We start from the raw sequence: 72,089 nt of genomic DNA on the forward strand, positions 1-72,089 counted from the left end.
CCAGGAAGACTTTACCCTGTCATCAGCTGTTCTAATCACCTGGTCAAATCTGTCCAATCACACTGCAACACACCCTCATTGTTAGCCCCTCTCTCCTTCAGGCATTCATTCATTCATTTAATGCAGCTACATCCGGTCTTAAAACATGAGGCCCAGTGTTTAAAAACTGCAGTTCATCGAGCGTCCACTAGAGGCTGGCTGCAGAAAAATCGGAAACCACATACACACCAATTCAAAGAAGACGATCTTTACAGCAGAAATATACATGTTTACAGCCTGGTTCAAAAAACAGTTTAAGTCTGAATAGCTTATTTCTCTATGTAGGAGGTGAACTTTTTTTATAACATATCATTTTTTTAAGATAATAGACGTATGAGTGTTGCCCAAATAAGGGCATAGCTGACTTCACTCATGGGCGAGTACCCTGTAGCTGTTAGCGAAGGCTAAAGAGTCTTGACTCCACGTCTTTGCCAGATCAGCATTGCCTTACGCCTTAATATAATCCAAACAGATTAGTTCTAAAAACATTGAACCTCCATAAAGTTTTCACAAATAAAGAGATCAGGTACAGAGACCACATGTGGAGTTTTGTACCAGGCTGTAAACATGTTACATTTTGCAGTTTCCTCGACCTTGACTTAAGAGTCAGCCTCAAGTGGACACATGAGGAACTGCAGTTTTTGCGCATCAGCGTCGGCAGAAATAAACATTTTTACAGCCTGGTTCAAAAAAAGGTTTAGGTCGCTAATTTCTCTAACGATACACACTTCATGGAGGGTGATTTTTTTTGTAACTTGTGATTCTTGAACATATGAAACTTAGAAGTTTTGCCCAAATAAGGGCGTGGCTGACTTGATTGACAGGCGGGAACACTGTAGCTGTTAGCAAAGAGGCTAAAGGCCCGCCTTTTTACCTCACACTAGCTCAGACGCACTTAGGTTGAGTTCAGCATTTCCAATATGGCACCCGCCGACAATCGGCTTCAAAACAGCGCTTCAGAAACAGATGGGTGACGTCACGGATACTGCGTCCATTTATCGTACAGTCTATGGGCAATCTCGCCATCACTGCCCAGTCTTTGCAGTCCTTTAGCATCATCATCCCTAGACGACTTCATTAACCATCTCATCACCTCCACCAAGTCTTCAGATCAGCTCCTTCATGTCATCAACCTCAGACATCTTCATCATCTCCACCACCAGAGTCTGAGCTCCACGAGGGGGATAGGTTTGGCTGCTGACACCCTTCAATCACCCTCTCTCCCTGCAGAGCTCAAGCGCCAAAGAAACTCAGACTTTCTGGCATCTTATGCAACCTCATAAATTCAACATCACCAAACTTTGTAAAATAAACATCATCTTTACTTCTCTGACTCGTCTCTCCTGATTGAAATATTACAGCAGCCAACTCTCGTGTATCGGTGCCGCCAAATCCCCAAAATAGATGATGCGTATAAAAAGGTTTAGAGCAAATGAATGAGGCTCCTGGAAAGTCTTTTCTTGTGTCAGGGAGATCATCCTGTGTTACACTCATTCATTACAAGGTAGAGGCTTAAAGGAGAGACAGAGAGACAGACAGACAGACAGGCAGAGAGACATGACTGACTGGAACATCAGACTGCTGCATCCTACATGAAGTTATGAATGGAGAGTATTACATATTTAGATTAACTCTTCAACTGTTTAGGCATGATGCATGTTTCTATTTATAACCATGAGACTTTAAAGTTTGTCACATTGATAAAAATGTGCGTGCTCTGTGTTCTGCAGCTTTAAATTCCCCTTTCTTTTACTCCTGACTGAACTCTGATGATGCATTGTACTATAAATTGCAACATGTGTGTGTGTGTGACAAAAGAGCTTTGAATTTTTAATATTGAAATAGACATGCTGAACATTACACACACACACACACACACACACACACACACACACACACACACACACACACACACACACACAATCAGAGAGACAAAAGGGAACAGTGGAGCCCTTTTGGGGATTACACCTTCATCCTCGATTATAAAACTGGTCAAATCCCTCTTAGAGTCACAAGTCCTTTCTTTATGCTTCCTGACACACACACACACACACACACACACACACACACACACACACTCACACACACACACTGACACAAACACACACGGCTCTGTTCCTGTCATGTCAGGGCACAAAGACAACAAAGCAGAGGATCGAACACATTTCAGTGACTGCATGTTTGATCGATACTGATTTTGATTTCCAGCAGCAGTCGAGTGAGCTCGCCTGTCAGAGCGTCGGTTGCATTGTTTTCTCCTAAACTCAATTTAATTACAGTTTTGAGATGCATCATACAGTATTATGCAATTGCAGCACACAGACACACACGCAAACACACACACACATCATGCCGGTAGGTTAAGCTGATGACAGCAGGAGAGAGACGGAGAGAGTAGTGTTTCTATAAATGTTTTCAGGAGGAAAAAAAAAGAAAGCTGGAACACAAATGTTTCCTAACAAATAGTATCATCAGTGTGTGTGTGTGTGTGTGTGTGTGTGTGTGTGTGTGTGTGTGTGTGTGTGTGTGTGTGTGTGTGTGTGCGTGCATGCATGCTTTTAGAGCAAGAGAGAGAGAGAGAGAGTGTGTGTGTGTGTGAACCACAGAAGCTGGCATTGGTTCTATAGCCAGATGGCAGCATGAGGACTGAAACCACAGACATAGAAAGATCTGAGCCACCTGTGTGTTTGTGCATGTGTGTGTGTGTGTGTGTGTGTGTGTGTGTGTGTGAGTGTGTGTGTGAGAGACCCAACGACTACATGTGTTATTTTAGTGTGCATTAGTTATTTTTAGTAGGTTTTCATACTGAATGCTCTGTTTCATGACTTGATAAAGGTGAAGACGTGCAGCTTGTGTTTCTGTTTTTGTATTACATATTTATTTTCTGACATAACTGACCAGCTGTCAGAGGTCTACAACAGCGGCTTCCTACTTTTCTAACTTCTGACCCTTCAAAATAAAACTATGCCATCCTGCAACTCCTCATCGGTCTCAGCAGATGTGTGTCTAACATGAGTCTGGTCCTGCTGGAGGTTTCTGCCTGTTAAAGGAAGTTTGTCCTTGCCACTGTAACTTGCTAAATGCTGCAGAGTGCTCTGCTCATGGTGGATTAAGATGAGATCAGACTGAGTCCTGTCTGTAAGATGGGACTGGATCTGATCCTGTCTTGATGTTGGGTCTTTGTTAATAATAGAACATAGAGTACAGTCTAGACCTGCTCTGTTTGGAAAGAGTCTTCAGATAACGTATGTTGTGATTTGGCGCTTTATAAATAAAGATTGATTGATTGATCATTACATGACCCAAATTTCCCTCATGCCTCTCTCTGAATGTATTAATCCATGAACCTTGAAGTTAAGTGAGGATACAAGAGGAGCCCTGACCATCAGGTTTTGGGAACCAGGTCCAGATCAGTCAAGTGGTCATTTTTCTCTGATCCAATTTTAGTTTTAACTTTCACTCAGAAAAAAAATCCAGAAACCGACATGACAAGAGAAAATCATCTAAACCACTTCACCTGTTCATTGTCAAGCTACCTGTGAGCCTTTCAAGGGTCCTTACCTGAGGTAAGCTGCTTTATTATTTAAGTTGACATTAGATAATCTGGACAGACATTGAGGCGATGCAACAGACTCTGAGAGAAGCCAAACCTCATCTCTACTTTCTTAAGATTCTCCCTAAAGAGGCTTTGACAGCACACATTAACTCTGACCTTTGACCTTAGGGATAAATAGTAAGACCAAAACCATAACTACTATCCGTCTCATCACTATCATCTCTTTCTCTTTCCAACCCAGACTCAATCTCAGCAGATGTGTGTCTAACATGAGTCTGGTCCTGCTGGAGGTTTCTGCCTGTTAAAGGAAGTTTGTCCTTGCCACTGTAACTTGCTAAATGCTGCAAAGTGCTCTGCTCATGGTGGATTAAGATGAGATCAGACTGAGTCCTGTCTGTAAGATGGGACTGGATCAGTCAGGGTCCTAGAGGCAGACACCCTCTATACTTTTAAGAGTAGGCTTCAAACTTTCCTATTTGATAAAGCTTACAGTTAGGGCTGGCTTAGACTTGGACCAGCTCTTAGTTATGCTGCTATAGGCTTAAACTGCCAGGGGAACTAACACACTGGGATCCTGTCAATCACTTACTTTAACTCTCCCTGTCCCATTAAAGTTACTAACCATAGACCTTTCTGGAGTCCCCGAGCTCCCTTGTCTCGTAGATTCCTCTGGATCTCTGCTGCATCTACTCTATCCCTCTCTCCAACACGTTCTCAGCAGATGTGTGTCTAACAGGAGTCTGGTCCTGCTGGAGGTTTCTGCCTGTTAAAGGAAGTTTGTCCTTGCCACTGTAACTTGCTAAATGCTGCAAAGTGCTCTGCTCATGGTGGATTAAGATGAGATCAGACTGAGTCCTGTCTGTAAGATGGGACTGGATCAGTCAGGGTCCTAGAGGCAGACACCCTCTATACTTTTAAGAGTAGGCTTCAAACTTTCCTATTTGATAAAGCTTACAGTTAGGGCTGGCTTAGACTTGGACCAGCTCTTAGTTATGCTGCTATAGGCTTAAACTGCCAGGGGAACTAACACACTGGGATCCTGTCAATCACTTACTTTAACTCTCCCTGTCCCATTAAAGTTACTAACCATAGACCTTTCTGGAGTCCCCGAGCTCCCTTGTCTCGTAGATTCCTCTGGATCTCTGCTGCATCTACTCTATCCCTCTCTCCAACACGTTCTCAGCAGATGTGTGTCTGACAGGAGTCTGGTCCTGCTGGAGGTTTCTGCCTGTTAAAGGAAGTTTGTCCTTGCCACTGTAACTTGCTAAATGCTGCAAAGTGCTCTGCTCATGGTGGATTAAGATGAGATCAGACTGAGTCCTGTCTGTAAGATGGGACTGGATCAGTCAGGGTCCGAGAGGCAGACACCCTCTCTACTTTCAAGAGTAGGCTTCAAACTTTCCTTTTTTGTAAAGCTTATATTTAGAGCTGGCTCAGGCTTGGACCAGCTGGTGAAATGCTACTATATGCTTAGACTGAAACACTGGGATCCTGTCTCTCTCCTCTCTCTGCCTGTCTCTTACTTTAATTCTCCCTGTTCCATTAAAGTTACTAACCATAGACCTTTCTGGGGTCCCTGAGCTCCCTTGTCTCGTAGGTTCCTCTGATACTCTGCCATAGACGGCCTGCTGCTACAACTACTACTATCCGTCTCACCACTATCATCTCTCTCTCTCTCTCTTCATCTCCCTCTATCTCTCTCTCCAACACGGTCTCAGCAGATGTGTGTCTAACATGAGTCTGGTCCTGCTGGAGGTTTCTGCCTGTTAAAGGAAGTTTGTCCTTGCCGCTGTTACTTGCTAAATGCTGCAAAGTGCTCTGCTCATGGTGGATTAAGATCAGACTGAGTCCTGTCTGTAAGATGGGACTGGATCTGATCCTGAGAACGTTTGTTGTGATTTGGCGCTCCTCTTGTCTGTGAAGTATATATGGGGTTACAGTCGCTCCTTATAGGCCCCTCTGCTGTGCTGATATGGTTATAATATATCACAGCACCGCCCCACTGGAGCCCTTATATAAGGTTAAATACCCCCTGAAGTGTGAGCTGTAACACCGGGGCTCCTGGGAGGTGCAGGCAGCTGCTTGGTGTCTGTGTCATTTCTGCAGTTCCATTTTGTTTTGGATTTTGGGATTTAGTGGTTTCATTTTATTAAAAAGCTGCTGCTGCATGTGGGTCTATGTTTAGACGTAGGCAGATATTAATATGTGGATGGCACAACAAAGACCACAGATGTGCTCTCCTGTTCTCTGCTTCCTGACTTCTCTAGGAAATATGTTGCAGGAGGTTCTGATTTTCATATTTCACTTAATTTATTGCAACAAGTAGACATTTGTGCACACATCTCCTGCAACACAAAGTCAATTTCACATTTGATTAATATTGATAATGATGAGAGCTATTACATATCAATACACAATATGAGCCTGGTTTTATCCTCCACTGACAGACAGATAATGAGAGGATGAAATGTAGTGTCAATAAGCAGCTCAGTGATCAATAACCTCAGTGAAGGGCTGTTTATGCTTCTCTAAGTTAAACCCTCTCAGGACTCTGAGGTATTGATCAGGCAGGAGCACATTCACAAAATGAACACCCACACGTGTGCACACATACACACTCATGCAGGCTACACACACACAGATACACACACATATTTCTTACCATTTGTAGGTCCACTCATGATCAGAGCTTCATGCAGCAGAGCAATGCTTCAGATGAGACCAACAGTTCCTCTCTGATCCAGACTCTCCCCCCCTCTCTCTGTGCCGGTCTATAAAGGGCTTTCCCTGCTCCTCCCGGGAAGCGGATTATACAGCCAGCCGGCAGACTACTGTACCCCTCCACCCAGAGTCCAGACAGGAGGATTTAAATCGGAACTGACTGGTACCATCCTTCTCCTGCCTGTCCCTCCTCACGCCTTCAGATCCGACCTGGTTCTCCCAGTCTCCCGGTCCTCTGGTTCTGGGTCCATCCCTCCCTGGTCTGCTCCAGCATGTGTGTGCGCTCCGGACTGAAGGAGTGAGGACTGAGACTCTGCCCGGTGAGTTTGGGAGGTTTACACACTCGGATCTGTCAGCGTCTCTCACCGGCCAGGACGAGACACAAATGCGGAGGAACAGCGCCACACAGTGGACGACTTTGGTACTGCACCGATAATCATCATCACCAGACCGGTAGCAGGAATGATTGAAGACTTTAACTCAGTATTTATTACCAGATATCAAAGTCTGAATATAAACTCATGGAGGGCCCTGACTAATGTAACCATAGACTGTATGAATGTAACAGACCAAACAGTCTCGAGGAGGAAAACTAGAAACTAAAAAAACTAAAATGTGAAACAAAGTAACAAGTTACAACTTCTTCTTCTTCGTGGGTTTTTATTGGAGGTTAGCAAACAACGTCTAGGTGCAATTACTGCCACCGACTGGTATGGAGGGTGGATTGGGAACTAAATAATAATTATGAATAAATAAAATCCAAAATAAAATGAAAATGTGTGTATGTATATATATAATAAAATAAATAAAATAAAATAAAATAAAATAAAATAAAAATAATGCGTGTGTCCATCCATCCATCCATTTTTTTCCGCTTATCCGGGGTCGGGTCGCGGGGGTAGCAGTCCAAGCAAATTGACCCAGACATCCCTCTCCCCGGCGACACTTTCCAGCTCCTCCTGGGGAATCCCGAGGCGTTCCCAGACCAGGCGGGAGATATAATCCCTCCACCGCGTTCTGGGTCTACCCCGGGGCCTTCTCCCAGTTGGACGTGCCCGGAACACCTCTAAAGGGAGGCGTCCGGGAGGCATCCTTATCAGATGCCCGAACCACCTCAGCTGACTCCTTTCGACGCGGAAGAGCAGCGGCTCTACTCCGAGCTCCCTCCGGATGTCCGAGCTCCTGACCCTCTCTCTAAGGCCGAGCCCAGACACCCTTCGCAGGAAACTCATTTCAGCCGCTTGTATCCGCGATCTTATCCTTTCGGTCATGACCCACAGCTCATGACCATAGGTGAGGGTTGGAACGTAGACCGACTGGTAAATCGAAAGCTTTACCTTCCGGCTCAGCTCCCTCTTCACCACAATGGTCCGATACAACGTCCGCATCACTGCTGACGCCGCACCAATCCGCCTGTGGATCTCACGCTCCATTTTACCCTCACTCGCGAACAAGACCCCGAGATACTTAAACTCCCCCACTTGGAGCAAAGTCTCACTCCCCACCGAGAGAGAGCAATCCACCGTTTTCCGGCAGAGAACCATGGCCCCAGACTTGGAGGTGCTAACTCTCATCCCGGCCGCTTCGCATTCAGCTGCAAACCGCCCCAATGCCCGCTGGAGGTCCCCTCTCGAGGAAGCCAACAGAACCACATCGTCTGCAAAAAGCAGAGATGAGATTCCAAGCTCCCCGAACTGGAGACCCTCCTCCCCCCGGCTGCGCCTTGAGATCCTGTCCATAAAGATTACAAACAGGACCGGTGACAAAGGGCAACCCTGGCGGAGTCCAACACGCACCGAGAACGCGTCCGACTTTGTGCCAAGTATGCGGACACAACTCTCGCTTTGGTCGTACAGGGATCGGATAGCTCGCAGTAGCGGCCCCCGAACCCCATACTCCCGCAGTACCCCCCACAAGAGCCCCCGTGGTACACGATCGTAGGCTTTCTCCATGTCCACAAAACACATGTGCGTGTGTAATAATATCAAAACCAAATTCTCCTAATCAAATGTGTTCTATTCAAAAACCTGAGTTCCAACTTATCAACATAGAAGTTTAAAATTTAAGGGGGGAAAAAAAGTGGGTTGGGACCTCCTGGGGGGTCACGGGACACAAATGGGGGAGGTCGTGAGATGTCTTCCAAAATGTTTTGTTTTTAATTAATAAAAAATTGCATATTTTACTCATTAATATAAAAATACCTTGCAAATAAAAAAACATTTCATTAGTTTTCTGCCTTTCTTTGTTACCGGATGACTCCTAAGGTTAGGGGTAACAGTTAATTAACAAAATCATCAGTAGGCTGAGACATTTGTAGAAGTATTAATATCAGTGAATCAGTCACATGGGTATTTGATGTTCACACACTTAATGCATATTTTTATGTATTATTTCTTAGGTACACAGCTCACTGAGCATCATGAACAGTAGTTGGGTTTTTTTATTTTACTTGTGCTTTCTATTCACACTTATTTTATTCATTTTACTTTATTAATTTTATTTTATTTTTACTTAATTGAATTTGAACCCTTGAATGCATTATTATAATCATTTTTTTAAACAACATTTATTTGTCTTTATTTAGGTATCTATTCTTTTCTTGTATTTATCTGATCATTCTAACTTTAACTGATTTTTTATTTGGCTTTCTCCCCTTCCTTATTTTTTTAATTTACTGGATTGATTTTATTTTAATTTTAAACCTGGACTGCATTATTATAACAATTATTTTGACAACATTTATTTATCTTGTTTATTTAGTTATCTATTTATTTCCGGTATTTATCTGATCTTTTTAACTTTTTAACTGATTTAACATTTTTCTTTCTACTCTACCCAACTTATCAATAAAGAAGTTTAAAATTTAAGGGGAAGGAAAAAAGATGGCGGCCCAACAGGGTTCATCAGTTACAATTTGCAGACCAGGAAATCATGAATACACCAAAGAAACCTTTAACTTTTCTGAAATCAGTCTTGAAACAAGATGGTGAAAACAACACACGATTGTATCATCTATTAGGGACTATTAAACCCATTAAAACACAAAGCTATGGTATAGACCAGGGGTCCCCAAACTTTTCAGCAATGTTGCTACTGATGATTTTGTTAATTAACTGTTAACCCTAACATTTAACATTTAACCCTAACCCTAACATTTTATTTACAGTCTATGACCCTAACCTTAGGAGTCATCTGGTAACAAAGAAAGGCAGAAAACTAATGAAAAAAAATGTATTTGCAAAGTATTTTTACAATAATGAGTCAAACAAAACATTTTTGGAAGACATCTCACGACCGCCCCATTCATGTCCCGTGACCCCCTAGGAGGTCCCGACCCACACTTTCAGATCCCCTGGTATAGTCTACTGAAGCTGTCTGCGCTTTATTATGTAGTTCCCTATGTAAATGTAAATACCAAAACTAAATACAGATCCATCTCTGTTATGTTATTATTCAATCAAGGCCGTATGATAAAACTTAAGGTCACTAAGTGCTCTGTTGCCCTAACTCTGACTGCTTGAGTTCAGTCCTGAGACCTTTAAGGGACACGATTCTAATAAATAAATGTTTTCAAAGCAGCAAAAATACAGATAGAAGATGTTTCCTTACATTGTTATTCCAACAACAGAATAAAATATTAATATTTGAAACAATAAGTGCAAATCACAGCACCACTTTCTATTTAAATTGGATGTGTAAGGTTTTTTTTGGTTGTGGTTTTAAACAGGATCAAGATGTTCCAAGATCTTTTCATTAGTTTTATCCTGGACTGACTGACAATTAAAAAAAAATGGACAAATACATAACTCAAAATTTAAAATAAGCAGTTTAAAGCAGCAGTGACTACCAATATATGTAGTTCCAAAACTCACCACAAGGTGGCAGCACAAGAGCAGAGAGTACTGTTTGTAGAGCAGAGACTCTGGAGGGGAATTTATTGTCCCATTGAGTTGATCAAATGTTAACTTGATAGAGAAGCCCTGTTACTAGTCTGGACTTTATAGTGTCATTATAAGCATGGAAAATGAATAATTTGTATATTTAATTACATTTGAATTAAATTGTTTGTGAGGACATACTGATAGGAAGTATTAGATTACTGTTTGAAAATAAAAACTGATCAGAAGGATTCATTCATCAAAAGTCTTGTTTATTTTTTTTGTTTTGTTTTGAACACACAACCATATGAGCTAATTTCCCTTACGTATCCAGCACCTCTCCAACACAAACACATGTTTGTGACGTTACCCTCAGTCAAACTTCCATGGGACTGAAAACAATGTGCAGGATACTTCCTGCAGACACCGATGCTTCCTCACACCCCTGCTGAGCTTTCGGCACGAGGTGAAAGGTTGGCATCACAAATTAAATATTCTGAATAAAAATATGAATGGTTTATAAAGTAGTGGAACATGTCTGTGCAGAATTTGACAAAGTATTAAAGCTCCTTATTGTCAACTTTTGAACATAGACTAAGTTGACAAAAGGCCAGGTTAATGTGTGTGTGAGCTCAAAAGAACACAGTCCTTCAGCTGCAGTGTGAGCCTGAGAATAATCATCAGCAGGTTGTTTTATATCACAACATAAACTATTGGACTCAGGACACTCCCCTAAATTACAGCAGTCTTTTCTAAGCTTTAATAAGAACGGTCAATAAGGTGAAGTTCTTACTAAAGACTTATCGTGCTCTAAAAGAGGAAACACAGAGGATGTCTGCTGTCTGTGAGAGACCAAACAACAGGGATGAAGGTTTAACAGAAGCAGCAGATGGGGAAGTGAAATTGGTAGACAGCTCTTCAGGCTGTGTTTGGGTGGAGACATTTGTAGAAGTATTAATATCAGTGAATCAGTCACACGGGTATTACAGTTTCACACACGTACATTTTTATTTATCATTTCTTAGTTACACAGCTCTCTGAATATCATGAACTGAAGATGATTTGCTTTGGATTTTTTCATTTTAATTCTGCTTTCTGTTCTTACTTATTTTATGAGTTTTACTTTATTGATTTTATTTTATTTTAATTTAATCAAATTTTAGCCATGAGCTGCATTATTATCATTATAATGCAATAATTATTTTACCAACATTATTTTTAGTATTATTATTATTCTATTTATCTGATCTTTTTAACTTGAACACATTTTAATTTTGCTTTCCACCCTTACTTATTTTATTTCTATTTAATTTATTTTCATCTCTGGCCTGGATTATTATAATCAATGTATTAAAGGTGACATATCACACTTTTTTCATCAACATATATTGGTCTAAGAGGTCCCCAAAACATGTCTTTAAAGTTTATGCTCAAAAAAACACTGAAATCAGATTTTGGTCTGCCTGAAAAACCCTCTTCTTCAGTCCTCCTCAGAACACTCTGTTTTCCCTCTGACCACGCCCCCTCAGGAAGTGGATGTGGCCTCGGCTCTCCAGCACGTTGATCTAATGTTTACATGTTGGCTGAATATACGCGGCTGCTCACAGATAGCGTTACTTCAACCCTCTGAATCTGATCCAGAATCTGATCCTGATGGAGAGGCGCCTGCAGCAGGACCTTTCTGAAGGATTGGTCACAGATTTAGTGTTTCTTGTTGTTTTATTTATCAGTATGTCGACGTGTGTCTTGGTACACAGCTACGAACATGTAGCTATGTGGCTATGCTAACTAGCACTAGCACTTATCGATGTTAAATAAAAATCATCCACTAGATCTTCAAATCTGCAGACGTGGGGAGTAAAACCGACCTTTGTGTTTATTAAGACAGCCTACAACTAGCATGCCTCCCTCCTAAGCTCCTTGTTAGCACACACGTGTGCAGGTAATGAAAAACAGAGGAGGGATTGAGTTGTATTTTATTCAGTCTATGGGCTGAACAAGCTCCGAGCTGTGACTCCATGACAGACTGGATATTGTTGTTACGTAACAAAAACACTGAAAACTGAAACGGCTCGTTTCACACACATTTACAGAAAGGTGTAGAAATCAGAACAGAGGCAGAATGGATTTTTTTCATTCTCGGGGGGTTTGTAGACAGGGACACATATTTCAGGTTGAGAACCATTAAAAAGTCAATTTTGCATGATATGTCACCTTTAACATTTATTTAGCTATGTAGTTAGTTATTTATCTATTTATTTATTTATTGTATTTTTCTGATCCTTTTAACTTAAACTGATTTTTAATTTTGCTTTCTACCCTTAATTACTTTATTAGTTTCAGTTGTTTTCTGTCTCTGTTCTTTTGTAAAGCACTTTCAGCTGCATGCTTGGATCTATGAAAGGTGTTATATAAATAAAGCTGAGTTGAGTTGTTGCACCATCATGAAGAACCAAGCTTTATTTCCGGTGTACTAATAAGATAAATAATAATAATCTTATTTATGGAGCACTTTTAAAAAGCAAGGTTACAAAGTGCTTTACATGGGCGGCACAATAAAACAAACATATTTATTTATATATTTAACAGACAAAGATGTTTTTTTCTCACTTGTCTTTGTTTATTTACACGTGTTATTTTAAACTGCTGTGCTCTCAGGGGCGCTGCATTATGGCACTAAACTATGAAACAGATTAAACAAACACACATCATGGGGTTGCTTTAGAGGTGGAAAAGGAGCCACATCCTCTTAGAAAGGAAGTAACAGTCTTAATAGGAAATATTACATAACACCAGCCTATTATTACACCCCTGCTGTGGGTCCACCAGTCACCTTCAGAGTGGGTTCACTTATCTGGGTTTAAAGATGTAAACTTCATAAACAACAACAAAACACCATCAGTGGAAGTGTTGGAGTGTGGTAGCTATAGGCCAGCTCACTTTAAGGATACAGAGTTAACCGCTGTTATAGACACAGATCTAACTATTGAAAGAAGAGGTGATGGTGGACCAGAGTGGAGTGAAATATAACATGAGATCAAGCAGTTCATTGTTACAGTGACTTTTCTGTTAGAGCAGCTTATAGCTCCTGTGAGGAGTGATTGAAATTGACACTGACACCTCTTTACTGCCTTCAAATGCAAACAAGACCATCAATAAAAGGCCTGAAATCGCTGAGTGGGTGGATGTCAGACCAGATGACTGACAGCATGCTAAAGGAAAAGCCTTCTGCATATTCTGTAGATCCATATGACTGTTCAAATGTGCATGTTCAGGACCAGAGGAAGAAAGCTTTAAGAGGAACGTCTTTGACCACAGGGGGCGCCAAATCGACATAAATTGAAAGTTCCTCTCAGTAGCTTTAAATGTTGATCACACTCTGTGATATAGCATCTTGGTGATTTCTCTGACAGTCATCTTTTTAAGGTCTATCATATGGAAACATATGGATTAAAGTTTCCACAGGGTCAATGAGCGATCACAAATAATCCCAGTTGTGTTTTTTGTGGTTTGTTGACATTTGTATCAGACATCTGTGGTTTGTTTAAAGCTTAACAGTCAGTGCTGCATCTCTGGTATTTCAAATTTTGGATGATCACCTTAAGTTGACTCGAATCTGCCAGTCCAACTAAATTGTGCTAAGAAATCTTTTGAGTGGTGTTGATTTAAATGTTAAATCCATGAGCAGTGGTGTACTCAGGAGGGGTGCAGGGAGGCGATTATCCTCCCTGGTGTCCCTATGTTCGAAAGAAACCATGCTGAAGTGCCCTCTTGGATTCCTCTGTAGTAGATAAAACAACACAAGTTGCCTTCTCTGGTGCCCTTTCAGTGGAACACGCATAAAAAAGTGACCTCTTGGGGCACCATTGGCCTAGCGGTCTAAGTGCACACCCCATATACAGAGGCTATAACCGTCGTTGTAGAGGTTGCAGAGGGTTGCAGAGGTTGCAGAGGGTTGCAGAGGTTGCAGAGGTTGCAGAGGGTTGCAGAGGTTGCAGAGGGTTGCAGAGGTTGCAGAGGTTGCAGAGGTTGCAGAGGGTTGCAGAGGTTGCAGAGGGTTGCAGAGGGTTGCAGAGGTTGCAGAGGGTTGCAGAGGTTGCAGAGGTTGCAGGTTTTTTCAGCCTCGACCATTTCCTGCATGTCCTCCCCAACCCTCTACTCCCTACCTTTCCTGTCTCTCTGCAGCTATCCTATCAAATACATGCAAAAATGTAGCTTCAAAAAATAAAAAAAGTGACCGATGGAACACCTCATATGTATAAAATGTATGAAAGTGACCTCTGCATGAACTTCTATTGAATGTGCCTTTGTGTTCCTCTTCATTGGATTGAATGCACAAAAGTGCCCTTTGGACGCCCCTCCTGTGAATTCAATGTAAAAAAAAAAAAAACGTGCCCTCTGCATGACTGTTACAGTGAATAACGTGAAAATGTGCCCTTTGGATGAACTTAATCATGTAATATGATCACTTATAGAGAAATCAATCAATAGTTTTGTGTTTTCCTTTTTCATAATTCAATTTCCACCTCAATTGGTCACAAAACTGTTCACCTCGATGTAGGAATGAAGTGTCAGATGCTCAAAAGTTTTCTGGGGAGGACCTGCAGACCCTCTTGACTCTTAAAATCTGCCTCTGTACCAGATCTTTGAAAGGAGGTGCCCTTTTTGGGGTTTCCGCCCCTGCCCCTCAAACATCCTGAGTACATGACAGTTCGAGAGATTTGGAGGACGTTTGTTGATAAAAGCCTGAAAACAGAAAGGCTAAAGAGCACGTCTTCTTTGATTACACAGACATTTTACATGCTCTGACTCCTGTCTTCAACATTAAAAGTTTCATCACAATACGGCGCGTCGGCGTCTGTGAGTACGTGTGTGTAGATTTATCACACAGTGGAGACACAAGTCTGAGCGTACATTCACAAAGAGGAGACTCCCCTCTTGTTCTGTCCGGTATCAAAGATCAGGTCCTGCTTTAAATTGAGTTTCATTGTTTATAAAACAAAATCTAGAGGTCAGAGGTCACCGTGCACGCCCCGAATCTTCAGATTTATAGCTCTCAGATAGTAAATGAAACATATTTATGTTGTGTCTTTAAATAAAAGAAGGACACACCTCATGTCCTCAGACCTTTGGAGACGGCTTCCCTCTAACATGACCTGGAATAAATCATGAGGATCTTGTTCGGGGTGTTTTCAGTTTTGTCTCTCTCGTCTGCAGTCATGGTAAAATCCCCTCACCTCTCTGAGTGTGTGTTTTTCATCTTATCAGATGGTTATAATCAGAACTATTGTTGTCGTAGTGTTTTATTCCACTTTGGACCCATGGTGTCGTGTTTCAAACAGAAAACATCAAACCACCTCAGTCAGCCCTTCTTAAAGCTCCAAACACCACGCTACACCACGTTAGAGCTGTCGTAGTAGATAACACATGTACGCCCTCGACATCTCTCGTGCCTGCTGCAGCTCCTCTTCCTCACATCCTCTATACATGGGTGTAGAGCCAGATTTTCACAGCTTTGGTTGTAATCCAAAGGGGAGCAGGCAGCTGTGTTTGGACAGACAGCAGCTCTCTGAGCCTTCAGGATGCGATAAAACACAGAGCAGAGCTGCACATGACGTCTGTCTGATCCTTTTCCATTTCAGAGTAACCTTGCTTCGGTGCTTCAAATGTGTTTGTTCTGTTTTATGTTTCTTGTAACTATTACCGGTGTGTGACGATGGTGTAATAAAATGTTGGATTGTTTCATCTTCTGTGTTAAACCACACCGTGACATGAAAGGTTCATTTCTGCTTCCTTTACGTGTGAATTAGATCAAAGTGTCACTACTCTCACACTCCCACACAACACTGAGTCAGAAGTTACTGACAACAAACATGGTAACAGTGGAGGAGCTGTAGTTACCTGTCCCTGTGCTCAGGTGAGGTAACAACACATATATGTTCATGCTTTTGAACCATAGACTTTATCATAAATGGACGTAGTATTCGTGACATCACCTGTGGCGGCTGGTGGAGTTTTCTCCAGGGGGGGCTACAACTCAAAAAAAGACATATACCAAAAAGCATTAGTTTTAGATGCTAAACCAGGTCCTGGAAAAAGACCAGCAGCCTGTTGCACCAGCTGTGCGTAAGTTCAAACGTAGCCTAGTTTGAGCGTAACTTCTCATTTAGGATGGAGTTTACACTCTACTAATGTTTTGTGCGTTGCACCAGCTGAGATAGTTCCAATGTGAGCCTAAGTTGCAACTTAATTCTTACACTTAGCTCCTAGTAGGTGTAAAGTCCTCCGTAGAGTATATCGGCTGTCATGGTGCGTCGTTTTGAAAAGTGGGATGATGAGGAGATACAGAGGGTCCTCCCAGCTATATGACGTCTGCAACGTGACCAAGATTTGCCCTCCTGTGATTAACATATGTTGTAGTTGATAATTGTACCACTCGATGTCACTGTTATTATACACACTGCAGATTAAGGATTTAGACCAGGGGTGTCAAATGTGTGGCCCCTGGGCCAAAACCGGCCCGCCAGAGGTTCCAATCTGGCCCGCTGAACGACTTTGCAAAGTGAAAAAATTACAGAGAAGACAATAACTGCAATTTTTCAATAAAAGCAACAACTATTTCAGATTGGTCCTCTGGGGGTCACATAAAATCAATAGTGCTGATGGAGCGCACCTGAACGGCACTTTTTTTTCAGGACTTTTTTTCTCAAAGTGAGAAAATAGATGACTTGCTGTTTGCATAATCCAGTTGAGATTCATAAATACTGTTAAAAGCACTATAAGATTAACCACTAACTACTAACACTAGCACTATACCTCTGTATACAACACTGTCCAGCAAGCAAACTGTTCTTGCTAGAGCTGAGGGGTCCAAAATAGTCGACTTTATTATTATAATCTCTCTGTTCTTTTGCAGTAAACATTACACTCTGTGTCAGGTGAATGGATAGCCTGTGTGTTTGGTGTGTTCGCAGCAGGTTTCAGGGCCTAAAGAGTAAAATATTTGGCCAACTATGAGACTCATCATGGCAAAAAATACAACAGCTGTTAGTGTTTTTGTAGAAAAGTAGTTAATTAAATGTGAACATTTTCAGAATGTGCTTGGGAAACATTTAAAGTTGTTGTAATTTATAGGTTATTATGTTGTGATTTTACAGGTCCGACCCACTTCAGATCAACTTGGGCTGCATGTGGCCCCTGAAGTGACATGAGTTTGACGCCCCTGATTTAGACTGTAGTTATCATTACTTTAGTTTGATTCAGCCGTTGGTCAGTTCTGAGACGATTATAGGCACGAAAGATAACAATGCATCAAAATTGGTGCTTTCCTCTGATTGGCTGCTGGAAGTGTAAACGTCATATCTGCGACAATGTTTTGGTCAGTTTGGACGTTACTGTCTACTAGTTAAGATGAACCTTACGTCTCCGTGGTGCAATCAAATAACGACACAACTTAAGTTACAAACTAACTAGTTTCAACGTTTGGTTTAGTGAGGACTTTACACCCTAACTTAGGACACAACTTATGCACAGCTGGTGCAACAGGCTGCAGGTGTATTGTCTCCCTCTGTCTTTGGACTGCTGATTAATTGTGATGTTCGGCTGATCAGGTCCGCGCTCTTTCATGTCAAGCTTCTCCTGGTACGTTCTCCTCTCAAAAGGTGATGTCTTAAGTGATTTCACTGAATTATTTTATTTCTCTTTCTCCATTCTACATCTCTGTCCGATCGTCTCCAACTCCTGCGGCCCCATGGCGGGAAGGTGGTGGTATTTAAATGCAGCTGCATTCAGCTCTGGGTGCAGGGAAGGTGCACCCGTGGTCCTATCTCTTGTATTGAAGAGGAGCTACTGCACATGTACAACTTTGAATGAGAGTCTATGGCTGTTTCCGAAACGGCCTGCTACATACTACTTACTAATGTAGTAGGCAGTAGGTATTGCCTACTACATACTGCGTTTGAATTTAGTATGTAGTGTGACTGTTCTGTCCGATCTGTCATGCAGCATGCTGAGCCAGACTTCGCTGGATTTCCAGTTTCGGAAAGCGGAAGTAAACAACGGCGAAGCCGATAAATAAAATGCTTATTTAGCATCCATTTATGATTTAAAAAGTTAGGAAGTGGTTTATATGTAATTTGATAACTTTCACAGCACCCAAAAACGGATTTCCTCCCGTCAAAAAATGAGGAAAAAGAAAAAGCAGAACGAGCGCTGTGCATTATGGGAAACAGTACGCGAGGCAGACTGGTCCGATGCATACTGAGATATTTTCCCGAATCAGTAGACATCCGGGGAGTTTTGGCTTACTGCAGATTTTGCTTTTGTTCACATACTACTTACTACATACTGAATTTTGGACATATCAGTACGTACTGCTAGTATAGTAGGCGATTTCGGAAACAGCCTATGGCTCAAGATTTTTGCGCCCAGGGCGAAAACACGTCACCGATCATACAACACAGATGAACGAAACAACTTTTCTCATCATTAGCTATATAATATTTATCTTGCTCATCTAAAAATATATATACATATAGTTCAGATTGTTATTTTATTATTTCATTTTAGTTAAAAAAAAATGTTATGTCTTATTGAAGGTAATGTGGTGGGTGGGGGAGCGGCACCCTAGCGCCCTATATTGGCCAGCCGCCACTAGACGTCACCCATCTGTTTCTTAAGCACTGTTATGAAGCTTACAGTCGGTGGTTGCCATATTGGAAATGCTGAACTAAACCTAACTTCTGTTGAGCTAGTGTGACGTAAAGAGGCGGGCTTTGAGCCTCCTCGCCAACAGCTATCAGGGTGTCCGCCTGTCAATCAAGCCAGCCATGTCCATATCTGTGCTGATAAGAAATGAGCTATTCTGACCTAAGCTTTTTTTTGAACCAGGCTGGAAATATGTTTGATTCTGCTGTAAAGATGTTTTTTTAAATGGGTGTGTATGTGGTTTACTGTACTTCTGAAGCCAGCCTCAAGTGGACACTCGAGGAACTGCAGTTTTTTTAACACCTCTGGATTGGTTGCAATTCTCACGGTCGAAGGTTGCCGCTCGTCCCCGGCTATGGTTCTCTTTTCAGTGAAAGAACTCTTTTAACTTTTAACCATGACCATCAATGAACTAAGTGCACCAAGAAAAACTCTACTTACAGTGCAAACGTCTGTACACGCCACACCACTGATATTACAGAGGGTCATCAGATGTTTCAGGTGACCCAACCAGCTGAGCAGACTCCAGCCTGTGCCCTGACAGCAACCCTCAGATCTGCCTCCATTGAGCGTCTTTCTCCACCATGCCAGATCTGGAAACACTTTTCCTCCATCTCTCCTGTGATACAAATTGCCGTATCAGCTCCACAAAGCGACCGGCCTGCAAAGCCCTGACAGCCAGCCAACACTTCTTTGGCAGGCGTCTCTCAGCTCCTGGTATTTAGCTCTTCTGCGCTTCCTCCATCTATTCTCCCCGTGGCACAGTGGGCTCAAGCATGAGTACACGCTTTGATGTCAAGCTGCAGCTCGGTCTCAGAGATGAGAGGAGGAAACTGCAGTTGCTTACCAAGGTCTGCTCTCGGCTTTCAGTCCTTGGCAGTGAAGGGCAGCCCGGTCGCCTTGTGATGTTCTTTAGCAGGTTTTTCTTCCTCTGTGACGGAGCGGATGGAGCTCCTGATCGGCCCTGTCTTTCGGCTGATGTTGAGGGTACTCATCAGCCTTTTAATAAGTTACATTTCAGTCTGTTCAAGGGGAGAATTGTTGAATCCAATGAAAAATCTCATTGTGTTTAATGGAACAAAACCTTGGAGGGTGTGGATTTAGATTAACTCTACTGATGGATGCAGTTAATTTTTATTACAAGTGAATTTTGGACGACAAAAAATCAGGAAATCTCATTTCCGCTATAACAGCTCTATCATAATCGGTCTCTCGTGACTTTATGGAACTGCTGTGATCATCACTTTGAAATTACTGTTAGACATTAGGCTGTTTTGATGGAAGACTTTCCACAGGAAACCAACAAAGTGAGAGAGGAAAAAGAGTTTATGATGCACAGCCAAAGAGAGGCAGTGGATTCAGTCACTTGAAATCCTCCTAGATCGAAACACTTGTTCTTAAATCTGTTCAACACCTGATTCTGATGAAGAATGAATAAATCTGGAGGTATAACTCTGACTGCTAGGTTGCTGAAATGCTTAATGGAGTGATTCATGAACACTTGATGCATCCTCTGCTCCTGAAGATGAAATAACTGCAGAGGATTGTCTGGAAATTAAACTTCAGCCGGATGACAAACGACACAAGTTTGGTAAAAGAGGCACCGGTTACAGCCCGCGGGTGAGGAAGACAAATCAGGAGAGATGAAATAAAAGCAGCAGAGTAAAAGATTTACCCCAGGGAGGAGAGAAGGAGAGAGAATAAACAGAGGGAGGGATGATGAACGAGGCAGAGGAGGAGTTGATGGAGGGAGGAAGATGAGATAAAACCTGGAGAGAGTGATGAGGGAGAGCAGGGAGAGGGCTACGGGGGAGAAACAGTGAGAGGGAGGATGATGGGAGGAATAAAAAGTTGAGAGAGGGGAGGAGAGGAAAGGTGTGGACTGACAGAATGAGTGACTGATGTAGAAGTCCATAATTCTTTCCTCCGTACCCGTCCACACACAGAAACACACCTGAGATCTTAAACTACAGTAACAAGGTGAAGGTACGCTCAGATCCTGTTAGGTGAGTCAAAAATAAAAGTATCAGGTAACACTTTATATTAACTACACACTGTAATTTGTAATTTGATATAGTAAACATACTGTGTGAACATGGGCAGAGTCATCATGAAATTAAAACAACAATGACAGCTGGGGCGTCAGTGACCTATAGCGACCTATAGAGGTTATAGTCCTCTTCATTCATTTGGTGCATGTCTTCCCCCGCTCTCTACTCCCCACGTTTCCTGTCTCTCTTCAACTGTCTTATCAATAAAGTAAAAAATGCTCCCCCCCCAAAAAAATAACGCCAAAACATAATTTGAAGACGCACTTTCATTGGACGCTTCTGATTTTCTGATTTACCTTCTAAAAATTGAAGAAAGTTGGTAGCAGGGAGTTCAGTGTAGCAGGGAGGTGAGCGATGCAGGCTGCAGCTGTATGTGAGCACCTCTGATTCAGAAAGGTCCTTGAATACTGTTGTTACCAAGTCCTACTCCTAACAGCAGGAGCTCTCTCACACGTACCTGCACCTCCAGGTAACTTGGGATCTCTTGGAAACTCCAGCTCATAAATTAGTCGTCTTGTGTGCACAGTAAACTGGATGTCATCATCGCCGCTGCAAGAAAACACTTTGCATTTCATCATTGTGTTACATGATTCCTGAAATAAAGTTAGTAACTACAGCTGCCATATCAATAAAGTACACTAAAAATCTAAATATCTACACCCATGAAGGATGAAAGAGCATGAGATAAATGAGTGGCCCGATATGGTCTAGTGATAAGATGCTCTGAGTTATATTCCTCTCTAATCTGAGGAAACTTTATATGAATGCTTGTGTATATTTCTGGTGTAAAAGTGACAGAAAAATTATCCAAGTGAGGTTAAATTTCCTTATTAAATCCATGACACTGAATATCTCTCTCCACCTTGTTTGACCCTTTTCATCACCACATCTGTCTCAGAGGGGCAGAGGTGAAGCAGAGGCTGTAAAAGTATATAAACAAAGTGTAGGAGGAGAGAGGGAGAGTGAAAGAGAGGGAACACTGCGACCGAGATGGAGATAGAGAAAAAAATGATGAGGGTTAAGACAATATTTGGATGGATTAGTTTTCAAGCCTATTGCTCTTAGAGTATATTCCCTGTAATGTGCCCCATGTACACCATGACACGACATCGCTGCCTTTTTCAAGACAGTCTAGCTGAAGACCTCCACAGTCTGGCCCCCTACCTCTGCAGACCTCCCCTGTGAAGCCCCTCCACAGCCAAGACCGGAAACACACACAAAGGTTTCAAAATAAACTCCAATTTAATTTTTTACTCTAATCCGTAAAAAGTGTGGAAGATACTTGAAAATTAAACCGGGTGTTCACTTCCAGTTTAAGGTTTTAATCATTTATTTTAATATCTCATCATTTCTAATTTACACTTGCTGCTGATTTATAAAGTAACACAGGACTTCCACCAGAACCACAGGACAGCTGGAGTCATGTGACCGAGGTTTTCCAGCAGTAATCACTGAATCAAGGATCCTCCTCCTCCTCCTCTCCTCATCCATGTTGTCTTTCTGGTCCTCTGAAAACCTCTGACCTGTTGACTCCAGGCCTGGCTCCGCTCATCATGACGGTTTGTTGTTGTAGTTAAGTGAAATACGATCTGGTGATAACACAGAGTGTTTTATTCTGAAAATTAACCGGATGTTTTCATTTTGTTTTGGTGCCTGACTTCCTGTCCCGCTCCATCTGCTCTGTTGAGATTGATGCGTCGTGCTCCAGCATCCGGCAAAAATAGAAGTCTTGTGTATCCTGTCCCAGGGGAGAGGATCCAGTGGAAGTTAACACATTGACTAGAATACAAACCTATCAGACTAGCTCTGTGATGGATCAGAGACTTTTTGTCCTGCTGCGGCCACCTACCGTTGTCTCCAGGCGTAATCACAACAACACATTATATCACTTCTGGACCTGACTGCGAAGGTGCTTCATTGTGGAGGTCTGCAGAGGTAGGGGCCTGGCTGTGGAGGTCTGCAGAGGTAGGGGCCTGGCTGTGGAGGTCTGCAGAGGTAGGGGCCTGGCTGTGGAGGTCTGCAGAGGTAGGGGCCTTGCTGTTTAGGTCTGCAGAGGTAGGGGCCTGGCTGTGGAGGTCTGCAGAGGTAGGGGCCTGGCTGTGGAGGTCTGCAGAGGTAGGGGCCTTGCTGTTTAGGTCTGCAGAGGTAGGGGCCTGGCTGTGGAGGTCTGCAGAGGTAGGGGCCTGGCTGTGGAGGTCTGTAGAGGTAGGGGGCTTGCTGTGGAGGTCTGCAGAGGTAGGGGCCTGGCTGTGGAGGTCTGCAGAGGTAGGGGCCTTGCTGTTTAGGTCTGCAGAGGTAGGGGCCTGGTTTTGGAGGTCTGCAGATGTAGGGGCCTGGTTGTGGAGGTCTGCAGAGGTAGGGGCCTGGTTTTGAAGGTCTGCAGAGGTAGGGGCCTGGCTGTGGAGGTCTGCAGAGTAGGGGCCTGGCTGTGGAGGTCTGCAGAGGTAGGGGCCTGGCTGTGGAGGTCTGCAGAGGTAGGGGCCTGGCTGGCTGTGGAGGTCTGCAGAGGTAGCGGCCTGGCTGTGGAGGTCTGCAGAGGTAGGAGCCTGGCTGTGGAGGTCTGCAGAGGTAGGGGCCTGGCTGTGGAGGTCTGCAGAGGTAGCGGCCTGGCTGTGGAGGTCTGCAGAGGTAGGGGCCTGGCTGTGGAGGTCTGCAGCTGTACCCCTCTCGCCCTTTTGGCTCTGTTTAGCAATTCTAGGGAAAAAAAACAACACAATGCTACATGTACTTTTTTACAACTTCCTTTGAATGCGGTTGGAGAAGCAAAAAGTTAATTTAAAAAACTCAGGTATTAGTCAATATTAAATATTCGTGATATCTTACTCTATCTGGGTCAAGGTAGTTACAAAATTCTCTTCTGCAGCAAAGTCTTATCCAGATTAGTCTCTTAATCCTGCTCATATCAGACCTCCCCAGTCCATGTAGCCTGGCTGTGGAGGTCTGCAGAGGTAGGGGCCTTGCTGTTTAGGTCTGCAGAGGTAGGGGCCTGGCTGTGGAGGTCTGCAGAGGTAGGGGCCTGGCTGTGGAGGTCTGTAGAGGTAGGGGGCTTGCTGTGGAGGTCTGCAGAGGTAGGGGCCTGGCTGTGGAGGTCTGCAGAGGTAGGGGCCTTGCTGTTTAGGTCTGCAGAGGTAGGGGCCTGGTTTTGGAGGTCTGCAGATGTAGGGGCCTGGTTGTGGAGGTCTGCAGAGGTAGGGGCCTGGTTTTGAAGGTCTGCAGAGGTAGGGGCCTGGCTGTGGAGGTCTGCAGAGTAGGGGCCTGGCTGTGGAGGTCTGCAGAGGTAGGGGCCTGGCTGTGGAGGTCTGCAGAGGTAGGGGCCTGGCTGGCTGTGGAGGTCTGCAGAGGTAGCGGCCTGGCTGTGGAGGTCTGCAGAGGTAGGAGCCTGGCTGTGGAGGTCTGCAGAGGTAGGGGCCTGGCTGTGGAGGTCTGCAGAGGTAGCGGCCTGGCTGTGGAGGTCTGCAGAGGTAGGGGCCTGGCTGTGGAGGTCTGCAGCTGTACCCCTCTCGCCCTTTTGGCTCTGTTTAGCAATTCTAGGGAAAAAAAAACAACACAATGCTACATGTACTATTTTACAACTTCCTTTGAATGCGGTTGGAGAAGCAAAAAGTTAATTTAAAAAACTCAGGTATTAGTCAATATTAAATATTCGTGATATCTTACTCTATCTGGGTCAAGGTAGTTACAAAATTCTCTTCTGCAGCAAAGTCTTATCCAGATTAGTCTCTTAATCCTGCTCATATCAGACCTCCCCAGTCCATGTAGCCTATATCAGAGCCTGGATCAGGAAATATAAGGCCTCAAAATCCAGACTAGTTAGGCTATAGCAGCAGGAAGCTGCTCAGTCCAGATGTACATTATGTACAGGATATTGTACAGAGCAGGCGTCTCATAGGAAAGCAAATAAACTGCACCGAAAACCCACCGAGGCTGCTGGGATTGTGTTTGAAACTTATGGATGTCCACTGAATGCAAACATGAAAATTAATTACTCTAGCTTTATCCTGCTACAGACAAATTCTTTAGCAGAGTATGCTTGGAAGCTTTTGTACAAACACGACGACAGATTGTGCAAGTTGTGTAAAAAAAAGCAGCTATCCAGGAACTTGGTAAGATGAGATCTACTCTGCATGAAACATCTGAAAACTTCATCAAATCATAACACTTATCAACCTCATGATGTCTCAACACATTCTGCAGAAGCATCCTCCTTGTTATAGATTACTGCACTTGAGGAATCAGCTCACAGCAGAAACAGGCGGTCTGTTATTTCTTAAGTGATTCTAAATCTTTCTGTTGCTCTGCTGGAAATTGGATTCAGCTGAAAGTAACGAGGGATAAAAAGAGAACAAGACAGGTTCAAACCAGCGAGCTTAGAGTATGTGTCAGGGAATTTATTTTACCGTACCACCTCAACATATTTTCTCCTCCAACACTTCACTGGAAAACATTCTGCAGCTTCAAATGAGGCCTTCAAGTTGAACTCATGAGGTCGTATTTTTAAGTACTTGGAGTTATGTTTTTTCAAATGATGTGTTTTTTTATGTTTCATAGTCATTTTTAGCAACATGAAATGTACCTCAAGAACTTAAATTACTATTCTGATGATGTGTTTGGCAGAAATGCTTGACAGGAACAAAACTAGAGCCAGGTTTATGTTGAGTTTTACACAAACATTCAGATAAGTCCTCTTACTTTGGGCAGAATATATTGCTTGCAGGTGACTGTGAGAACTATGTACCTGGTTTATGTTGTGAAGCTGTCATTGTTTGGGTTAGGGTTAGGCACAAAGCTCACGAGAGATCAGAGTTCATATAAAGTTTAACCCACAGACTGTATAATAAATAGACGTAGTATCCGTGACGTCACCCATCTGTTCCTGAAGCTCTGTTTTGAAGCCGATTGTCAGCAGATGCCATATTGGAAATGCTGAACTCAACCTAACATCTGTGAAACTAGTGTGAGGTAAAGAGGCGGGCGTTTCGCCTCTTTGCTAACAGCTACATGGTGCCCGCCTGTCAATCAAGTCAGCAATGCCCTTATATGGGCAAAACTCATAAGGTTAATATCTTCAAAAATCCCAAGCTATAAAAAAAATTCACCCTCCTGCAGTGTGTGCTGATTGAGAAATGAGCTACTCAGACTTAAACCGTTTTTTGAACCAGTCTGTAAACATGTTTATTCCTGCTGCAAAGATCGCCTCCTTTGAATGGGTGTGTATGTGCTTTCTGGTGTTTCTGCAGCCAGCCTCAAGTGGACGCTTGATGAACTGCATTTTTAGCACTTCTGCATGGGCTTCTTATTTTAAGTGGCCGTCCTTTGGGCAACATCTGCTGCATATAAAAATGACACTTCTACTTGACACAACCTCCTACAGAGTTCCTCAGTTTTTACTTCCTGGTTCACACTGCAGACCTGAGCAGTTTGTTCATGAGCTGCAGATAAAGACATCAAAAGACAACAAACATTGTGGTTGCAGGCTTGGTCTAATGGGTAGCCCTCAAAGACCTAGACAGCGGCGGCGGCTACTTGTTCTTAAATGTTTGATAACTGAACCGCTAATCCTATCAACAAGCTTTAAAAACTCAGTTACAGTGGACATTCTCAGCTTTCCAGTGATACCACATTTGTCTCATTCAGCATATTCAAAACAAAGATAGTCTAGGTCTTTAAGGGTTGACCCAAGTTTGATTCCAGCCTGCAGCCCCTTTCCACACATGGCATTCCCCTGTGCCCTCTCCCAGTTTCCTGCTCTATGCACTGTCCTGTCCTCTCCAAATGAAGATGTAAAAGCCCCAAAATATGACTTAAAGAAAAAAAGACATCAGACATTGCTCATATGTTTTCAGTGGGACTCATTCTCACTGTTGATTTTGAAACACCAGATCTCCACATGACAGCCCCTTTCACATCGCCTCTTCAGGAAAGGACTGTTATATGTCACCAGCTCTAAAAGTTTTGGCTTCACTCGGGGGTAGCTGTTGTTCTGTCTGAGTGTTTGTTTACATATTGGCGTCATGCTGATGTAAACTCTCACACAGGAGCACTGATATAACAGTGCTGTGGGGTTCAGCTCAGAGGTTGTGACAGCAGAGCTTTGTTCCAGAGCTGCAGCAGAATCTCAATGATGCTGCAGCAGCATGTTGACATTACCTCAGCCGTCACCGGGCTATGACACATTCTTTGTTAACTGACTTCCTCCTTTACCCACAGCCTATTTGTTATGACCACAAATACTCCTTGATGCAATGTAGATATAGGTCGTGATGCGTTTCTTGTGCAGAGAACATATGACCTATATCTCTGTGAGGACACAATCTTTCCGGTGGTTTGAAGTTACAAGTAACACAAACTGCATAGCGAGATTTTCACTGCGATATAAGTTGATGGAAGTTTTATAAGGTGCAGGAGGAAGAGGAGGATGTGGAGAGAGAGAGAGAGAGGAAGGGATAGGACAAGGACAGGAAGAGGTGTGGACAGGAATGTGTAAGGTTGAGACAGACAGGAGGATATTGCTATGTTGAATGCACAGATCTTTCTTCTCTATGTTTTTGTGGGAGCAGTTGAATATCTGACCGACATGCTGCCACTGTTTTTTGGGTTTGTTTCTTTCTGCACATCTTCTGCAGCAGTGGTTTCCTCTGCAAAGTGACAAGCCCTGAATATGTCCTTCCTCAGCAGCTTACTCATGCACGACAAGACAGACTGTTCTCACCACAGTGACCTCAGATCATCAGGGTGCTGAGAAGGTGATTGACTCAGGCTGTGATGATAAAATGTGGTGTTCAAACGGTTCCTCGGAGCTTTATCTCTAATCAGTCTCTTTGGCTGCACTGATGGAGCTCTGGGCTTTTTCCCCAAACTAGGACTGAAAATCAGTCAAGATGATAAGAGGAGCTGAGTTAGAGACAGAAACTGAAGGAGGCAACAGAAACAATGCAAAGACATCAGTGTGGTTAAAGTGTTTCCAGAAATATAGAATGTGACAACAACAAAAATCTAAATGTGCCTCTTTAAAAATAAACTGTTGAGTCAGTCGGTAACAAATGACAAAGTTGAAATGGTGAAAATAAAAGGTTTAATATTATTAATACTGAAAGGCAGCATGAGTTGGTACTTTGCTGTTTAGATGCTGCTACTGAACACTTTTGGTATTCCGTTCTTGTGGTGCTTGAGTTGAACCACATGTGGTGCCTGTGTGACGAGAATGTCATCGGCATAAAAAGAGAACACTCTGTACAGTTCACGGCTTAACCCAAAGAAACTGGCACATTCTGTGGGTTTATAGGGACATTTAGACCCAGTTCACACGTCTGTACAGAACTAGAGTTTTAGGTCACTGGAAATACCGGTTTTAAAAAAAACCTTCCGAGGTGGAACTTTTTGAGAACTCTGTATTGTTGTTTTAGTTTGGACAACAAAAACAAACATTTTGAGAAACGTTGGCTTACTTGGCACCAGGACCACACCTAAACCACATCCTCAATCACTTGACAAGCCTACTTCAACTTAGCCAGCCTACGCTAACCGTTTGTCTGTGATTCTTCAACCAACCCTTCCTCATCTTTCTCTATTCCACTTAACCTTTTTCCTTATCTCCTTCTACTCAACTTGTGCTCGCTTCCTCTATGACTTTGTCTACTTCCAGGTACAGCCTGGGTCAAGATCAGCTTGGCAGGATAACGCTGGGACGGAACCCCCATCCTGAGTCTTCTTCTGCTGGGCCACAGGACGCATAGATAACTCAATATCCTGAGTCAATCACGCTTGGATTACTGTAACTCTTTGTTTGTTGGTCTTGAACAGTCAGCATTGCGGCGTCTGCAAGTCGTCCAAAATGCAGCCGCCCGCCTGCTGACTGGAAAGAAACGGCGGGATCACATCAGTCCTGTCCTTGAGTCTTTGCGCTGGTTGCCTGTTAACTTTAGGATCCAGTTCAAGGTGTCATTAATTGTCTTTAAGTGTTTAAATGGTCTGGCACCATCTTATTTATTAGACCTTGTACAGCCTCACAGTATTTGCAGACCACTTAGGTCGTCAAACCAGCTGCTCCTGGCAGTACCTCGGTCCAGACTCTCTACTCGTGGGGACAGAGCCTTCTCAGTGGCGGCCCCAAAGCTGTGGAACAGCCTACCTTTCCAGGTTAGAGCTGCACAGTCTGTTGAGCACTTTAAAACACTCCTAAAAACCTATCTTTTCTCCTTGGCGTTCAGTCCCAGCTAAGCAAGAATCCTTGGCTTTTTTACTTTTTTACTCTTTTATTTCCTAAATTGAGCTCTTACTATTCTTTTATTGTTTTTATTTATTGTTATATTGTGTATGATTATATTGTATTTTAATATCTGTACATCACTTTGGTCAACTGAGGTTGTTTTAAATGTGCTCTATAAATAAAGTTTGACTTGACTTGACAATAAATGTTCAAACCAGTGGCGGCTGGTGGAGTTTTCTCCAGGGGGGGCTATAACTCCAAAATAGCAAGCAAACATGTACTAAGGTATCACACCACAGAACTTGACACAGTCTATTATTTTAGATAGGATGTGCCTGTTTTTGTCAACCTCCTCATTGTGCTTGCGGATCTCTATCCTGTAGCCTTCATCAAGCTGACATGAAATGTTTCTTTTTCCAAACATGGCGAGTCACAGTTCATTTTCCATGTGGATCCCAGTTTGTTCATGCTGCTTTGTCTTTTCTGAAAAGTGCTTGAAATCAGTGATACCTGTCTTAATACATGCTGGGTCAGATCCTGACGTTTGAAAAAGGAGGCAGGGAAAGCAGAATAAAGCATTAGCCTCGCTGCATGCAGTTGGCCAAGCCTTGTTGCTAAACCAGGTCCTGGAAAAAGACTGGGTGTTTTGTCTCCCTCTGTCTTTGGACTGCTGATAAATTGTGATGTTCGCTCTTTCACGTCGAGCTTCTCCCCATACGTTCTCCTCTCAAAAGGTGATGTCTTAAAGGTGACATATCACACTTTTTTCATCCATATATATTGGTCTAAGAGGTCCCCAAAACATAGCATGCCTGAAAAGCCCTCTTCTTCAGTCCTCCTCAAAACAGTCTGTTTTCTCTCTGAACACGCCCCCTCAGGAAGTGGATGTGCCCCAGCTCTCCGGCACGTTGATCTAATGTTTACATGTTGGCTAAATATACACGGCTGCTCATAGATCGCGTTACTTCAACCCTCTGAATCTGATCCAGAATCTGATCCTGACGGAGAGGCGCCTGCAGCAGGACCTTTCTGAAGGATTGGTCACAGATTTAGTGTTTCTTGTTGTTTTATTTATCAGTATGTCGACGTGTGTCTTGGTACACAGCTACGAACATGTAGCTATGTGGCTATGCTAACTAGCGCTATCACTTATCCATGTTAAATAAAAATCATCCACTAGATCTTCAAATCTGCAGACGTGGGGAGTAAAACCGACCTCTGCCAGAAAGGCAGCAGGACCTTTCTGAAGGATTGGTCACAGATTTAGTGTTTCTTGTTGTTTTATTTGTCAGTATGTAGACGTGTGTCTTGGTACACAGCTACAGCTACGAACATGTAGCTATGTGGCTATGCTAATTAGCACTAGCACTTATCCATGACAAATAAAAATCATCCACTAGATCTTCAAATCTGCAGACGTGGGGAGTAAAACCGACCTTTGTGTTTATTAAGACAGCCTACAACTAGCATGCCTCCCTCCTAAGCTCCTTGTTAGCACACATGTGTGCAGGTAATGAAAAACAGAGGAGGGATTCAGTATTATTTTATACAGTCTATGGGCTGAACAAGCTCCGAGCTCTGACTCCGTGACAGACCGGATATTGTTGTTACGTAACAAAAACACGGAAGTCTGAAACGGCTCGTTTCACACACATTTACAGAAAGGTGGAGAAATCAGAACAGGGGCAGAATGGATTTTTTTCATTCTTGGGGGGTTTGTAGACATGCCAGGGACACATATTTCAGGTAAAGAACCATTAAAAAGTCCATTTTGCATGATATGTCACCTTTAAGTGGTTTCACTGAATTATTTAATTTCTCTTTCGCCCTAGCGCCCTCTATTGGCCAGCCGCCACTGGTTCAAACTTATATCCTTGTGTGGCGTGGTCCTTGCAAGTGAATTTCAGTTTTCATGTGATTATACTGAATGTTACGTATTATAGCAATGCCATTTCCAAAAAACACAGCATACACATGTAAAAAGAAACAGAAAGGGATGATTTGCATAACATTAAAACCTCATACGTTATTGAAAATTGCTTAAAAACAACATATCAAATGTTGAAACTGAAAAATCTAGATTTTTTTTGCAGAAAATTGCATATGAAAAATGTTTAGAAGTGAATTTGTGAACTGTAAGTTGTAGAATGAAAAGTACACCTTGACTTGCTTTGAAGCTGAAATCTTAAATCAATCAAGAATCAGGAAACATTCGCTGATAGAGTCTTTTTGAAGATGACATAATTAAAACAGAGTGAGAGACGTGATCCTGTCCCAATGTTTGTTTCATGTTTACACTGAATCCCAACCTTCTTTTGAAACACACCAAAGCTTACTCTAAGCTTTTGTCAGCAGAGTCTCTCTAAGGCTATCTGACCAACCACCGAGTCAACAGAGATATATGGTAGCTGACCTTACACAGGGGGTATCATGGGTGAATGGACTGGAGTGGAATGGAGGGTCTGACCATGACTTGGAGGTAGGAGGAAATAGTCTCTCACTGCCCTCTCTGTGAGCTCCAGAGACCAGAATAGCAGAGCTTCAGCAGGGGGCCCAGCACTGATCCTTGAGGAACACCAGTCTCAGGGTTTATTGCTTTTATCTGATGGTTCACCGTCACAGATAACAGATCCTGACTCTGGTGGGAAGTGGGGTAGATCTGTTTATTACATGAAGGAAGAGGTCAAACGTGAACTACTTTGCTCTGTTTTGCTGTCTGAACATTTGCCTGATAACTTTGATTCAATCTGCATCATTATTCTTAGTGTCACATGAAGCAAGTGTTCACTGGTCACATTGCAGTTCTTCTACTGTTTCAGCAAAATGCATTGGTGGTTTTTAATGTCCTGTCTCATTAAGATGAAGTGAAGCACAGAATTGTTGTTTGTTATATCTCTGTCATTAGGTTTTAAACTGCTCATCTGCAACCTCATCTAGCAGCTGAAACCAGAAGTGTGTGTGTTTTACAGAGCAGCTCTCACAGAGTGTGGTGGAAAAAGAGCTCAGAAAAGCCTCCCTGAATAAATTAAAGGTGCAGAAACTAATGTTTCCCCGAGGGCACAGGGTGCAGTTGAGCTGTCACTTCACTGCAGACATGCAATATACGCTGAAGGCCATTCCTTCTCCTCTGATTGGCTACTGTCCTGCTGTGATGTCATGGGGGCTTGCTCATAAAAAGGGTGACAGGCTCAGCTGCTTCAACAGGGCAAGTGTGGTAGAGGGCTGAATGAGTGTGTTTATGCATGAGCGTGTGCTGGAAAGAGAGACTTACACCGAGTGTGTGTGTGTGTGTGTTTGAGTGTGTGTGTGTCTGAGCGTCACACGTGAAACCAAACGTTCATAACTCAGCAGGAGAGGAAGAGAAACCACAAAGCTACTGACAAACACTTTATAATGATCCTTTATGTTGTGGAGTTTAAAGCGTCTGGATTATTTAATCACTGGATTATAAAGCAGAGGAAGAAGAAGAAGGAGCCTAAAGGTAGGAAGATTTACTTCAACTTTTCAGTCTTATTCATGCACATGTTGTATAAAGAAGTGTGTTTAAATAAGGATATGATACCAGCATTGTTTAGAGAAGTGTCAAACTGCGTGTGATCAGCTATACGCCTTTAAAATAAGGACTTTTCATGCGTGCACATTTTAAATGTTTATGTAAAAGCTTTCAAATCTAACCAACTTCAAGGATGTTTAAAGATACATTAGACAAGGAGGTTTAATGATAGATTGAATTCTTTTGTATGAGAGCTAATCTGTTTCTGCACCTGTGCTGAAACTCTTAGTTCAACAAATATTTATATAAAGCAGAACTCTGATCCTCTTTTATTTAATCCCACAGCCGACCTCTGACCAATCTTAATTCAGTAGAAATAAACTGGGTTTTTGTAGTGTGAGGTTTTTTCTCAGATTGAATCATGAAAGCAACATTTTTAATATAAGTAGCATATAAAGACATATTCCCTCCCTCACTGTTTAATCCACTGAGCACTACAAAGCTGTGTGTTTCATGTGTGTAGACTTTGTGCCTGTGTGTTCATGCACAGTTTAAAATGTTTGCAAAAGCATTTGAATCTATCCAACTTTAATGATGTTTAATGATACATTAGAAAATGAGGATTAATGACAGATTGAATGCACGTGTGCTGAAACTCTTAGGTCAACAAATATTTGAAAAGCAGAACTCTGATCCTCTTTTATTTATTCCCACAGCCGACCTCTGACCGATCTTAATTCAGTAGAAATAAACTGGATTTTTGTAGTGTGAGGTTTTTTCTCAGATTGAATCATGAAAGCAACATGTTTGATATAAGTAGCATATAAAGACATATTCCCTTACTAACTGTTTAATCCACTGAGCACTACAAAGCTGTGTGTTTCATGTGTGTAGACTTTGTGCCTGTGTGTTCGTGCACGTTTTAAAATGTTTATGTAAAAGCTTTCAAATCTAACCAACTTCAAGGATGTTTAAAGATACATTAGAAAAGGAGGTTTTATGATAGATTGAATGCTTTTGTTTGACAGGATCAGAGGGGACATTGCAAATCTGTTTCTGCACCTGTGCTGAAACTCTTAGTTCAACAAATATTTGAAAAGCAGAACTCTGATCCTCTTTTATTTATTCCCACAGCCGACCTCTGACCAATCTTAATTCAGTAGAAATAAACTGGGTTTTTGTAGTGTGAGGTTTTTTCTCAGATTCAATCATTAAAGCAACATGTTTAATATAAGTAGCATATAAAGACATATTCCCTCCCTCACTGTTTAATCCACTGAGCACTACAAAGCTGTGTGTTTCATGTGTGTAGACTTTGTGCCTGTTTGTTCATGCACAGTTTAAAATGTTTGCAAAAGCATTTGAATCTATCCAACTTTAATGATGTTTAATGATACATTAGAAAATGAGGATTAATGACAGATTGAATGCACGTGTGCTGAAACTCTTAGGTCAACAAATATTTGAAAAGCAGAACGCTGATCCTCTCTTTTAATCCCACAGCAGAACTCTGACCAATCCCAATTCATTAGAAATAAGCTTGTGTGAGGGTTTTTCACAGATTCAGTCTTGTTCCTCTTTACATGTTTGTTTTATGCAGTCATTAAAGCACCATGTTTAATTCAAGTAGCTTATGAAGACATATTTCTTCTCCTCTGTTTAATCCACTAAGCATAACAAAGCTGTGTGTTTCATGTGTGTAGACTTTGTGCCAGTGTGTTCATGCTCGTTCTTTTATTGTGTTTAAGTGCTCAGTGTAATTACCAACCAAACTATCTCAGCCCTAAATATTTGGGGTATTCCTGTCTCAGTTTGTGTTTGATGATTAGCTTCAGAGAGCTGGATGGCTTTCTTTGTATGTAACTGTTTAAACAATGAGCAGAGTGAGCAGAGCCTCGATTATTGATCTGATCAGTGGGGGCAGCGGACGGTAACAATGCACCATTAGAGGTCTGTCAGAGTGGCAGGGTCAGCTTTGAGCCTTGGAGGGAAAATCTTGCAAACAAATTATAAACACCTTCCAAAGCATCAGTGATGAAAGATTGATTTTTGTAATGAATTTGTGGAAACGCTTTCAAACAGATCCATCATTTCACCCACATTTTGACACCTCTACTTTATATAACCATATTTATTCAATCACTTGAGGCTGCAAAACACGTATCAAAGGGCAATAGCATCTTTTGATTCAACTTGTCATGTAAAAATGATTTCCTTTTATTCAAGGCTTATCTAAATATCCAACACTTTGCTCACTGTCCCGGCTTCAACCGTAGACACACATGTGAATCAATGCCTCCTTTTACAGCTGGCATTAATGTGTGTTATGTTTGGACTGTATTGGATTAAAGCCAACACACATATCAATATAAGTGTGTGCACACAGAAGGTCCAGCCATCCAAACAGCTGAGGGTAGACCGAGGTGCATTAAAATAATAAGCCGAACACGCTGTTCCTTTTAAAGTGTTCACATAAAATCAACAGAATAAACAAAACCGATGTTAATTAGTCAAACAGGTAGAACACGGCTCTGAGAGCAAGTCATTACAGAAATACTTATTCATCCTGGATCTCTGCTGACTGCAGCGTACCATCCCCCGAGCAGCTCAAACAGACAGAAAGTAAACAGGGATCAACAGATGTCTGATGTCAATTTGGGCAATGCTGTAAAAAGATAACACTCAGCTACAGGGCGCTGTTTGTAAAGTGGTGCACACTGAAAATAACAGCTTTTCTCCACATTTAAAACGTCATAAAAATGTAGAGTGACTTTTTCAATGTGACTTTTTTTATCACATTTAGAGGAATATTCATGATTTTCTTCACATTTAATTTTGCTGTGAAAAATATATTAGGTTAAAATCACTGTTAAATCCAAATCCTAAATATAAATCAAAATATTAAATATAAATCTAAATGTTCAAAGTTAAATCTAAATATTAAATATAAATGCTAAATCTAAATCTAAATATTAAATATAAATCTAAATGTTCAAAGTTAAATCTAAATATTAAATATAAATGCTAAATCTAAATGTTCAACATTAAATCAAAATGTTTAATATTAATATGAATGTTGAATATAAATATTGAATATAAATGTTAAATATATATGTAAATGTTCAACATTAAATCTAAATGTTAAATATAAATATTAAATATAAATCTAAATGTTAAATCTAAATGTTCAATGTTATATCTAAATGTTAAATATAAATATTAAATTTAAATCTAAATGTTAAATCTAAATATTAAATTTAAACCTAAATGGTGAATATAAATCTAAATGTTCAACGTTAAATCTAAATGTTCAACATTAAATCTAAATGTTAAATCTAAATATTAAATATAATTATTAATGTTAAATATACGTCTAAATGTTCAACATTAAGTCTAAATGTTAAATAAAAATATTAAATATAAATCTAAATGTTAAATCTAAATGTTCAACATTAAGTCTAAATGTTAAATATAAATATTATATATAAATATAAATGTTAAATATAAATGTTCAACGTTAAATCTAAATTTTAAATCTAAATATGAAATATAAATATAAATGTTAAATATAAATCTAATTGTTAAATGTTAAATCTAAATATTAAATATAAATATAAATATTAAATCTAAATCTAAATGTTAAATGTTGCTCTGCGATCCGGTGCCCCATACTCAGCCTTTGCACAAGATATTTTATTTAATAATTCTGATCTTATAACTATATCTGATATCTTCTCACTTTAACTGAATATATAAATAAATTGTGATTGATTGTGAGGTCAGCTATACAGTTGCCTCAAACATGCAGCACACTGCAAGAGAGCCACAAGTGATTTCAACATCTAAGCTAGCCAGCTGGCTAATAGCCATACAATGCTGTTGTTGTGCAATTTTAGCACAAGTAATTTAAAGTAGCTTACTCAGGGCTTATCTCATCCACTGAACCATAAGGTAAAGAGCATTCTGAGTCCATAAGGTATGCTGAGCTCTGCAGCTCACCTAAAGCATGCATCTGATAAAGTGGCAATAAAGTGCTGCAGCTGCAAGACAAAAGAAGGAGGATGTCCTTCAGGTTATGTAGTGACTACGAAGAGCCAAAAGCCGCTGAGAGGCTGAGATCTGGCCTGGAGAAGTTTCAGACGCACTAAAAGCAAAAATCACTAATGCACAAAAAAGTAAATTTAACCTTTTAAGAACAAAAAAGGATAATCAACTCATGATAGAGTGCACAAAAGAAAATAAATGATAATAAGCGGTCAACAAAAAGTACAGAGACCCAGCTCACCCTCTCTCTCTACCTCCAAACTAAAGGAAACAGGTGGCCTAAATGAACAGAATATCCCCGCCCCTAACACATGACCCATAAATAACCTAATGAACTGACCCCACAATAAACCAATCAATCAATCAATCAATCAATACTCATTTGTATAGCGCCAAATCACAACAAACGTTATCTCAAGACGCTTTTACAAACATAGGAGGTCTAGACCGCTCTATGTCAAATTATGAACAGAGACCCAACTTCAAGACAGGGTAAGACTCAGTCTGACCCCACCTTAATCCATCATGAGCATTGCACATCGCAGTATTTAGCTAGTTACAGTGGTGAGGAAAAACTTCCTTTTAACAGGCAGAAACCTCCAGCAGGACCAGACTCATGTTAGACAGCCATCATGCCTCGACCGAGTTGGGTCTGGAAAGACAGATAGAGGGGAGTAAGAGAGAGAGGTGATAGTGATGAGAGAGGAGTCCAGATCATCCGCAGCAGGAGCACATCTACGGCAGCTCAGAGGAATCTACGAGACAAGGGAGCTCAGGGACTCCAGAAAGGTCTAGGGTTAGTAACTTTAATGGGACAGGGAGAGTTAAAGTAAGTGATGAAGGGGTTGGGGGGAAGGGGGTGAGCTAGGATCCCAGTGTGTCAGTGTGCCAGTTCCCCTGGCAGTCTAGGCCTATAGCAGCATAACAAAAGCTGGTCCAAGCCTGAGCTAGCTCTAACTATAAGCTTTATCAAAAAGGAATAAACCATACTGTAAACAAACAACAAAAAATAACACCACAAAAATATACAAACAATAACCGACCCTAAACCTCAAAATGAGATACAATAAACACTTGAATCCTTCATGGCTCCTTCAGCTTACAATACCAAATAAATCCATGGATCTTACATAATGCTGAGAGAAAGGGAAAACAGACGTTATAAACTCTGCAGCTCTTCTGCCAACAACTCACCACATGGCTTTGCAGCTCAAACAGCATTTCACAACTACACACTCTTTCCAAGCATCCATCTCACCCAGCTTACACCTGTAGCCTTGGTACAAGTTTACACTGAGGGAGTAGATAAGAGCCAAGAAGCCAAATGTAAACTCTGTACCAACTCTGTATTAACAGAACAAGCCAAAGATCTTTCTGCATGTTATCCTTCCCTCTCTACTGTAACCTCCCGACCTTCCATTTTCATGTAAAGCCAAAGAACACACAACATGTTATCATAAATCTTGTTGTATATTGTAGTTATTGGTGAACTTGAACTCTGTTACATAACGACAGCACACAAAGCTGATACCAAACACAGGTTTTTAAATCGGTGAAAGGCTCAAAGGTACTCAGAAAGCTGAACTTGATGGACTCATGATAACACATGCAACTTCCTGTGTGAAAAATCACATGTGAACATCTCTACCAGAGAGCAGGGAGGGGACCTCAGCAGGCTTTTATATGAAATGCTGCTTCAGTTTAGATGCAATCTGAGATCCTGACGGCTATATTGTTTGGCTCAGGTCTAGACTTTGGGAGATCCAGCTTATTTTTAAAGGCCTCAAGTGTAGAAGTTAGGGGTATTCTGACCTTTTCATGCACTTAGCATTGTTTACAGTCTGACTAGCTTTTCAAGAGGCAGATATTAAGTTGGATGGAGGGATGATATCAACAGCAGGACAGCAAGTGTTCTTATACACTGATGACTATGAATGGAGATTAAGCAAAGCAAAATCGTGGTCACATGATAGCTGAAGTGCTTCTTGGAATTAAGCTAATAGACCCCCCCCCCCCCCATTTTGCTCTCCAGATGGACTCTGATTGGGCAACACTACTCGCAGTAGAGAAAACACAACACTTCAGACACCAGAAATGTTATCACTCGACTAAGAGGACACTGTCACAGTTTGTGGAAAATGTAAGAGGACACAAAGTGCAGACTAAATTTAAATATTTAATGGCAGAAGAACAAAAAATAACAGGAGAGAAACATAGACTGTATAATAAATGGAGGTAGTATCCATGATGTTACTCATCTGTTCCTGAAGAGCTGTTTTGAAGCTGATCGTCAGCGGGTGCCATATTGGAAATGTTTGAACTCAACCTAACTTCCATCAAGCTAGTGTGATGTAAAGAGGCGGGCCTTTAACCTTTTCACTGCCTGCCTGTCAATCAAGTCAGCTATGCCCTTATTTGGGCAAAACTTGTAAGTTTAATATCTTAAAAAATAACAAAAGAAAAAATTCACCCTTGTGCAGTGTGTGCTGACAGAGAAATTAGCTATTCAGACTAGAAATATTTTTTGAACCAGGCTGTAAACATGTTCTGCTGTAAAGATTAGCTTCTTTGAATGGGTGTGTATGTGGTTTCTGGTACTTCTGGGGTCAGCCTCTAGTGGACACTCAAGGAACTGCAGTTTTTAGCACTTCCACATGGGCTTCATATTTTAAGGCCGGAGGTTGCTGCTTGGAAAACAAAAACTTAATAGACAAGAGAAACATTGGAGAACAAATGGCCAGATTCACAGGGGAAGACGTCACAATGAACTGAGAGAAGCAAGGAAACAGAGAGACTCAATACTGACAGGGGCGATAAGACACAGATCAGACACAGGTGAGACACAGGTGAGACAGTGAGACACAGGTGGAACTTGTGAAGGTGCAATCAAACTGGAGGGAAAAAACGAGTGCAGGAGTTAAACTAAACCAGATATTTAAGTGGAAAGAACTACAAAATAAAACAGGAAACAGAATAGAGAAGTGAAAATGCACAGACCACAAGACATCGATCACAGATACCACAAGAGAGTTGTAACAATAACAGAATACACACAGAGAGGAAACAAGGCTGAAACACAAGGTAGGTCTATAAAATAAATACAGGAAGTGAGTGACAGGAATACACACTCGACAAAAACAACTCACGACAGACACAGGACCTTTTTATAGAGGTTCATTAACATGAAATCCAACATGTTTAACAGTAAGACACCTCTGATATTAGAAACTTCTTTAGTTTGATCACTACTGACAGCTGTCTCTGTATTCTGTCCACAGATCATGGCACATGCGAGTGCTGCCTCGGCGCTAGCTAACCAATCACAGCAAGGGAACTCCAGCCTGCTCAATGATTGGCCAGGGAGGTCAGCGGAGTACAGTGATGCAGAGCTGGTGCTGCTGGGTGTGGCAATGGCTATCCTGGTCCTGGCCATCGTTTTTGGTAAGTCATGAAACATTTAGTCATTTTGGTTTGTTTATGGTTAGTTAGGTTATTCCATTAAAGCTAAGTAGAAAAGTTGAATTACAGTTGACTATATATAAAGGTGGACAACATGTCTCAACCTCCTCTCATTGTACAAAGGTGAAGCCAAAATACCCTTTGTGATGGGGCCTTACATCTAATGGCCAAATTCTACCAGATCTGTGTCCAGTCCGTCTCTGATCCGTCACAGCACCAGATCTGATAGCTTTCTACTCTAGTCAATGTGTTAACTTCCACTGGATCCGCTCCGTTGCGTTCCGGCTCCGTCTCTGATCCAGCAAGTCGGAGCTTCACTTAACTGCAACAACAAACCGTCATGATGAGCGGAGCCAGGCCTGGAGTCAACAGGTCAGAGGTTTTCAGAGGACCAGAAAGACAACATGGATGAGGAGAGGAGGAGGAGGAGGATCCTTGATTCAGTGATTACAGTGGGGAAAACCTCGGTCACATGACTCCAGCTGTTCGGCCGTCCTGCTCTAGGCTACGTTCTGAAAACGCAACCGTTGAGTGTTGACGGACGAGAGAGCATGGAGCCAGACCATAGGACTTGGCTCTCTGGCTACAAAATTGACTTCCTGCTTCTTCTTCTTCTATCCAAAAGATGCATTGAACTTATCAACAAAATGACAACTATCCCTCCCAGACCAATACAATCCTCAGTGTGTTAACTTCTGGTGTTGGTTTGGAGCAGATACCCAATGTTGTTAACATTCCAATAACTCAATCATTAGTGTTGGTCATGTTTTGTCTCATGGCTTCTCCTCCACGCTACTATTCTGCAAAGTTCTGCAGGAGCCGCATTTGGCAACAGAGCTGTCAATCACAGCATGATATCCCCCCTTATATAATATTTATTCAACATGTTTTTGAGTCTTAAGTTTTTACCCATGTTTCCAATTTGTTTACCTGGAGGAGGCAGGTTAGAGCTCTGAATATTTTGGCTTCACTTTTGGGTAGCTGTCATGTCATCATCTCTTTATACAGTCTCATGGTCTGAAGTCTCTTTGAACACAGTCCTCTCTTCTTCTCACCAGGTAACGTGCTGGTGATCACGGCCCTCCTGCGGTTCCAGCGGCTCCAGACAGTCACCAACCTCTTCATCGCCTCGCTGGCGCTCGCTGACCTCATCATGGGTTTGGTCGTGGTCCCGTTTGGGTCCAGTTACATCCTCCTGGGAGCCTGGCAGTTTGGAAACTTCATGTGTGAGTTCTGGACAGCCACTGACGTGCTGTGTGTGACGGCCAGCATTGAAACCCTCTGCGTGATTGCTCTGGACCGCTACCTGGCCATCACATCACCGCTTCGCTATCCAACGATACTCACCAGGTACGGCCAAGAAAGACAGTCTGGTCCAGCTGTGTGGGGGAACACTGGGCCTGCAGGACTCAGTTTTCCAGCATGTTGAACGTCAAGACGCTCTGCCATACACTGATGTCACAGCAGGTTTCAATCCACTGTGTTGTGGATAATCTGTGGTGACATTACTTTAAGTTTCAGAGGGTCAATACGTTCGGAAAGTCTGAATCTAAACAGGAACTTTTCATCAGTCTCGAATGTCTCAGCTTGTTTATTTAACTCTTCTTCTCTTTTATGGTCCTCTGGAAACGACAGCAGTATAAATTTATTTTTCTATCTGTTGCTTTTGGAGCATTTAGTGAAGGCCTGGTTCCAGTGTGAGGCTTTCTTGGTTAAACAGACAATTTAAAAGGGAACTTGAGGGCAAATTCTGCTCACAGCTCTTTGGGATTACTGCTTTAAAAGCGAAATTGAGTGGCCCCAAACTGAAACTTGCTAAAGCTATCGATGTCACTTCAGTCAGCATCAGTATTAACAATAATAATAATAATAATAATAATTGATAAGACTTATGTAGCTCTTTTCTAGATACTCAAAGATGATTTACATGATGTTCAAAAATGATAAAGGTATAAGATACAGAGGGAGAGGTCAGAGGAAGGGAGGGAGTAGAGGTCACATGTTGTTGGCCTTTTTTGAAGAGGTACGTTTCGAGAGAGAAAGAGGAGAGTCAGAGTTGGGGATGTCAAAGGCTCTGTCCCTCAAGGTGCGGTGTCTGGTCTTGGAGATGGGGGACAGGAGGTCGGCATCTGATGATCTGAGGTGGTGAGATGGGGAGTGGCATCTGATATGAGGGGGCGAGGTTATTGAGGGCTTTGAGCAGGATCTTGAAGTGGATTTAGTGCTGTATGAGGAGCCAGATGAGGTGCTGAAGGATGGATGGCTTTAAGAATCTGGTGGTTGTGGTTTCAGGAGGAAGTAGTGCTTACCAGATTTTGTTGCCCATTCCTTATTTCAATGTCTTATTTCCATTAGACAAAAGCCACATTACTACCATGAATCGCATGGGTTGCTGTGTTGCAAAGTGGGCAATGTGACCATCATGTTTGTAATCAAACTATATAAAAACTTTAACAATCCTATGAGGCTTGGCTTTGAAAAAGTTGTTCCCTACACCAACACAAAGGTAGCAGCTCATGGATACTATCTTGCAATGGGGGGACATTTCTGGTCAAATTAGATCAAACATCATGGTACAGCCCCTCCTTAAGTCTGCCTGCCACCCCTTTGCCATTTCAATATCCTTCATTAATTTGCCTTTGTCAATCAATCCATCAATCTCTATTTATATAGCCAAATCCTGTCTGATCTCATCTCAATCCACCATGAGCAGAGCACTTTGCAGCATTTAGCAAGTTACAGTGGCAAGGACAAACTTCCTTTAACAGGCAGAAACCTCCAGCAGGACCAGACTCATGTTAGACACACATCTGCTGAGACCGAGTTGGAGAGAGGGATAGAGGGAGATGAAGAGAGAGAGAGATGATAGTGGGGAGAGGGATAGTAGTAGTTGTAGCAGCTGGAGTCTGGCACGTCCACAACAGCAGGCCTTCTATGGCAGCGACTTAGGATGAGCTTCATCAGTCAACTTATTGTTTGAATATTCACTGTGGTCTTTAGACACACTGAATTAAAAAGAGACATGACTCTGCAGTGGAAGTCGCTGCATGGGTTCAAGATGAATTAACAAAAACTGATAGGGTAACAAATGCTTTTAGGACGTGTGTCAGACACATCCCAAAAGCATTTGTTCTCCACTAGGATCACTCCAAGGTACCGTGTAACCAAGCATGGCTGTTTTGGTGCTTTAAGATCACTTAAGTTCAGCCATAATGTCACCATATTTCTGTATTTCTGTGTTTTGACTCATCTGTTCCCTCTCCCTTACTACTGTCCAGGGGTCGGGCCTTTGCAGTGGTGTTCGGGGTCTGGGTCGTGGCCTCTCTCATCTCCTTCCTGCCCATCCACCTGAAGCTGTGGGTGTCCAATGACGACAAAGCTCGCCAATGCTTGGCCGACGAGTTCTGCTGTGACTTCAACACCAACGAAGCATACGCAGTCTCCTCCTCCATCGTGTCCTTCTACCTGCCGCTGGTGGTGATGATCTTCCTGTACAGCCGGGTCTTCCAGGAGGCTCAGAAGCAACTGGAGAAGATCAGAGGGAGGGAGAGGCACTTCAATCACTTGCATTACAACACACAGCTGACTTATCTGGACGATAACGCTGCAATGAGTAAACTCAAAGCGGGAGCTGAGGATGGGGAGGAAGTGGGGGAGGACATTTTGAACATGGAGAAAACAGGAGGTATAGAGGCTCTGAAGGGAAAGGTTGAAGGAAAACACTCCGCGACAAGGCGCCTTAAATTCTGTCTGAAGGAGCACAAGGCGGTGAAGACTTTAGGGATCATTATGGGAACCTTCACTCTGTGTTGGCTGCCCTTCTTCATCCTCAACATCCTCATGACTTTCCTCGACCTCAAGGAAGATAGTCACAAACTGCTCTTCAGACTCCTCAACTGGCTGGGTTACACCAACTCAGCCTTCAACCCGCTCATCTACTGCCGCAGCCCGGACTTCAGGCACGCCTTCCAGGAGATCCTCTGCCCGAGGGGCAAAGCGGGGAGAAGATGGGGGTGGTGCAGGGAGAGAGATTGTTACTCGAAGCCCCCGGGTAGGATGAACGGGAACTCAGCGCTAAACGATGATGTTCAGAGGAAGCCAGTGTGGAAAGGCGGTTTGGAGAACTCTGTCCCAGACTCCACGACGCTAACTGTGGCTCCTCTGTCTCTCAGCTGTGAGCAGGCTTTGGATGTAGCTCCGGGTTCCTTGACAGGCTGGCAGGTGAACGGTTCTGCAAAAGAGAACTGTCAGGAAAATCTGGCTTCTAATGCTTGACCAATGAAAATGTTTGACTTTGCATGTGTGTGCAACGCCAAGCAGTAAACAGAAGTTTGATGATGGTCCAAATGTCTGCTTTTGGTGAAGTATGATTCACCTCTCTGGTCTTTCATTAGGCTGTAGCTTGTAACATTTTAGCTAACACTTCATTAGATGTTTTTCAATGGATGTTACTGTGGCTTATGTCTGATCTCTGTTCCTCTTTGGTGCTGCAGGTTTCTTAATAACAGTACACCAAAGCAAACAAACACAGCCATACAAGCAGACTGAACATAAATGCATTTTCATGGGATCTTAATGTGAAGCACTGAAGGAGAGGGAGGATGGATTGACTGAGTTAGAAAATGCAAAACAAAAGAGTTCAAACTGAATCACGATCAGACAAGAAAAGCAGGAAAACTGTTCACAAAGAGAACTTCATAGTAAGAGCGGCACTCATCTGTTGTTATAAGAAGATGTTTACACACTCTTTATAAAGTGGACAGCAGAAAATCAGTGTTATAATTGGGAAGTTTTGCAGGAGTGGGTCCTAAAACCTGCAAGTGAGTCAACAAACTTCCATTTTCAAATCTGCCATGTCATCAAAAACGAGTCAAATCAATGTTAAATGTTGTGCAATGTTAAAATACTGTTTAATTCCAGCAGCAATATGTGGTCATTCATTGTTACCCCATATAAACAACAAAAAGTTGAAATATTTTCATTCTGAATGGCAGCGTCTGTTAACATTAACAGTTTACTCTTTCTTATCTAGTTTCAGGGAAAACCGATTAGCTGTCCATGTGAGTGCATCACAAATTCTTCAAGTAACATTCAGTGATTGCAGCCCCACATTAAAAACATTATGGTTCTAATGACTGATTCTAAGACCGTACTCTATGTTCTATTATTAACAAAGACCCAACATCAAGACAGGATCAGATCCAGTCCCATCTTACAGACAGGACTCAGTCTGATCTCATCTTAATCCACCATGAGCAGAGCACTTTGCAGCATTTAGCAAGTTACAGTGGCAAGGACAAACTTCCTTTAACAGGCAGAAACCTCCAGCAGGACCAGACTCATGTTAGACACACATCTGCTGAGACCGTGTTGGAGAGAGGGATAGAGGGAGATGAAGAGAGAGAGTGATGATAATTATGAGATGGTTAGTAGTAATTGTAGTAGCTGTTGCCGCTGGCGTCTGGGACGTCCACATCAACAGATCCAGAGGAACCTACAGCAGAAATATGAGATGTGCATATTGTTCTTAAAACAATACAGTAAAGCTTATTTTGAATTTAAGTTAACTCAAGACAGCCAACATGAAGGGAAGTGAGTGATTCTGTTACAGAGCTGAATAAGTCTGCAGATTTAAGCATCATGCTAGTTCGTAGCAAATAAGAATGCTTATACAGCATGTAGTCCATAAAATGTGCAGTAACTTTTATGAAGTGAGCATGTGGAGTCCACCCATCACAGATGAGGGACACTCTCTGCAGACTTGAGGATGCACTCCACCTTTCCTCTTGTCTCAGCATAAAGAGCCTTTTTGATGATTTTGAAGTGTCTGGTACAACCCTTCACTTCTTTCACCCCTGTGCGACATCACCCTACTTCTATTTTGCCACTGTGTGGAGTCATGAAACCGTGATGCGGTGATTTAAAACAGCAGGGAAATCAATCAGTCAGTCTTTATGTATATATCACCAAATCACAACAAATGTTATCTGAAGACTCTTTCCAAACAGAGCAGGTCTAGACTGTACTCTATGTTCTATTATTAACAAAGACCCAACATCAAGACCGGATCAGATCCAGTCCCATCTTACAGACAAGACTCAGTCTGATCTCATCTTAATCCACCATGAGCAGAGCACTTTGCAGCATTTAGCAAGTTACAGTGGCAAGGACAAACTTCCTTTAACAGGCAGAAACCTCCAGCAGGACCAGACTCATGTTAGACACACATCTGCTGAGACCGTGTTGGAGAGAGGGATAGAGGGAGATGAAGAGAGAGAGAGATGATAGTGGGGAGACGGATAGTAGTAGTTGTAGCAGCTGGAGTCTGGCACGTCCACAGCAGCAGAGACACAGGATGTGCTTGATCAGTCGACGTATTGATTGAATGTTTTTTATCCTTGCTAACCGTCACCTGACCTACTAGTTGGTGAAAACTAGAAACTAGAAAATTCAGAGATTGCATGCCCTACATTAAAAATATTATGGTTCAAATGACCGTCTGATTATAAGATATTTTCTAATCTATTCCAGAAATGATAATTTTTTTTAATGACTCAAACAGTTGCCTTCTTTGTCAGGTTACTACTTCAAACTCTCATCTGTCTGCTTATTAGATTTAGAGAGGAATGTATCTCCTTATAACTAGATTTAATTTGCCTTTACAAAAGGATACCTGAAAACTATTATTAAAAAACAGAACATTTAGGTTGAACCAAACAACCTCGGTTGGACTGCAGGTTTCAGAACAGTGTTATCATAGTGTATTTATAAAACACACCAGTTTTGGCCTCTGAGATTCACAAGAGAAAATGTTCTGCTTTGTCCTAAAGCCCCCGACACATTTATTCATCTTATTCAAAAATAGTGTTAACTAAATTAATGACATTTAAAGAACTGTGTGTTTTACAAAAAATCTGATTTGACAGTGACACACAAACAGTATATCAATCATCTTCAGATCCTGCTGAAAGTAGTGACTTCACACTTTCCTGACACCAGGTATCTCTCATGTCAGAGAATAAAAATCTCATTAAGATTAATAATGAGTAAGTTTGACGAACTTTGTTTTCAATTCTGCCGTATGTAAGGAACAGCTAGAGGATCCAAATGTTGTGTTTCCAGACCTCAGTGTCACAGTGAGAAAAAATGGAGGAGGACCCTTGAGCAGAAAATAAAGATTTTAATAATAAAAGAACAAAAAGGTACAAACTAAACTTTCTGAAATGACCAAGAAACTAAATACAAAAAAGTCCAAATTAAAACACAAGGAGGACTGACAATGATCCGACACAGGACAGGGGAGACACTGAATACACAGAGTGATTAACACAGGTGTGAACACAGGACACAGGTGAAACTAATCAGGTTAATCAGAAGGAGGGAGACACACAAGGACAGGAAGTAAAACTAAACTGGAAACACAAAAGACTAGACTAAGGCTGTTTCCGAAACGGCCTGCTACATACTACTTACTAATGTAGTAGTCAGTAGGTATTGCCTACTGCATACTGCGTTTGAATTTAGTATGTAGTATGACTGTTCTGTTCGATCTGTCATGCAGCATGCTGAGCCAGACTTCGCTGGATTACCGGTTTCGGAAAGCGGAAGTAAACAACGGCGAAGCCGATAAATAAAAAGCTTATTTAGCATCCATTTATGATTTAAAAAGTTAGGAAGTGGTTTATATGTAATTTGATAACTTTCACAGCACCCAAAAACGGATTTCCTCCCGTCAAAAAATGAGGAAAAAGAAAAAGCAGAACGAGCGCTGTGCATTATGGGAAACAGTACGCGAGGAAGACTGGTCCGATGCACACTGAGATATTTTCCTGAATCAGTAGACATCCGGGGAGTTTTGGCATACTGCAGATTTTGCTCTTGTTCACATACTACTTACTACATACTGAATTTTGGACATATCAGTACCAAGTGGCAAACTCCGGTCTCAAACGATGAAGCCAATGCGGAAGTGATATAAACTGCAGTACATCGAGAATCTGCTTGAGGCTGGCTGCAGAAACACAGGAAACCACATAGATATGAATGGGAAAAAGACGATCTTTGCAGCATTAATAAACATGTTTACAGCCTGGTTCAAAAAACGGCTTGGCCCTACAAAGCTAATCTCTCTATCAGCACACACTGTACGGGGGGTGAATTTTTTTCTAACGTGACGGTTAAGAAGATATTAAGATTATGAGTTTTGCCCAAATAAGGACATGACTGACGTGACTCCCGGTCGGGAACACATAGCTGTTGGCTAAGAGGCTCACACTACGTCACACTCTGCCTAGTTGAGTTCCGCATTACCAATATGGCTGCTGCCGTCGATTTGCTTCAAAACAGCTCTCAGGAACAGATGGGTGACGTCACAGATACTACGTCCATATTTTTTACAGTCTATGGTATTGATCCTCTTTAAAAGCACACGTGCAGACCTGACGTGCAGCCGCAACCCCCAACTGAGCGTCTCCGCTGTGCGCAACACCTTTAACAGCTGATTCACATCCAAACATGCTGTAAACTTAAAACGCCTCCACGATAGATGAGTGTAATATGAGACCACATGATGTTTGTTCCACGTGGCGGAAAATTGATAACAAAAATGCGTGTTTCGAGTAATTTCTTAACAATCAATTAGTCGATAATCGATTAATTGTGGTCATCCCTAGTACGTACTGCTAGTATAGTAGGCGATTTCGGAAACAGCCAGAGTGATTAACACAGGTGTGAAACACAGGACACAGGTGAAACTAATCAGGTTAATCAGAAGGAGGGAGACACACAAGGACAGGAGGTAAAACTAAACTGGAAACACAAAAGAAGAAACATGAGAAAATACAACATGAGACATGGATCAGTGATGACACAAGGGAGACAAAGGATAACTTAAAACACAGAGTAAAGAAAGGAGGGATCAAGGCATGAAACACAAGGAAAGAACACAACTAAACAGGAACTCATCAGTCAGTGTAAGAGAAAGAACATGCAGTCGCCCTCCACTCATAGAAAACTAACCAGATGAGGAAAAGGTAGTTTGGATTTTGTCAAACATGCAGCCTCATTACTGAACCTGAAATCCATCAAGACAGGCTGTGTTATTATTTTCTGCATAAACCACAAAGAGAGAAATAACACTGGAGGGAATTCAGCAGCTCATTTGTCGTGTTAATAAACTCGTCTACCAGCAACGAAAGCGAACGCCAGAAGAAACGACCACGGAGGGAGAGGATAAATCATCTTGATTTCCCTGTTACTGAAAGTCTTATCTTAAACGGAGGGTCTCATTTCAGACTTCACGTGTAATTACAGAGCGCCTGTTTTTCATTCCTGCCAGATAAACCTCATCACCGGTCCAAAAACAATTCCTGGTGTGTATTTGTGAATCAGATGAACACAAAGCTTGGGACTATCATAACCGCTCGTTCTCTCTGTGTGTGTTTGCTTTACTTTGACGGATATACACAGAGCTGTTCTTCATTTATCTGTCTCTCCAGAAGATAAACTTCTTCCTCGTGTCTGATGTGATTTCACTTTTATATGAAGATGGTTGCAACCTGTCAAAAAAGAGCTGGGGGGACTATTTTCCTCTAGATCTGCCTCTTAAACTCACAGCAGTACATTGTAATCTAAAAATGATTATAACAAATTATGTAGAAATCCAATAAAGACTCCCTCAAATCAAATTACATTAAACTCAAAGTGAGAAAGAAGAAGTGAATCTCCTCAGCTCTGTGTCCTTATGTACAGACATTAAGTTATGTTGGTTGGTGCTCTCCTCTCTCTGTGTGTGTGTGTTTGTACGTTCTGTGAATTTTGTAGTGTGCCGTTCAATATCCTGTCACTTGTTTTCTATCTGGTTCTTCAAAGAGAGCTGATGCTAAGAGATGTTTTTAACGTGTGTGTAAATACAGGAGGAAGATGATGACAGAGTTTACAGTCAGAGGTAGATTTGACTCTGACGTGTCTCACTGACGCTCGCTCCAAAGTTTGTTTTCAGAGGTGTAAAAAGAAGCATGTAGGCGGATAATGATCTCTACTTCCTACCTCCATCAGTCACATCAATGTTATCTCATCTCTGTACATATTTATTCATCAACTGTGGATTTATTGTGAGTAAAAGATGATGTTTGAAATCTTCTGTGTTTGTGTGTTTGACATGAGACAAGCTTAAAGGTGACATATCACGCTTTTTTCATCAATATATATTGGTCTAAGAGGTCCCCAAAACATGTCTTTAAAGTTTATGCTCAAAAAAACACTTTGAAATCAGATTTTGGTCTGCCTGAAAAGCCCTCTTCTTCAGCCCTGCTCAGAACACTCTGTTTTCCCTCTGACCACGCCCCCTCCGGAAGTGGATGTGCCCTCGGCTCTCCAGCACGTTGATCTAATGTTTACATGTTGGCTGAATATACACGGCTGCTCAGAGATCACGTTACTTCAACCCTCTGAATCTGATCCAGAATCTGATCCTGACGGAGAGGCGCCTGTAGCAGGACCTTTCTAAAGGATTGGTCACAGATTTAGTGTTTCTTGTTGTTTTATTTATCAGTATGTCGACGTGTGTCTTGGTACACAGCTACGAACATGTAGCTATGTGGCTATGCTAACTAGCGCTAGCACTTATCCATGATAAATAAAAATCATCCACTAGATCTTCAAATCTGCAGACGTGGGGAGTAAAACCGACCTCTACCAGAAAGGCAGCGGGACCTTTTCTGAAGGATTGGTCACAGATTTAGTGTTTCTTGTTGTTTTATTTGTCAGTATGTCGACGTGTGTCTTGGTACACAGCTACAGCTCCGACATGTAGCTATGCTAACTAGCGCTAGCACTTATCCATGATAAATAAAAATGATCCACTAGATCTTCAAATCTGCAGACGTGGGGAGTCAAACCGACCTTTGTGTTTATTAAGTCAGCCTACAACTAGCATGCCTCCCTCCTAAGCTCCTTGTTAGCACACGTGTGCAGGTAATGAAAAACGGAGGAGGGGATTCAGTATTATTTTATACAGTCTATGGGCTGAACAAGCTCCGAGCTCTGACTCCGTGACAGACCGGATATTGTTGTTACGTAACAAAAACACGGAAGTCTGAAACGGCTCGTTTCACACACATTTACAGAAAGGTGGAGAAATCAGAACAGGGGCAGAATGGATTTTTTTCATTCTCGGGGGGTTTGTAGACATGCCAGGGAAACATATTTCAGGTAGAGAACCATTAAAAAGTCCATTTTGCATGATATGTCACCTTTAAGGAAACAAAGGGACAGATAAGAGAAAGTAAATAGTGTAGATCTCAGAGTTTAAAATGAGCTTCATATCATCTTGTATAATAACCTGACTTTTCAGGCATGGTGTAATACTTGAATCTGATTGGACGTCATAAGTCAACAACAACAACAACAAGTGATGCCATGGAAAACCTGATCACACACGCCTATAAAATCAATCCACAAAAAGAGCTCTGGCATATTTAATCTCTGCCTGTTGACACTGTGGCAAAAGCTTTGGTGGTCTCAAGAGTTGGGAAATAATGACAGTTATCAGACACAGATGTGAGAGCAGCCTGAAGAGCTGCTGGACCCAAACCGTCTTTGATAGGGATAGGTGGAGCAAGATCCTGTCCTTCAATCCAGACAACGGCAGCAGAGCTGGTGAGAGCATCTTGAAGATGCAGAAGGCTACAAAGTCACTAACAGCATTAGGGGTGACCCCAAATAGTCGAATAATGGGCGATTCGTTCTAACGAGTCTTAGTCGACTGCCAATCTCACAGTCGAATATTTGCATATGAAACGTGGATCATTCCATTCAAACCATGGGGGTGCTCAATGTCTAATTTTACATTATTTTCCTGTTTCCCGTAAAAATAGTGTCTCATATATCCTATTTTTATATAAATATAAACTTATTTAATGTAATTCTGAGAACAGCTCTTGAAGTGTTAAATCTCCTTAAATCTCCCCTGGTAATTAAAGGTGGACTCTCCCATTTAGCGGGACCTGTGGAGCAGACGTACCTCAGCTGGTCTTTAAATCTTTCTACGTTCATGGCAGCTCAAAATGTCAGGAAATAAAACTTCAGATGATCCTAAAAGATAGTGATGAAGATGAGGAGCAGCTTCATGAAGAGGGCTGTGAGATCAAGGATTACCGGACCACACAAAAACTGTACGGGGCCAAAAGAACAAGCAGGAATACCCAAAGCTGTCTGAAGCCTCAAAAACAATCCACAGCATCCCATCCACCTCCACACCATCAGAGAGGATATTATCAAAGACAGGATTTACAGTCAACAAAGCAAGGAGCGCACTTCTGCCCGTACACACGATGGTTTTCCTCACGTACAATTTGAAAAGACTCAAGCGGACAAAGACGAGATGAAAGACTGTTTTAAAAGGTTCTGTTAAGAGATTTAAAAACCCTTTAGCTGGTTCAGGTTTGATTTTGAACATTATAAACATGTTTAGCCTTAAGTTGGACAAACTACCCTCTGCAGTGCTGCTCTCTGCTGTGTGAACACTGTTTAAATATCTCCTGATTCATTATTCTATAGTGGAGCGTTGTTCCATGTTTAACTGATGGTGGCCTTATTTGAGTTTTCTCTCCTTCATCACCTCGTTGTTTTTGCAATATAGATTTAAAAAATCTAAGTTTTATGCTTATAATATTCTGTTGTCCTTTTTACTTTAAGCTACGAGTCTCTTAATTGTAAAGGGTTATGTGTAATATTGTCATGTGGTCACCATCATGCAGACTTTGGGTCAATAAGGAAAAACAACAAACATTCCACTATTCATCGACTATGGGCAAAATCTGATGAATCAGATTCGACTAAGCAAATCCTTAGTCGGGCTCACCCCTAAACAGCATAATTTATGGTTAAAGGTGTGTCACCAAAGCTCAAAGAAGAAGAGCTGAAGTTAATCTTGTCTAATGTTACAGCCAAATTTCACCAGATCCGTTTTCGGTCCATCACAGTACCGGATCTGATAGGTTTCTATTCTAGTCAATGTGTTAACTTCCACTGGATCCACTCAGTTGCGTTCCGGCTGCGTCTCTGATCTGGCATGTCGGAGTCCTCCGGATCAGATACACAAGACTTCTATCTTTGCCGGATGCCGGAGCACGACGCATCAATTCTAACAGAGCAGATGGAGCGGGACAGGAAGTCAGGTTTCACCAAAACAAAATGAAAACATCCGGTTAATTTTCAAAATAAAACACTCTGTGTTATCACCAGATCGTATTTCACTTCACTACAACAACAAACCAAAGTCATGATGAGCGGAGCCAGGCCTGGAGTCAACAGGTCAGAGGTTTTCAGAGGACTAGAAAGACAACATGGATGAGGAGAGGAGGAGGAGGAGAATCCTTGATTCAGTGATTATTGTGGGAAAACCTCGGCCACATGACTCCAGCTGTCTGTACAATAATTGTAGTCTTTCCCCTTGTGGTTCATGTCTTGTGTTCTTTAATCCTTATGTGTATTTTCTCATGTGTTTTAGTTCAGTCTCTTGTGTTTCCTGTTTTATTTTTGTAGTTTTTGCCCCATGTGTATTAGTTTCACTTCCTGCCCTCGTGTTTCCAGTTTGATTGCACCCTCATTAGTTCCACCTGTGTCTCATTGTCTCACCTGGGTCTGATTGCCCCTGTTGGTATGTACTTAACTACAACATCAAACCATCATGATGAGTGGAGCCAGGCCTGGAGTCAACAGGTCAGAGGTTTTCAGAGGACCAGAAAGACAACATGGATGAGGAGAGGAGGAGGAGAATCCTTGATTCAGTGATTACCGTGGGGAAACCTCGGTCACATGACTCCAGCTGTCTGAACAATAATTGTAGTTTTTCCCCCTGTGGTTCATGTCTTGTGTTCTTTAATCCTTGTGTGTATTTTCTCATGTGTTTTAGTTCAGTCTCCTGTGTTTCCTGTTTTATTTTAGTAGTTTTTGCCCCATGTGTATTAGTTTCACTTCCTGCCCTCGTGTTTCCAGTTTGATTGCACCCTCATTAGTTCCACCTGTGTCTCATTGTCTCACCTGGGTCTGATTGCCCCTGTTGGTATGTACTTAACTACAACAACAAACCGTCATGATGAGTGGAGCCAGACCTGGAGTCAACAGGTCAGAGGTTTTCAGAGGACCAGAAAGACAACATGGAGGAGGACAGGAGGAGGAGAATCCTTGATTCAGTGGTTTCTGCAGGAAAACCTCGGTTAGATGACTCCAGCTGTCTGGTGGTCCTGCTCCGGAGCTGGACCACAGCAGACTGGAAACAGATCTAGTGGGAGTCTGATGTGATCCAAAGAATCTCAATAAAATCATCTTTAAATCAATACAGTGTGTCAACTTGTTTTATGCCTTCAGTCGGTGGTAAAGGATTCCTTTGGAATCATCTACCAGTCAGGGTCCGGGAGGCAGACACCCTCTCCACTTTTAAGAGTAGGCTTAAAAATTTCCTTTTTGACAAAGCTTATAGTTAGAGCTGGATCAGGCTTGGACCAGCTTTTTTCATGCTGCTATAGGCCTAGACTGCCGGGGGAACTGGCACACTGACACACTGGGATCCTAGCTCACCCCCTTCCCCCCAACCCCCTCATCACTTACTTTAACTCTGCCTGTCCCATTAAAGTTACTAACCATAGACCTCTCTGGAGTCCCTGAGCTCCATTGTCTCGTAGATTCCTCTGAGCTGCTGTAGACGTCCTCCTGCTGCGGACGATCTGGACTCCAGCTGATCCGGACATGCTGGACTCCAGCGGCAACAGCTTCTACGACTCGTCTCATCACTATCACCTCTCTCTCTTACTCCCCTCTATCTGTCTTTCCAGACCCAACTCGGTCAAGGCATGATGGCTGTCTAACATGAGTCTGGTTCTGCCTGAGGTTTCTGCCTGTTAAAAGGAAGTTTTTCCTCTCCACTGTAACTAGCTAAATACTGCGATGTGCAATGCTCATGATGGATTAAGGTGGGGTCAGACTGAGTCTTACCCTGTCTTGAAGTTGGGTCTCTGTTCATAATTTGACATAGAGTGGTCTAGACCTCCTATGTTTGTAAAAGCGTCTTGAGATAACGTTTGTTGTGATTTGGCGCTATACAAATAAAGGTTGATTGATTGATTGATTGAAAGGTGCTGTAAAGGTCTCTGCTTTGCGTTGGGGTCTTGTTCACTCTGTCAGAATTCTAACTTTCATAATGAACCAGTTCACTATACATCATACCTGGTGTACTATTCACAGCTTTGGTCATGTAGGTAACTTTCAGAAGCCACTTCCATTGACTCCTCTTCAAACAAAGCATAGTTTGTTGGACTTAATTAAAGTCAAAATAACTGTCTCAGATCTGGTATTCACTGTGATCAACAACATCAGTATGATTTACTAGCCAGGCTAATGAATCAGTCAGAGAGACTTTGAGCTGTGTGCTGTTGACCATTCATCTAAAGTATCATCACAAAGACAGCCGTGTAATTAATGAAGCTTCGAAAAATGCCTGAAATTAAACGACGATTTAGAAAAAGCTTTGCATCAAAAGACTCTTTGTCGTCAAAAAACAAGATCTGGAAATGTGACTCTTCTCAGAGCGACTCTAACCTTCTTAACTCCGCCCCTCAGACACAGGGCTCTCTGTGATTACTCGGTCATCCATGCTGCTCATGAAGACCCAGCTTGTCTGCTGGTATTAAAGGTAAAGCGTACACGTGTATGTGTGTGTGTGGGTGTGTGTGTGAGAGGCATGACGCACAGTGACAGGTGCAGGCGGTCACAGCAGCTACAGTATCAGCTGCTGCAGAGGAAATACAATCACAGCCTCAATACATGTATGTGAACACACAGCTTCACAGGGTGATGAGAGAAAACACGGTGTGTCTCTTGGGATTGTGTTCGTATGTGTTTGAGTGTGCGTGTGAATGTGACCTGTCTCCATGGAACAAGTTTCCAGTTTAAGCATGCTGAGGATAATGTACTTTACATGCATGCATTAGTTGTGTGTCCTTTATGTCAGCTGTTCAGTTACACGTTTAATCTATATGTGTTTATTTTGAGGATCAAACCTGCAACTCAATTTACCCTTGAGTGTTTGCAAGAGTTATGCATTGTGTCAGTTGTTACCTTTGCACCAAGCAGTCATTCAGTTACAACCCCAATTCCAAAAACACGGTGTATTAAATGTTGCTGTTTTGCAAATCACATGTACCCTACATTTGATTGCAACTGCACATTTTTATTGTTTTATGAATGTGCTCATTTTAAATTAGACGGCGACAGCATGTTGAAAGCATAGACTGTGTAATAAATGGACGTAGTATCCGTGACGTCACCCATCTGTTCCTGAAGCGCTGTTTTGATGCTGATAATCAGTGGGTGCCATATTGGATATGCTGAACTCATCCTAACTTCTGTGGAGCGAGTGTGAGGTAAAGAGACGGGCTTTGATTTGGTCCCCGCCTGTCAGTCAAGTCAGCTGTGCCTCTCATTGTGCAAAACTTGTGATCTTAATGTCTTCAAAACTGCCTCATTATGAATAAATTCAACCCCTGTACAGTGTGAGCCGAGTCCAGGTACTAAACTGACCTGCTTAAAGTCCTGACTTGTCACCTACTGAAAACATTTGACACAAAAAATATGACGATGCAGATCTCAGAACTGTTGAGGAGCTGGAGTCCTAAATCAGGCAAGAATGGGACGGTTTAAATCTTTCAATACTTCAGTGTTGTTAAAACAAGAGGTGATGCGACACAACTGTCTCAACTTTTTAAAGAACTTGTCGCTGGCATTAAAGATCAATCAATCAATCTTTGTTCATATAGCGCCAAATCCCAACAAATGTTATCCTCAGACTCTTTCCAAACAGAGCAGGTCTAGACCGTACTCTATGTTCTATTATCAACAAAAACCCAACATCAAGACTGGATAAGATCCAGTCCCATCTTACAGACAGGACTCAGTCTGATCTCATCTTAATCCACCATGAGCAGAGCACTTTGCAGCATTTAGCAAGTTACAGTGGCAAGGACAAACTTCCTTTAACAGGCAGAAACCTCCAGCAGGACCAGACTCATGTTAGACACACATCTGCTGAGACCGTGTTGGAGAGAGGGATAGAGGGAGATGAAGAGAGAGAGAGAGATGATAGTGGTGAGACGGATAGTAGTAGTTGTAGCAGCAGACCGTCTATGGCAGAGTATCAGAGGAACCTACAAGACAAGGGAGCTCAGGAACCCCAGAAAGGTCTATGGTTAGTAACTTTAATGGGACAGGGAGAATTAAAGTAAGAGACAGGCAGAGAGAGGAGAGAGACAGGATCCCAGTGTTTCAGTCTAAGCATATAGTAGCATTTCACGAGCTGGTCCAAGCCTGAGCCAGCTCTAAATATAAGCTTTACAAAAAAGGAAAGTTTGAAGCCTACTCTTAAAAGTAGAGAGGTTGTCTGCCTCTCGGACCCTGACTGATCCAGTCCCATCTTACAGACAGGACTTAGTCTGATCTCATCTTAATCCACCATGAGCAGAGCACTTTGCAGCATTTAGCAAGTTACAGTGGCAAGGACAAACTTCCTTTAACAGGCAGAAACCTCCAGCAGGACCAGACTCATGTTAGACACACATCTGCTGAGACCGTGTTGGAGAGAGGGATAGAGAGAGATGAAGAGAGAGAGAGAGATGATAGTTATGAGATGGTTAGTAGTAGTTGTAGTAGCTGTTGCCGCTGGCGTCTGGGACGTCCACATCAGCAGATCCAGAGGAACCTACAGCAGAAATATGAGATGTGCATATTGTTCTTAAAACAATACAGTAATTCAGTCCCAACATTTAATAAATGGTCTTTGCACTATTTTAAGTTCAATTTAAGGATGAAATTGTTTGCACCCCATCGAATTCTGTTTTAATACAGCATCCCTAATTTAAATTGGGGTTGCACATAAAGATAATGTCCAAACTAAATATGCATAATGATTCTTTTAATGTCTTGTGTGCGGCTCTTTGAATTGCCTTGTTGACGAAATGTCCGACATAAATTAACTTCCCTTTCCTTGAATTAAAGATGTAGAGTCTGATTTATGGTTTTATGGAATATTTTGTAGAAGATGAAAGAAGTCCCTGTTTTTTTAAATCGTCAGTGGAAAAAACATTCACCTTTGAGCATTATGAAGTGGTGAATATATATAATAATAAACTTCTTCTTATAAAAGTCTGCTCAGAAAAAAAAAACATCTCACTGGGTTTCTTTGAAGGAGTCTTGTGAAAACAATTCAGCTCAGTGGTTTGAGTTAGATTTGAGTTTTGAGCGTTTGAATGAATGTTTCCTTTGAATCACACAATAAAGAAGCCTTTAACTGAAAGATGAGGGGGAAGATAATGATGCAGATGGAAATCAAAAGCACTGAACATCTAACTTTTAATCCTAAATCTTCTTTCCATTTGTCTCTCTGTTTACTACTCAATCCTTTAACCTTCCTCCTCCATACAGTTGACCGTGTCATAAACATCTTTGAATTGAACTAATCTAAAGAGCCCCGTGTTAAAGTGAGGAGGAAAGGATCTGCCCTCACTTCCCTCTCCAGCTCTGGTTTGGGTGTGCCTTTGTTTTATCCTGTTAGGATGTGTAAACTAACATTGGAGCTGACAACTGATGCAGACACGAAGACACGCACACGCACACACACACACACACACACACACACACACACATTCTTGTTGACTGACAAAAGCAGTTTAATCCCTGCAGATCAAACAGAGACTCTTGAGACTGTGCTTTAAACCTCTGTAAACAGTTGAAGGGGCTGGAGGAATGCCCTCTGAATAAACACACACACACACACACACACACACACACACACACACACACACACACACACACACACACACACACACTATCTTTATCATGCACCTGTATAAGGCAGACATGCAGTGATACTGTGCACACACAGATGCACACATCACGCAGGCTATGCAGAATATGTGTAATATGCGAATACGTGCACACAGAGACACACATTCTGAGTGTGTGTGTGTGTGTGTGTGTGTGTGTGTGTGTGTGTGTTACAGAAAAGATGTGCCAAGTGTATCTTATGATCACAGACAGTTTATAGATGGTGAGCTCGCCTTGCTGCGTGAACTTTAGCCGACCCAGCACCTCCTGCCAAATACCGAGAAAGACAGTGAGAACAGACAGATGTGCTGTCCATGTCTTTACCTGTCTTAATGTGTCACACTAACACAAACACATCAGTGTGATACTTAAAAGCTGTGCCGAAGGATCGCCATGTGTTTAGCTTTGCAACACTCTAATGCAGCGATGCTTCAGTCAGATCTCGCCAGATTCTACCCTCTTGCTTTGACTCTCCCTCCTCTCCCTCCTGCTCACTACAACCACCACATGGAGCAATCTAGTCAGACAGCATCAGCTTAAAAACCAACAACCTTCTCACTATGAGGCAGCAGTCTGTCAGGGCTTACTTTACAGGGGGTTGTACAGCTTCCAGTGCAATGCTGCAAGTATTCATGAATACTCCCCTTTTGTATGAATAAAGATCTGAACATTTTAATATGAGGGTGTATAAATGGGACGAGAGGGTGTCTAAGAGAGACTCCACATTTTTTTCCTAGACCCAAATAACCACAAGTCTGGACTTTTAAATTTAATGATTCAACTGCAGACTTCAGATTACAAGGATGGGGCCACCGCCTGGGGGTGCTTTGGGATGGGGGAGGGGCCAATGGCAGCACCCGCTGCTCTTTGTGAAGAGTAAAGCCTGATTTATATTTCTGTGTCGAAATGCCAAAGGTCCGTGTAGCTCCCGTATCTACGCAGAGGCCTACGCATGTAGCTGACACACCTTCTCCAAAATGTTACTACACATCGACACAGAACACAAGCCCTGTGATTGGTTCGCTCGGCGGCGTTGTATTTCCCGCATCTACAGCTATTCCGGGATCCCCACTCATTGGCTGCACATTGGCCGTGTATTTCATCTCCTCCTCTCTATTCTTCTTGTAATCATGTCTGTATGATAAACAGCCACATGTATCAGCTTTAGATCGTAGCGGGGCCGGAAACAGGCGACCGGCTATCAGAGAGACCGCACTGCCCTCAAGTGTTCCGGCGGAGAATTGCAGAGTGACGTGGAAACATTGACGCATAAGTATGTAGTGCTCACGTCTGTGTCAGCCCCTGCTGCATAGGGGCGACGCAGGAGTAAAAACCATCCTTGAGAAAGATACATGTTTTCAAGTCAGTCCAAAAAGTCTTTAATACCGCCAGAAAATGTTGCTAGATTTGTAGCTAGTCACTTTTTATGAAAAAGGGTTGATAGAGGGATCTGAAAACTTGCTAAATATAGCAAAAAGTGGCCAAGTTCGAAACACTGAATACTGCTTGAATGAATGCTAACGACAATTCCAGTCCTGTTGCTAATGTAAGGCATCACCAGGGCTGCTACACCAAGTGACATGACAAACAGCAGGGAGGTAAAAAACAAGAGAAAAGGGTCAATCTCAGCCCACACAGAATAATTAAACTATTTTAAAACATATAAAATCCTTGGTTCACTAACAAGACCACACCCTTGTTTGTTATAATTATATTTGTAGCAAGACCTGCTGGAGTCATAAATAAAACCACATCATTGAACATCAATAAACAAAACCACGCAATAGTACAGTTTTAATCATTTTATTCAAGTAAGGATGAGTATAGGGTCTAATACTACTGCCAACTTCCCCCTCAGATCACATTGACCTGAGTACCTGTTTGTGAGAAAGTGAACTAATGAACCCCTTCAAGGACAAATAGAGGGAACATCTAGTTTTTGGGAAACCACGTTCTCACGCACATTTCTGGGACTTTGGATTAGTGAATTCGCCACAACAGTATCTGAATAGTCTGGAATAGAGGAGTCGAGACTCAGGGTGGGGAAACATCTGGACACGCCTCTGGTTCAGTAACCCCCTTTAGTTCCTGTATTAACCCAAGCACCGAACCTGGGGGGACAGGGCCTTCTCTGTCGCTGCCCCCACCCTCTGGAACTCTTTCCCCCAACACCTCAGATTCTCTCCCTCACTCACCAAATTCAAATCAGGACTCAAAACCCACCTATTTACAAAGGCTATTAAACTAGAATTGATTGTTTTTTTGTTGTTGTTTTGTTTTATTTTGCTGCCTTGCTTTTCTTTGCTTTTTTGCACTGTTTTCCTTTGCTTTCCTATTGTATGATTTATTTTCCTGTAAAGTGTCTTAGAGAATCTTTTAAAGCGCTTTTATAAATAAAATGTATTATTATTATTATTATTATTAAAGGTGACATATCATGCAAAATCAACTTTTTAATGGTTCTCTACCTGAAATATGTGTCCCTGTCTACAAACCCCCCGAGAATGAAAAAAATCCATTCTGCCCCTGTTCTGATTTGTACACCTTTCTGTAAATGTGTGTGAAACGAGCCGTTTCAGACTTCAGTGTTTTTGTTACGTAACAACAATGTCCGGTCTATCATGGAGTCAGAGCTCAGAGCTTGTTCAGCCGATAGACTGTATAAAATAATACTGAATCCCTCCTCCGTTTTTCATTCCCTGCACAATTGTGTGCTAAAAAGGAGCTTAGGAGGGAGGCATGCTAGTTGTAGGCTGTCTTAATAAACACAAAGGTCGGTTTTACTCCCCACGTCTGCAGATTTGAAGATCAAGTGGATTTTTATTTGTCATGGAAAAGTGCTAGCGCTAGTTAGCATAGCTACATAGCTACATGTCGTAGCTGTAGCTGTAGCTGTGTACCAAGACACACGTCAACATACTGACAAATAAAACAACAAGAAACACAAAATCTGTGACAAATCGTTAAGAAAGGTCCTGCTGCCTTTCTGGCAGAGGTCGGTTTTACTCCACACGTCTGCAGATTTGAAGATCTAGTGGATGATTTTTATTTTTCATGGATAAGTGCTAGCGCTAGTTAGCACAGCCACATAGCAACATGTCATAGCTGTAGCTGTGTATCAAGACACACGTCGACATACTGACAAATAAAACAACAAGAAACACAGAATCTGTGACAAATCGTTAAGAAAGGTCCTGCTGCCTTTCTGGCAGAGGTCGGTTTTACTCCCCACGTCTGCAGATTTGAAGATCTAGTGGATGATTTTTATTTATCATGGATAAGTGCTAGCGCTAGTTAGCATAGCCACATAGCTACATGTTTGTAGCTTTGTACCAAGACACACGTCTACATACTGATAAATAAAAAAACAAGAAACACTAAATCTGTGACCAATCCTTCAGAAAGGTCCTGCTACAGGAGGGTTGAAGTAGCGTGGTCTGCTAGCAGCCGTGTATATTCAGCCAACATGTAAACATTAGATCAACGTGCTGGAGAGCTGAGGCCACATCCACTTCCTGAGGGGGCGTGGTCAGAGAGAAAACAGAGTGTTCTGAGGAGGGCTGAAGAAGAGGGTTCTTCATGCAGACCAAAATCTGGTTTCAAAGTGTTTTTTTGAGCATAAACTTTAAAGACATGTTTTGGGGACCTCTTAGACCAATATATATTGATGAAAAAAGTGTGATATGTCACCTTTAAGAGGAGGGAGAGGGAGAGAGAAGTAGAAGGGATTGGGGGAGGATAGCGCGAACTGGGATGAACAAGAGAGAATGAGTTAGCCAAGTTTATATACAAGGGTGCTGATAATTACACAGGTGAAAGAGTGAATGAGCTGCAGGTGATTAGATTGGATTCTGAAGGCATGGTCCTGTTCCTGAACTTGCGTTATACTAACTTCATTGAAAGCATAGAGGAAAATACTTTGGATTTTTAAAACAGTGGTCAGGAAGAAAACCATCTTCAACAAGAACAAAAGTGACCAACAAGTGTCCGGTCTAACTCTCTGCCCGTGTCACCAGGTGTTTTAAAAAGCTTGTGAGGGCAACTCAAGGACACACTGCACAGGAACAAACACAGTAACTCCTCCCTTGTTACTGCTCCTGCTGCCAGGCTCATGACGGTGAGTGACGGTGTGTTCTACGGTTCAGACGGGGAAACATTTGCTCTCCAGGACTCAAAGTGCTGCTATGTGTTCTGTTGTGTCTGGAAAGTCACAGTGTTCAGTTATAGGAAGAAAATGCAATACCACATGACTCACATTCACACTGGGTAGATCTTGATCTATTAATAAGGTCCCTCTATCGTGCCTGCGCGTCATTCTGCAGGGCTCTGGCCAAGTGAGTGACTGTAAATGAGACCCTTGATCTGGATTTGACTACTGTGAAATCTGTCGCAGGGTTTTTCTTTGGAAAGGGGATATTACTTCCCTACAAGGACTATGAATACAAAGAATACTAATCTGATTCAGGGGAAAATGAGGCTCTGTTTTCTGTCGAAGTGGTCTTGTTTTTTCAGGCTTTTCTGACTTTACTTTGTACACGTGTAAAAAGTGGAAAAAGGGAAATCATCCTGCTCTCTTGTTTTTGTTTTTAGGTCTTTTTTTGGGTCTTTTTCACCTTTTTTATTCAGACAGCTGAAGAGAAAGCAGTTGAAGATCCTTTATTTCCACTGCTTTCTACTTTGCTAAGCAAACTGTGACCTGGACCTGGCTGCAGAATCTCCTCTAACCCTCATCAGGAGAGTGAGTACGTGTAGAACCAATGGATGATACACACGGGGTCGATTACAAGTTGCGCGTGTCAAGTGACTGCACTGAATCTTCCACAGGACATTCAGCCTCAGCAGCTAAAGCACGTTTGCAGCTTCTTTGGGATGTGTGAGAGCCGTGAAGCTCTCCCACTGTCACAGACAACAGATTATATTGAGAGCCGTGAAGCTCTCCCACTGTCACAGACAACAGATTATATACAGTTCATTAAAACATCAACGGAACCTGCAGATCCTCCAGGCCTGTTCAAGCGTGAGGATAAAATCCAGAGAGGTCTTTGTACTTCAGAAAATCTTAACATGAAGGACCAAACAAAGATGAGTCCCACTTCACCTGTGCACGGTGTTTGGGGCCTTGGTAGTGTTCTGAGAGTTGAAAGTCAAACAGGTCTCAGCTTAGAGTGTTAAGCTTCCTCCACTTTGTATAGATGAACCTGACAGAGCCATATGTTTCTGAGGCGTGAAGACGATCACATGCAGCTTCACCAGCTCAGAGGAACACTTCAGATGAAACCTAGAGACTGCTTTTTGAGTTTGTAAAAATGTGCTTCAGATTCGGCTCTCTTAAGGTGCATTTCGACCTAGAGTTCCTGAGGATCCTGGGTCTTTTAGCCCCCAGAATTACTTTACCCAGAACTAAAAGGTCCCTGTGCCCCCATTGTTGTCTGTGTTTCGACCGCGGGCTGAAGTCCCGGGTAGATTGTGCAGATCAGGCCAGTGACTTCTGGAGAAAAAAAAAGTAAATGCACTACACCACCAGACCAGTAGAGGGCAGTAACACAAAGAGGAATGCCATTCATCACAGATGACACCATAGAAGCAGACGGACAGGCAGGTATCATTATGAGCAACACAACAGTTAGCCTGTTAGCATGAAGAGACTCAGCTGGTGCTGTTTTAGATGGTGCTATATTTCATCACAGATGGATTCACTGAATCAACACGTGAGAGGAGATAAGCGCGAGTAGCAAAGACGTTTCAACACGGCTTTAAAATCCTTTTGAACTCAAAAAGCAGTGGCAGAGATCGGCCGGTGTTCTGGTTTAAACAGCGACCCTGTTAACTGGAGACTCTCAGCCGGATGCATCCCTCATAAACGTCTTTAGACGATCATTAAATATCTGATGAGGATATTTTGAAATCTTAATAAAAACTAAACTAGTTTGCAGTCCCAGGAACTCCCTCTGTGTTTCAACAGCTGTGTAAACTCCACAAACACTGACACGTCCAGCTGAAGGTCTCCAGTTTACAGGGTCACTTTTAAAACCGGAACACCGGGAGAGACACATTTGCGGTGGGCTGAGAGAAGACTTGAGTGAATCACAGCTTCTTCTTTTGAAAAGTACACACACATACAAAAAAGATAGAACAAATAAAAACTAATGAAAGAAAGAGAAATCAAGTGAATCACAGATGTGTGTGATGTTATTGTGGACGGAGGGCGGAATAAAAACACTGCAGTTAATCTACCAATCAGACACGTCCAGCATTGCAGGCCCTTCCCCCCCGAAGGTCCCTGGACCTTTGAAAAGTACTACCCCCCTGGCTTTTTAGGGGGAAGATTGACTACCCCTGAATTAAATTTAGACCCTGAGTCTTGTCTTACCCTGTCAGGATTCTATTTCCCATAACTACCTGCTAACCATACATTACCCCTTACGTAAGACACTGAAAACGCCTTTAGACATTCACAACTATCAATCACTGATAACCGAATATCTGCACGATCATTACAGCAGACTTCTTAACCAGACATTAACAGTGACATGTTAGAGTACATCTGTCCAAACTCAAAGCAACTGTTCTTTGGGAAATTGTTGACGTCACATCCCAAAATGAGCTTTACTGTATGTGTTTGTCCTCCCTTTGTGGCCTCACTCTTACGGTAAGCTTTTTGATGATGTATTAGAGGAAATTTGTACATTTGTGAGGTAATGTACTGAAGATGGATGAAAGGTCTCTGCTTTCAATCGGCCTCCTAGTCCTCCCATAGACATTGATTTACAGTGTGGTACCAGGTTTGTGCAGACCATTAGAATCTTGTTATTTCAGCTCAATTCAGGGCCTTCTTTAAAGCAGTTTGCACAAAGTTCAAAGATCTCAGACATATCTTCATACAGTGTAGAAATAAGACGACCTTTTACTTGATGTAAGTGGCTTTGAACAAAACCTGAAGACAGACTTCCCAGTAAGAACCGTGCATTCCTTTAGGTAGAATCCCCCTTTCCAATATTTGTGCATTCTCAGACAGTGTAGTGTGATTGACTACTCCAAAAAATCACATCAACAGGCCGTAAGAGTTCAACTGTCGTTTACGCCTCTCCGGCAAACTCCTCGCATAGTGACGGATGAGGTGAGGCTTGTATAGGAGCTGCAAGCATATGGAAACTTAAAGGTGACATATCACGCTTTTTTCATCAATATATATTGGTCCAAGAGGTCCCCAAAACATGTCTTTAAAGTTTATGCTCAAAAAAACACTTTGAAATCAGATTTTGGCATGCCTGAAAAGTCCTCTTCTTCATTCCTCATCAGAACACTCTGTTTTCCCTCTGACCACGCCCCCTCAGGAAGTGGATGTGCCTCGGCCCTCCAGCACGTTGATCTAATGTTTACATGTTGGCTGAATATACACGGCTGCTCAGAGATCGCGTTACTTCAACCCTCTGAATCTGATCCTGACAGAGAGGCGCCTGTAGCAGGACCTTTCTGAACGATTGGTCATAGATTTAGTGTTTCTTGTTGTTTTATTTATCAGTATGTAGACGTGTGTCTTGGTACACAGCTACGAACGTGTAGCTATGTGGCTATGCTAACTAGCGCTAGCACTTATCCATGATAAATAAAAATCATCCACTAGATCTTCAAATCTGCAGACGTGGGGAGTAAAACCGACCTCTACCAGAAAGGCAGCAGGACCTTTTATGAAGGATTGGTCACAGATTTAGTGTTTCTTGTTGTTTTATTTGTCAGTATGTCGACGTGTGTCTTGGTACACAGCTACAGCTACAGCTACAGCTATGAACATATAGCTATGTGGCTATGCTAATTAGCGCTAGCACTTATCCATGACAAATAAAAATCATCCACTAGATCTTCAAATCTGCAGACGTGGGGAGTAAAACCGACCTTTGTGTTTATTAAGACAGCCTACAACTAGCATGCCTCCCTCCTAAGCTCCTTGTTAGCACACATGTGTGCAGGTAATGAAAAACGGAGGAGGGATTCAGTATTATTTTATACAGTCTATGGGCTGAACAAGCTCCGAGCTCTGACTCCGTGACAGACCGGATATTGTTGTTACGTAACAAAAACACGGAAGTCTGAAACGACTCGTTTTACACACATTTACAGAAAGGTGGAGAAATCAAAACAGGGGCAGAATGGATTTTTTTCATTCTCGGGGGGTTTGTAGCCAGGGACACATATTTCAGGTAAAGAACCATTAAAAAGTCAATTTTGCATGATATGTCACCTTTAAAGCCCTAGAAGCTCCGTTTATCTGCTGCAGATGATTGCTGATTCTGTCCCAGTGGCCAAGCTGGACCCTTTGCAAAAGTTTGGACGACACGCCTGAAACTGCAAATAAGAATAAATAATTTCTCTTTGCATTATGGATTTTTGCTCCTGAAAGGTGTATTCATAAAACTTTCCAGGGATGTGGTGGACAACATGCAGAAATGTGCTTTTGCAGGAGGTTTGAAAACGTATTGGGGAATTTCCATCGAGTAGTAGGATGTAACCTCTGACCTCCAGTGTCTGCTTCTCGTAATACGACTGTAGGGTAGTCTCACAGGTGTTTGGCACACTACAGATTTAAACGTTTTTTAAAGAGTCTTGTGTTCAAAACAAAGTCTACATCTCCTTTGAGTGTCTCTACTTCGTACCTCAATGACTAAACATTGTGGTGCTCCCAATCCTGCAACATATGGCGTCACACCAGCTGACTGGGCAGCCTTGGCGACAGGCTGCATGTGTGCTTGTTAGTCCATTCACATACTTGATACAGACGTTCCTATGTGTGTGTAACCAGTCTGTGCGTGTGTGAATATTTATAGCCGGGGACCATGAGCTCGTTGGTGTAACCCCTGATGATACTTTATGCGTCTATGGTGCGGTGCCAGGAAAGCACAGGAAGTTAAATACTCCTGATTGTCCTTCTGTCGGCCTGAGTCCCATTTGGCAAGCGCTGCTGGCTGTATGGACGCCATCCACCATTCAACAGGTCTTACCTGTAACCAAATGATGAGCTGTATGGAGAATTAAACTGCCATTAGATTTTGGCTCTCTGTTTTAGCACATTGTTTTTCTTGCTGCTGGCTTTGAAACAAGGGTGTAAAGTTCCAGGTAATTCACTTAGCTAGCAAAGGTTAATGTTAGTGTTGTTTAGATGGAATGCTGATATTAGCTCTTTTGACTTTGCTAACCTAATTTTTCCACTGTCTCGCTACTGTCACTAGAGTTCCAACCGATAACAAGAGCACTCAACTGAATCATAGCAATCATTACTGTGAATAAGCTAAAACTGCTGTTAGCTAGGAAGTTGAACTTTCCTCATACATCTTTTAACACTATCAAAACTGTAATGAGAGCTAGAAAGTGTAAACAGTTGTCACTATTACCTTTCACTTTTGGATACATCTGGAGAACAGCTAATTGCTAGGTTCCTGTGGCCTGTTGCAACAGCTCTGCATAAGTCGAGTCCTCACTAAACCATAAGTTAAAACTTGTGAGTTTGTGAGTTGTCATTGTTTGGTCACCACTGAGTCTTAGAGTTCATCTTAAAGGCCCTGTGAGGAGTTTTGAAGTGGCTGAGAAACAGACTGAAAATGATACTGATGCCTCTTTATGACCTTCAATAGCAAACAAGTCCATCAGCAGCAACACTGACACCTTCTCTGTTGTCATTTTGAGTGCCTGAAACCACCCTGAGGGGGTAGGTGTCAGACCAGATGATGGACATCTCGCTTCAGAAACAGCCTTTATTTGACTGTTTTCATGGAAAATAATCACATTGCCTGATAAAGTTGACTGTTAAAAGACAACAGGATGAGATTTTTGTTGAAAACACTACTTTTGCATGTATAGGACAAGAGATAAGAGGCATCACTTTGTCCACAAGGGGGCGCCAGAATCGATACAAAACAAAAGTTCCTCACAGCAGCTTTAACGAGACGACCGTAATATCCAGACTAACCAAAATATTGTTGCAGATATAACGTTTTCACTCGGTTTGGCCAATCAGTGAACAGCTTTTTTCTTGATGGGGTGTTGAAGTACTAACTCCCGTTAGCCTCATTGCCTCTAAACAAGCAAACGGCTAATCATAACTGCCATATCTTCCGTTGATCGACAAACGGCAACATAAAGGACATAAAGGTAAAATATGACGAAGAACAACAGTGACATCGAGTGGTGAAATCGTGAACTACAACATACGGTGCATTAATATACCGGTACTTTTATCTTTTAGCTCATCTATCAAGGAGAGCGTGTTGTCGACAAATAGCCCAGCTGGTTGAACTCTCTGCTTTTCCTCATCCTTCAAATGATCCCATCTTTAAAAACAGTGACAACCGGTCTTTTATGGAGGACTTTACACCGACTCAGAGCGAGGTGTAGAATTTAAAGGTGACATATCATGCAAAATTGACTTTTTAGTGGTTCTCTACCTGAAATATGTGTCCCTAGCATGTCTACAAACCCCCCGAGAATGAAAAGAATCCATTCTGCCTCTGTTCTGATTTCTCCACCTTTCTGTAAATGTGTGCTGAAACGAGCCGTTTCAGTTTTCAGTGTTTTTGTTACGTCACAACAATATCCGGTCTGTAACAGGAAGTCAGAGCTCGGAGCTTGTTCAGCCCATAGACTGTATAAAATACAACTCAACCCCTCCTCCGTTTTTCATTACCTGCACAAATGTGTGCTAACAAGGAGCTTAGGAGGGAGGCATGCTAGTTGTAGGCTGTCTTAATAAACACAAAGGTCGGTTTTACTCCCCACGCCTGCAGATTTGAAGATCTAGTGGATGATTTTTATTTGTCATGGAAAAGTCCTAGCGCTAGTTAGCATAGCTACATGTCGTAGCTGTAGCTGTAGCTGTGTACCAAGTCACACATCTACATACTGACAAAAAAAACAACAAGTAACACAGAATCTGTGACCAATCCTTCAGAAAGGTCCTGCTGCCTTTCTGGTAGAGGTCGGTTTTACTCCCCACGTCTGCAGATTTGAAGATCTAGTGGATGATTTTTATTTATCATGGATAAGTGCTAGCGCTAGTTAGCATAGCCACATAGCTACATGTTCGTAGCTGTGTACCAAGACACACATCTACATACTGATAAATAAAACAATAAGAAACACTAAATCTGTGACCAATCCTTCAGAAAGGTCCTGCTGCAGGCGCCTCTCCGTCAGGATCAGATTCTGGATTAAATTCAGAGGGTTGAAGTAACGCGGGTCTGTGAGCAGCCGTGTATATTCAGCCAACATGTAAACATTAGATCAACGTGCTGGAGAGCCGAGGGCACATCCACTTCCTGAGGGGGCGTGGTCAGAGAGAAAACAGACTGTTCTGAGGAGGACTGAAGAAGAGGGCTTTTCAGGCAGACCAAAATCTGATTTCAAAGTGTTTTTTTGAGCATAAACTTTAAAGACATGTTTTGGGGACCTCTTAGACCAATATATATTGATAAAAAAAGTGTGATATGTCACCTTTAAGATGTAACTTATGCTAACATTGGAACTTTCTCAACTGGTGCAACGCCCAAAACATTGATAGAGTGTAAACTCAACCCTGAATCAGAAATTACTTTTGAACTAAGCTGGTGCAACTCAGTGCTGAAACACGTTCATCCAATATTCCTACAACATTTGAGCCTCATACCTCAAGCAGGATGTCAGAGGAACATGGCGGCTGTCTGTAGTACGTGAATATTATATGATACTGTTGACAGAAGCAAACAACTGCCACAGGTCACAACACAGAAGTCTCCTTTCAAGAAATCCAATCAATGCACATTAACAGCATCAGGTTGCATTACATCAGACCTGATTAGATCTAATAAGATTAGGATTAGATCATCACTTAGACACCTTCTTATCCAGTCAGACAGAGCGCCAAGCTGACAACGAGAGGACAGACTCAGCCACTTAAATTCATGCTGGCTGTCTCAGGCTGTCATCACTCTTGTCGCTTTATTGAGGTCTTTTATCATCCAATCATGTCAGGACGCATTAGGACAAAGCTCGGACACACAAATCTAATTTCACCGTCTCTGCCACCAATTCATCCACTCAAGACGTGGAGGGGCGAGGCTCGCCCTGTGTTCATGGAGGAAATCTAGTGAAGACGCATATGTTAGCATACATAGGGAAAGAAATATGAAGTATAGAGGGCACATGGGAAATATGTGGAATCCATGCATGCATCAGAGTACAGATCTCAGATGAAGTGAATTTAATTTGTATTTAAAAGACGAGATGTACATCGACAAAGCTTTAAAACCAAGCTTTAAAACCGGTGACCATGTCGGCGATATACCTCAATCATGCGGCGGTCGAACAGCAGACCCTGTTGGTTTATTTCATTATGTTTTTATTGCCCTTTAAGCCCTGCCAAAGCCTGCTGGATTTTTCCACAGCCAAACTGCATTGCTTATTACACAGGACACTTGTGGAGACAGAGTACAAACAAGTCAGCAGGAATGCTGTGATGTTATACTCAAGGAAGGTAATTAGTGCACAGAGTTTTATCTCCTATGACTGCAACAGCAACTTAAAGACATTAAGTTTTAGAATACAACTGTTCATGTTTTATTAAAGGAGGACAGGGGTGTCAAACATGCGGCCCGCGGGGCAAAACCGGCCCGCCAAAGGTTCAAATCCGGCCCACGGAACCACTTTGCAAAGTGAAGAAATTACAGAGAACACATTAACTGGAATTTTTCAATGAAAGTAACTACTATTTCAGATTTGTCCTCTGGGGGGTCACATCAAATCATAGGAGTAAACCAAAACCTGAACAATGCTTTTTTTCTTACAGTGAGAAGATAGATTACTTGCTATTTGCAAAATTCAGTTGAGATCAGGCGGCAACCTCTGGTCTATAAAATATGAGTCCAATGTGGAAGTGCTAAAAACTGCAGTTCATTGAGGATCCGCTTGAGGCTGGCTCAAGACGATCTTTACAGTAGAAATAAACATGTTTACAGCCTGGTACAAAAGACCAGTGTAGTCTGGATAGCTCATTTCTCTATCGGCACACTGTAGGGGTTGAGTTTTTTTCTAATGC

General features: G+C 42.2%; 2 protein-coding genes across 6 annotated transcripts in view; one reads left to right on the forward strand and one right to left on the reverse strand.

Moving 5' to 3' along the window:
* LOC117812539 (actin-binding LIM protein 3-like) overlaps positions 1-6,957 on the reverse strand; it is a 78,490-nt gene extending 71,533 nt beyond the window's left edge. For 3 of the 4 annotated variants that reach the window (XM_034683386.1, XM_034683385.1, XM_034683384.1), the window contains exon 1: positions 6,258-6,957. In XM_034683386.1, coding sequence (XP_034539277.1) covers positions 6,258-6,276 — 19 coding nt within the window. In that variant the 5' untranslated portion in view covers positions 6,277-6,957. The remainder of the gene's footprint in view (positions 1-6,257) is intronic. The other variant, XM_034683387.1, reaches the window with a different exon arrangement.
* Positions 6,958-32,494: 25,537 nt separating this feature from the next.
* LOC117812346 (beta-2 adrenergic receptor-like) lies at positions 32,495-44,604 on the forward strand. Of its 2 annotated transcripts, none has more exons than XM_034683038.1 (4): positions 32,495-32,638; positions 39,973-40,135; positions 41,212-41,503; positions 43,432-44,604. In XM_034683038.1, the coding sequence occupies exons 2-4, from the start codon at positions 39,976-39,978 to the stop codon at positions 44,426-44,428; spliced, it is 1,449 nt and encodes a 482-aa protein (XP_034538929.1). In that variant the 5' UTR covers positions 32,495-32,638; positions 39,973-39,975; the 3' UTR covers positions 44,429-44,604. The 2 variants fall into 2 exon arrangements, with proteins under 2 accessions (XP_034538929.1, XP_034538930.1); XM_034683039.1 differs by lacking the exon at positions 32,495-32,638 and adding an exon at positions 39,709-39,775.
* Positions 44,605-72,089: the final 27,485 nt, after the last annotated feature.

This window comes from Notolabrus celidotus, chromosome 5 (genome assembly GCF_009762535.1).
Source record: "Notolabrus celidotus isolate fNotCel1 chromosome 5, fNotCel1.pri, whole genome shotgun sequence".
Lineage (NCBI taxonomy): Eukaryota > Metazoa > Chordata > Actinopteri > Labriformes > Labridae > Notolabrus > Notolabrus celidotus.

Excerpts from the sequence above, each read along its gene's own strand:
- LOC117812346 (XM_034683038.1), top strand. The coding sequence starts at position 39,976 with ATGGCACATGCGAGTGCTGCCTCGGCGCTAGCTAACCAATCACAGCAA. Across the intron at positions 40,136-41,211 it reads GGTCCTGGCCATCGTTTTTG|GTAACGTGCTGGTGATCACG; the intron begins GTAAGTCATGAA and ends TCTTCTCACCAG. Across the intron at positions 41,504-43,431 it reads TATCCAACGATACTCACCAG|GGGTCGGGCCTTTGCAGTGG; the intron begins GTACGGCCAAGA and ends ACTACTGTCCAG.